The 70060-nt window shown below is 45.3% G+C and overlaps 2 protein-coding genes across 3 annotated transcripts; both read left to right on the top strand.

The window, feature by feature from the left end:
- Positions 1 to 797: 797 nt before the first annotated feature.
- On the top strand, positions 798 to 13609 carry SRSF4 (serine and arginine rich splicing factor 4). Of its 2 annotated transcripts, XM_059830718.1 has the most exons (7): positions 798 to 904; positions 8029 to 8171; positions 9049 to 9161; positions 10931 to 11145; positions 11994 to 12077; positions 12251 to 12483; positions 12919 to 13609. In XM_059830718.1, the coding sequence occupies exons 1-7, from the start codon at positions 798 to 800 to the stop codon at positions 13032 to 13034; spliced, it is 1011 nt and encodes a 336-aa protein (XP_059686701.1). In that variant the 3' UTR covers positions 13035 to 13609. The 2 variants fall into 2 exon arrangements, with proteins under 2 accessions (XP_059686701.1, XP_059686700.1); XM_059830717.1 differs by having other exon boundaries at positions 12251 to 13609.
- An 18961-nt stretch (positions 13610 to 32570) lies between these two features.
- Positions 32571 to 69808, top strand: LOC104259393 (lethal(3)malignant brain tumor-like protein 4). The gene is made up of 21 exons (XM_059830805.1): positions 32571 to 32684; positions 36748 to 36895; positions 40065 to 40173; positions 40716 to 40887; positions 42330 to 42387; positions 43450 to 43538; positions 44814 to 44918; positions 45555 to 45690; positions 46192 to 46283; positions 47257 to 47408; positions 49027 to 49103; positions 50559 to 50644; positions 54468 to 54578; positions 55782 to 55896; positions 56010 to 56109; positions 56945 to 57124; positions 58490 to 58621; positions 59020 to 59081; positions 61443 to 61609; positions 66176 to 66238; positions 69636 to 69808. The coding sequence occupies exons 1-21, from the start codon at positions 32571 to 32573 to the stop codon at positions 69762 to 69764; spliced, it is 2397 nt and encodes a 798-aa protein (XP_059686788.1). The 3' UTR covers positions 69765 to 69808.
- Positions 69809 to 70060: the final 252 nt, after the last annotated feature.

Here is a 70060-nt window from a genome sequence, read left to right as displayed (position 1 = left end):
TGTCCCCAGGGAGGGGGGGCGCTATGGGGGGACCCCTGAGCACCCCAGGGCGTGGGGATGGGGGACCCCCACCCCTGCCTGCGTTTAGGGAAGGAGGAGCCCATCGATATCCGGCATATTGGGCTGGGGGCACCCCGCAAGCCCCTGCCATATAGGGGATCCCATAAGCACCCTGGTACATGGGGGACCCCCACCCTTCCACCGCTGGCATGTGGGGAAGGGGGACCCCACAAGCCCCCTGAGCCATGGGAAGGGGAACCCCATCGTCTCCGTGTACATGGGGAAGGGGGACCCCCACAAGACCCCCGACCCATCGGAAGACGGACCCCAACAACGCCCCACATAAGGGGAGGGGGGACCCCATCAGCCCCCAGACCCGGGGGGAAGGAGGACCCCACCCACGCTCTGCCCATCAGGCAAGTGGGGACCCCACAAGCCCCCTGACACATGGGGGACCCCCATCAGTGCCCTGAGTGTGGGGAAAGGGGGGGACACCGATACGTCCTCTCCATATGGGGAAGGGGGCCCCGTCCCTGCCCTGGGTATGGGGACGGTGGGGCCCACCAACCCGCTGTCACCGCGTACTCCCGAATGCGGCGTAGCCCCTTTAAGAGCCGGGAGGCGGGGAGGGAGGCGTGGCCTCCCGTGACGTCTTCCCCCTTATCTCTCCCCCTCCCCTCCCCGTGCGGCGCCGTGACGTTGCGCCGCCGCCTCGCCCCGCCCTCGGCGCGCGCCCTCCGCCGCCGGTGCAGCCCCGCCCCCGCGGGCCGCCCCCCTTCCCGGCCCCGCCGGGCGCGATGCCGCGGGTCTACATCGGCCGCCTCAGCTACCAGGCGCGGGAGCGGGACGTGGAGCGGTTCTTCAAGGGCTACGGCAAGATCCTGGAGGTGGACCTCAAGAACGGGTGAGCGCGGCCCGGCCCGGCCCCTCCTGCCGCCCGCCGGCGGATGCGCGGCCCGGCCCGGCCCCGGGCGGCGGCCGTCAGGGGCGGGCAGGACGCCTGGGTCCCCCGGAGGAGGGCGGGCGGGACGCCTGGGCCTCGGTGGCAATGGGGGGGAGGACACCGGGGTTCCCCGGGGGGGACACGGGCAGGACGCCTGGGTTCCCATGGCAACGGTGGGGGGGGGGCAGGACCCCTGGGCCTGGGGGGGGGGGGGGCAGGACGCCTGGGTTCCCATGGCAACGGGGGGGGGGCAGGACCCCTGGGCCTGGGGGGGGGGGGGCAGGACGCCTGGGTTCCCATGGCAACGGGGGGGGCAGGACCCCTGGGCCGGGGGGGGGGCAGGACGCCTGGGTTCCCATGGCAACGGGGGGGGGGCAGGACCCCTGGGCCTGGGGGGGGTGCAGGACGCCTGGGTTCCCATGGCAACGGGGGGGGGGGGCAGGACCCCTGGACCGGGGGGGGGGGGCAGGACGCCTGGGTTCCCATGGCAACGGGGGGGTAGGACCCCTGGACCTTTGTGGCGGGGGGGGGGCGGGCAGGACACCTGGGTTCCCATGGCAACGGGGGGGGCAGGACCCCTGGGTCTCTGTGGCCGGGCGCGGGGGGGGGGGGGGGGTGGGGCCAGGATGCCTGGGTTGCTATGGCAACGGTGGGGGGCAGGACACCTGTGTCCCTGCTTCAGTTATTGGGGTGCTGGGGGGGGGGAGGGGGGCAGGTGACCGGGTTCCTGCCCCCCCTCTGTGGGGAGGGGGTGTCCCCTGAGGGGTTCCCCTGCGTCCCCAGGCCCCTCTGCGCCCCAGGGTGAGCACCCAAGGGTGAGCCAGGGCAACACCCCCACCCCAACCCGCTGTTGGGGGGGCAGAGCCCCCCATTGCAGGTGCCCTCGCAGCAGCTGAGGCCCGTTCTCGGAGCCCCCGGGGTGGAGGTTCCGGAGCATCCGCCGGTGGGGGTGTCGGGCCCCCCCCAAGCCCCACTGGCGCCCGCCCGTTCCGGGCTGCTCTCCCCTACCTGCCCCTCACCGGGGCCTGCTCCCGGCCTTCCCCGAGGCATTCCAGGGGGATCGCGGAATCCCTAAGGTTGGAAAAGACCTGTAAGATCATCAAGTCCAACCATCACCCCAACCCCACCATGCCCACTAAACCATGTCCCGCAGTGCCACGTCCACACGTTCCCTGAACACCTCCAGTGATGGTGACTCCACCACCTCCCTGGGCAGCCTCTTCCAGTGCTTCACCACTCTCTCAGGAAAGACATTTTTCCTAATATCCAGCCTGAACCTCCCTGAGGCCGTTTCCTCTTGTCCTGGATTTGCCCGGAGGCAGCGAAGTGCTGCTTTAGTGGGTTTCCCCAAAGCCCCCGGCCTCCCGGGTGCTGCCGTCTTTGCTTTTTGGAAGAAACCCAACTTGAAGTCTTGCTTAGGAAGACTGAGTGGAATGTGGATTTTATTGTTATTAGCCGGGAGAGCCCATTATTATTTTTGCTTTAGAGGTTGAGATGAGGAACCTCTTGTAAAAGTGAGTCCTTGAGCATTAAAAAAAAAGGCTCATTAAGTTTAAACACTGCTTGTACTGGTAGGTGGCTGTATAACGGGTTTAGAAGATGACAAAAGCCATTATTAAAACAAACAAGCGCGCACGTGTCAGTGTTTTCACCGGCACAGCTTCAGGTGATGTCGAAGATTGCCCATACCTGAAATATTTGAGCGCTCTGTCTTCCAGTCCCACTGCGTATCCTTGAACGTGGTTTTTTTTGCGATGATCGGTTTTTCTGTTGCTGTTTAAAGCCTCTGAATGAAATATTTCTGTTTCATAGACAGCTAGCAGGGAAAAAAACCTCAAACTTTCTTGGCAGACGTCGCACTCCCAACTTACGTGGCTAACGGACTTGTCCTCTTGCTTTATTGAAAAATATCTCCCAAGGACCAGCCCCACGGTCCCGGCTCGGCATTTAGAAATCGTCTGCGGGGAGGTGGTGTGGGTGCCGGAGTCGGCATCTGAAGTACGAACGGTAGCGGGTGCGGAGGGGAGGAGGGCGCAGCCGGCCCCTGCCTGAGGTTCAGGCGCTCTGGATGCGCTACGCTTTATTCCAGAGCTGAAGTCATTTTTCGTAACTTCACTTGAGGGAGACAGAGTTCGAAAGGTGCAGATAACGGAAGGAGTAGGGGAAATTTAAGGTAACGTAATTGAGTTGTCACTCACCTGGTTGGTTGCCGCTTCCGTAGCGGATTGCTTCGGCTGTGGGTTAGAGCTCAGTCTGTATTTCTGGGATTGACTCAACAATTTAATGCCTTTTTTAGTTGTATGTTCTGAAGTTCTTTCAACAGGCTGCTGTTGGTTTGTAGTTAGATTCTGGTTTGACAACAAATTTTCTGGAGCTATCAGATTTTGTGTCTCTCCTTGGGATAGCCTCGCGCTGCGCTTTTGCCAGGTACTCTGCGGTTTGCTTTGGTCGCCCTCCGTTTCTTTCTCCACGACTTATTTTTAGTAGTGCTTAGCAAACGATTAAAAATTACTGCGCGGTGTTCGACTGGAGAGATTCTTTCAGTTTCTTTTGGAAATATGTGGGCTATCTCCGGCGCTCAGCCGACAGGAGATTAGCCCTTCGGTAGTTTAGCAGTTAAGCTGAAATGCTTGAGCAGGAGGATGAAACTGCAATGGGATACAGCGGAGTCCTAAAAGCTTAGCAGGGTCTCGCTTGCCGCTAATTGTAACTTAAGCTTGCAGTCCGAAGGCTTAGAGCAATGTTTACCTGAGAGGAGGATGGGGAAAAAAAAAAAAATCCGGTTTCCGTAGGATTCTTCGTTCCAAGTTGCAATTTCTAATTGTACGCTCATAGTTTTCATATTCTTTTTTCCTACTCAGAACTGCATTGATAACCGGAGCTGTGCGCGGCCTTAACGTATGTATTACGTGACCAGAAAATCGGACTTTTCAGCCTGCTCTTTTATCTTCTAAAACCCTGCTAAAAGCCAGCTGTGATAACTCGAGGAGCTGCAAGCTTTCATTGATGGGGAAGCCAATTTGCAATCTTGCTAGCTTAAAAAATAGTTGTACCTGTGTACTTATCTGCCCTGCATCACCCCGACCAGCTTTCGAGAATTCGCGGCTTCATCCTCAAAAATATCTGCAAGACAGAGGGAAGTAACTTCTCCGACGGCTTGAGGAACACAGATCAGAACTAAAAGCTTCAAACTGCAATTCTTTCATCTAGCTAGGTTCCAAGTCTGTATTTGTTGCCCAAAGAGAAGCGATTTGATTTCCCTGCGCCTTCCCCACCTGAATATTTAATGCCCATTAACTTCAATTAGAGCAATTGGTATGAAAAAAAGTCAAATTGCTCTCGTAACATAGTGATAGCCAGTGCACCTAGATGACAGTAAGGTGACCTGCTAATGAATTGGGTTTTAATTCCAGTGGATTTGTGGATTATTTTTTTTCCTTTGCTAACATTAGGGTGAATAAGGTGAGATCTTAATTTCTTTTTGCTTTAAGGTGTTCAGTTCTGCTAGAAGACCAGAGATTCTCAGCAAAGTTTGTCATTAGTGCAGAAACTTAAAAGAATCACTACCAAATCTTCAGTTACATTTAAATAGTTTAAGTATTGACATTCCAATATTTGAATTTTGAATATTTGCAACTCCAATTCCAATATTTGAATTTCAATACTGAACACCTGCATGCCCCGACCTTGCTCCTCCAGAGATGTTGGAGGAGCGATGAGGTGCAATGAGCTCATTTTGAGCGCGTCCCTCCGTCCGAAGCAATTGTGTAATACGAAATTCAGAAAGCTGCCGAACCATCAACTTGATTTGTTGAGAGGAGAGCGGGGCGAGAGTTGAGCAGGTCTCTCTTTGTTGGGAACCTGCAAAGCAGCGGCTGAATCCACCCTGCAGTGGCAGGTCGAGCTCGGATGGATTGCCGCCCCTCTAACCTTCACGGATTTCTCGCCTGCGTTGGCAAAGGGCAGGGACAGCACCTTTGAGGTCCTTCTCGGCGCGTGGGACTCGTGCTTTTGGGCTCCACCGCAACTCCAGCACCAGCCGTTCAGGAGTAGCAGGAAAAAATTGGCACGCGGGGAGTGCCGGAGGTGGGCTTTGCGGCGGTCCTGGTGGGGTGGCGTGGAGAGGAGGGTGCGGAGCCAGCCCGGAGCATCCAGCGGGCTTCAGAGCGATGCCGGTGGGGGAGCGGCTGAAAGGAGGAGAGAGGCGAGGGTCTGCCTTTTATTTCAGGTGTTAAGCAATTTTAGAAAATCCCATTTTTCCTTTCACTTTGGATTTTAAAAACAAACCCCCCACCTTTTAGGAGGTTCAGTCTATTGGAATTGCTTGGGATAAGGACATGCCCCTGTAGCTTCTTCCTTTTTTGATACATGAACAGAAAATGGTGTAGCTTCGCATTAGCTGAAGTAAATTGCATTGACATTTTTAGTAAGTAGTTTTATGCCACATATGAAGTAGTAATAGTAGACGTTTAAAAGAAGATTTCCTCGCACTGCTGTCACATCACAGCAGGTTCAGATTGCTGCAGTTAAGGCTGTGTCAGCAGTTGTGGCTTTCTGTGGTATAAAACTGTGCTTCTGAAGGGTTTTGATTCATGGTTTTAGATCATGCGGTGCATTATACATATTTAACAGGTAGATCAGTATCACTTTCATTTGAGTGATGTGGGGTATGATTTTTCTTTAAATGCAGGTAATCTCAAGGTTTGTATGAGCTTGCTTGCTTGTCTTTAAAAAGAGAAATCAGAAGTTTCTTCTTGTAACTTTTGCTTTTTCCTTTTCCATCAGAGTAGTATCTTGTTCTAGGGCTGAGTATCTTAGTCACGGTTTGGCCAGACCAAGTCCTCTCGATGTAGGACCTTCTTGGGAGCATTTTGGGGCAAACTCTCGTGGGAGGCCAAGCGGAGGAACTGGTGTCAGCCCACTGGTGCTGGGCAGCGAGGCGCTGCTGGAGGGGCTGGGTTCTCTCTGGTATGCGACACGGGTGACCGAGTGCCCCCCAGGCAACTTTTGGGGGCACTTCTGGGCAGAACAAGTTCAATACAGCGCTCTGATCGAATTCCGATATTCCTCCTTCAAATGTCTGTGCATTTATTGTCTTGAAAGTGCTGGTGCGTACCAGGCACTTCACCTTGTAAGTAATTGCTTTTAGGGTGAGATCTCGTTTAAGAGCTCGCTTGCTCTATTTCTGGAATTGAAGGGAAGAAAGTTGCAATTTGAATGGGTTTATAATGACTGTGATTGTTTCAATTGTTATAAATCAATCACGCTTGTTTCTTCCATGGAAACTATCGCGCTTGCATGCGAAAGCAGCCACCTTCTTTGTGGTGTTTGGAGTCATCCTGAAGTATTTTGTTAATACAGGTACCGTTTACCCAGCAAAGCTGTAGCCATGCTTGGGGGAGGTAGTGAGAAAGCTTAAAAATGAAGGGACCTAAAAGAGGGAGGCCAGCTTTTTTGTATCAGGGGTTTGTTCTTCTGGGTTATTTAAAAGACCAGCACTCACAAAAATTTCCCCCCTTGGCTTGCGAAGACCCGAGATCAGGATTACGTGTTTGCCTACAGCAGCCGGAGAGGTTGCAGTTGAGAAGAGGCTGCCGGTTGTGCCGGGGGGCTGCAGCATCCTTGGCTGTTGCCTGGGGGACTCCGGAGCCTGGATCTGGTCTTGGCTAATGGTCTTGGATCAGGTAACTGAAGGAGAAGTGATTTCAACTGCAAGACTCTGAACTCCGATAAACAGCACTCTGGTGCTTTTTGTCCTCTTCCCCTGACCCGTTGGGATAATGGGCATCTAAACAATGTTGGTTTTTAAATAGGTGTTTAACTCTCCTCTGGTTAGAAATTGGCAGGCTCGAGTTCTGTTTCAGCGCTGCTGGGAGTTTGCTCTGCAATCGCAAGCAAGTCACCGGCTTGTCCCTGAGCACCAGCTGTAAGAAATTATGTAAAAACCCTACGCTCGGTCTTTTGGGATCTCTAGCCAAGAGGGATTAGGCGCTTGCAGCAGCCTGACGTTGGCACTGATGTCTGTGGCACCCCTGAAGATTAAACTGAAAACGCTGGCTTTGACTTTTCAGGCAAGCAGCGGTCTGCAAGCTTTTGTCTCTGTATTGTGTTCGGTTCTGGTAATAGGAAACCAATGCCAAAATATTCATTTGAATGTTGAAATTAAGCATTATATATTTTTTTTCTATTTATATCCTTCCTCTTGCACTTGATCTGCCCGTGACTTCCAAGTCTTGAGCAAGGCTAGTGCGGCAGATGGTTTCGAACGCAAAACTTTGTCCGTTCTTCTCTGGACCTGCAGCCTGTGCTGCCCTTGCTGGGCCGCAGGCGGACGCTTCCTTTGCCCCGGGAATTTGTTCCTGGTTGCTGTTGCTGCATTTTCTCAAGTCCCTTAACAAGGTTTGGACTCACCATGCTCTCTTAAATGCTAGGACGTTGGAAATAGAGTGGGCATAAACCACTTTTCGGCAGTACATGGGAGGCTGCAAGTATCTCAGCAGGTGGAAGATCTGTCCTGTTGCAAGAGCACGTTGCTTTTCTTACCCAAGCCATCAGTACTGTCCACAGTCAAGAGTAAAATGAGTCTGGTTAAAACAAAATCCCTTTTCCTGACCTGCCTTTATTTTATTTCTTGTTGGACCTTCACGCAATGTGTGCAGACCACTTGTTTTTTGCAGAGATGAACAGATATTTCCATTTGAAGTGTAGCTTCCTAAGGTAGCTTCCTAACAGAACCGGGAATGAACCCAGGAATCTTCAAAAATGGCGATAAATCCTAATACACGGAACATATATACCAGAATATCTGTCAAATGCCATTTCAGCCTCACTGCTGTTGAGCAAACTTACTGAATAAAGCAGCATAGCATCATATTTAGTGGGTTTGGGGATGTAGTGCTCATGGCCGTGAACCCCTGGGGAGCCTTCAGGAGGCTGCAACCGATGTTCGTCTCAAGGACAGCACGCAGAAAGCCACGCTCGTCGGGCTCCGCAGAAGCCCGCTGCGGGACATGAGTTGGTTTTGAGCGCAGATACCTCGGGTTCAGTTCCTTCTGAGTGATTCTTTTTTCTCTCCCTCTCTCTAGGTACGGCTTTGTTGAGTTTGATGATCTGCGAGATGCAGATGATGCTGTTTATGAGCTAAATGGTAAAGATCTTTGTGGGGAGCGAGTGATCGTTGAGCATGCCAGAGGCCCACGTCGCGACAGCAGTTACGGTTCTGGACGCAGTAAGCACTAACATGCATTTGTATCTGTGACTTATTTTAAATAAAACATATTTTTGCTCATTTTTTTAAAAAAAGTAATTATAAAAGAGAATGATATGAAGTTGTGAATAGTGTTCTGTAACTGTAAATGTAACTGTTGATCTGAATACTTATTAACTTGTTTGCTGTATGAAACTATTTTAATTGATAAATTAATAAACACAATTTCTGTTACCATTTTTATTATTATCATTTCGTTTAACTATTTGAATGGTTTATTTGCGATGTGATGTTTAACATAGACTTAACAAAGACCTCAATGTTTTAATTAAAAGAGTCCTTTGAGGCTAAGATGACTGCCCGTTCCATTTGCTGACCTTGGGTTACCTTTCCATGAGTGCCTCTTTGACCTTTGTGGCCCTTGGCTGACCAAAAAAAGGAAGCCATGTGACGACCGCAACCTTTTCCCATTAGACCTGGGTGGTGAGGACCCCAAGGGTTAGAGACAGATGAGATTAATCTGAACTAGGTGCCTGAAAAGCTTTATTCATGTCAGATATTCAGAAAACCTTTAAGCAATGTAAGTAACATTAGTAAACTGGCTTAATTCGGTTGCTTCTTTCAAACTGTTTTAAAAATAGCTTAAATTTAATTGCATGTTAATTGTAGCGTAATTATGTGCGTTGGTTTAATGATGCGCTTGTAGTAAATTTCTTTTTTTAATGCTTTGGATCTTTGTAACATTTTATACAAGGGGGGGTGAATTTAGACTAACGGGTGGGTGAATTTTTCATGTCTTTGCGATCGGGTGGGGCAGAACAGTTTTCGTCCGGGATGTAGAGCGAGCGCTCCATTTCCCCTAGTTGAAGTACTGCTGTCTGCTTGTCACCTCCTAAAGGTGGATATGGTTATAGAAGAAGCGGAAGAGATAAGTACGGTCCTCCTACCCGTACAGAATACAGATTGATTGTGGAAAATTTGTCAAGCCGCTGCAGTTGGCAAGATCTTAAGGTATGGGGCCCCTTTCTTTACCCTCTCTCTATTAAAGAGCACAAAGGGTAAAAAAGTTAGCGTCTCTTTCAACAAGGAAAGCTGGGATACACCCGTGTTCTTGACTCCAACTTGTTAATAAGTCTGTGCTCATATGCATACAAGTAGAGTTTGGAAGCAATACGCACATTAAGTCAATACAGAGGTGGATTTGCCTATATGAAATCATTAATGCAACGCTGGGAGTTGCACTTGCAGACTTGGTGTCACTGGGAAAATAACTTTTTTCCTTAACACAAACCAACATCACGTACAGATGGGTTTTATCTTACCTTTAAGCCCTGTCAAAACAGACTTTAATCATGCCAGTGGCAGGATTCACTAGAGATGGAGGAGTTTGCCCTTGTCACTTCGGATTGTACTCATCAATTTGTAAGGTGCTAGAGCTATTTGGAAACGATAGCATCGTTCTTGCACAGTCTCTGTTAAGAATTTCCACGCCATGTAAAGCTGTTTTAAAGAGAGTTTCAGGGAAAGGATGCTTCCAGAATGAGCAATCACCAAAACCTCTGCCAAAAGCTAATATTTTCTCAAAGTCCGAAGGAGTGGGAAGTGATTCTCGGCAGTGGAAGCATTGGGTAACGCTGTGTAGCCCGCAGTGCCTCTGAGTACGCTGGAGGCGAAGTGCTGGCTCGTGATTGCCCGCATCAGGGATGGGGGGCAGGACAGGGAGCAGAATTTCAGTAGTAGGGGCAGAAAGGTAGTGTTTCCTTATCAAACTTAGCAGCAATGGTTAAAACCACTTGTTCTTACAGGAACGCTTTCTTTTATGGTTCTCTTCTAAGGATGTGTAAAATTTGTTCTAAACAAACTTTGACGTAGTAGAAACTGGTCTGTAATTGAATATGTAACACTAGTTCAGGTACGTACTGAGATTCTTCGACTGTCTTTTGTTGTTAATGCTTCACACCATCCATAGCTTGTCTTTGCTTCTGGTATTAAAAATTGTAAGTAGAGCATGGCATGATTAATCCTCTACTGGATGCGTTGCTTTTTTTGAATAGCTTTTATTTCAGTGTACTTAAGATGGGAGTAGCTGGGGTGAAAACAGACTGAACCGGAGTTCTGTGCCCCGTTTCCATTGCAGCCAAAGTCCGCAGCGGCTGAAAGGTGGCCCTGTCTGACGGCTTGCTCCAAGCAGGGCAGAACGGCCCTCCCTGCTAAACAGAGGTGTTTAGTAATTGAAACAGAGAAGCCAGGAAGCATGAAGTGGGAAAATGAATTGAGCTTTTACTTGCGGGAGGGATTTCTTCCAGCAGAATGGGATGTGTTACCTAGGCGGCGGACGAAGGGAAGTCTGCTTGCCTGTAGTCTTCTTGCCTCTTCATACTTGACCTTTAAGTTTATCACCTTTCCCAACTTCCCTTTGAGAATATGATTTGGAGAGCAAGCGTTTTATTTCTTTAATTGCTTTTGCAATTTGAAACTTAGCATAGTCCAGAGCGTATTTGATATTAGGCTCGAGATGGGAGACCTTAAATTATCGTTTGGCTCAAAGCTATCAACACCACCTTGGTTCTAATCCCACAAACTCTGTGAAATCGCAGTGTGTTGTTTGGCTTGCTCAGAAACCTTGGCGTTAGCGCTGCAAATGCTGTTTGGTTAAAACCCTTGCTGACATCCGTGTGAAGAGAAGAGGCTAAGTGAGCATCGTTGCAGAAACGAACGGGGTCAGCCTGGAAGCCTGACTCTGGATTCGAGGCAATGGTTATTCTGTCCTCTTCCTCTAGGATTATATGCGTCAGGCAGGGGAAGTGACATATGCAGATGCACACAAAGGAAGGAAAAATGAAGGTGTGATTGAGTTCAAATCCTATTCTGACATGAAAAGAGCCCTTGAAAAGCTGGACGGGACAGAAGTAAATGGCAGAAAGATTAGATTAGTGGAAGACAGACCTGGATCGAGACGGCGCCGCTCTTACTCCAGAAGCCGAAGTCATTCGAGGTATGTCTCTTTATAATGTAGCTCAGGCTGAATCTAGCTGCAATTCCATGAATATACAGCAGGTTCCAAAACACCTTGGAAGCTTTCGGAGTTCTTAATAAATCTAGTTGGAGAATCTATTAGTTACCTGGCAGTAACCAAGGGAAACGAGGCCGCTGCTCAGAGGTGTCTTCCTCGGTGAATGCGTGTGTCTGCTAGCTGAACGCCCGACAGCGGGCTGCTGTTCCTCCCCAACCGCGTCGAGCCCGTAGTCCTTGCTGGCTTGCGGGAGAAGGCTGCGTGGCAGGTGGAGCTGTGCATGCAGGATGAAACAGAAGGTGCTTTTAACACGTTGGCTCTGAACATTGTGTTCTGCTATAAGCACCAGGACTAACAGTTCTTCCTCAGCTTGGAAACCCTCACCCCTTCCCTGTTTCTTAGAGGTTTGCTGCTTTCGTTGTGTGCTGAAGCAGTTCTCTCAATCATACAACACCAAGTGTTTTCCCCTTTCCATTCTGGGGTAGAACTTGTCGCAAGAAAACTCGGGCAAACTTCTACTGTTCGCAGAACAGCTTGCTTATGAAAGGCGAAGCTTTATCCTAGCGTCTCACTGTATCTAAACTCTGACTTGATTGGGAAAGTGATTCTTGCTTCCTTATCTTAAATAAGGTTGCATATTTTCTTCCAGATTAGCAACTGGGGATGAGCAGTGGGGAGACGGGTACTCTGTAACTTTATTGTGTAACGCTCTCGTCGTTCGGTTGCTTGAAAGGTGCTTTAATTCTATGGGGTTTTACCCACAGGGGACGAGGGGATCACAAGCTCTCCGTGGGCACGTGCTAACATGAAGCTGATTGATTTTGTTCCAGGTCTCGCTCTCGAAGCAGACATTCTCATAAGAGCAGGAGCCGCAGTGCCAGTAGTAGTCGCTCCAAGAGTAGATCAAGATCCAGGTATGTCTTTGTGTTGGAAGAACTGGGGACTACCCACTTAAATGAGAAGCGTCATCCTAAATTTGCCGTAGGAACACGGTTTGCTTTTCTTTTCCCTGCCGTATTATGCACAGTATTTAAGTCAAATCCAAGCCACGCTAAAGTGGAGCTGTCTGTTGCCTTTGCGCTTTCAGGTCTGTGTCCCGTTCCAGAAGCAAGAGCCGTAGTCGAAGCAAGAGCCGTAGCAGAGGCCAAAAAGAGAAAAGCAGGACTCCAAGTAAAGACGATAAAAGTAGGAGCCGCAGCAGGAGTGCAGAGAAATCCCGGAACAAAAGTAAAGATAAATCTGAGGGCACTCTCCATAACAGTGATGAGAAAGCGAAGAGCAGGAGCCGCAGCAAGGAGAAGAGTAGGAGCAGGAGTGGGAGTAAGGACAGGGGAGAGACGAGGGAGAGCGTGAGGAGTAGGAGCAAGGAGAAGAGTAGAAGCAAAGACAGGGAGAAGAGCATTAGCAAGGTTAGAAGCAGGAGCAAGAGCAGGGATGAGAGTAGGAGCAGGAGCCACAGTAAGGATAAAAGGAAAAGTAGGAAGAGAAGCAGAGATGACAGCAGAAGTAGAAGCAGGAGCCGCAGCAAGAGTGAGAAAAGCAAGAGGCGCAGCAAGCGAGACAGCAAGCCAAGTAGCAAGAAGAAAAGGAAGGACAGCCACGAGCGGTCCAGGTCAGCCTCCAAAGAAAAGGAGCATCTCAAGTCAGATTCTGACAAAAAGGAGGCGAAAGGTGAGGGTGAGGATGCGGGCACACGTCGGGTGTCTCGCTCCAGGTCTAGGTCAATGCCCAAGTCAAAACCAAATGTCAAATCAGATTCTCGTTCCAGGTCTAAATCTGTTTCAAAGCCTAGGTCCCGGTCCAAGTCTAGATCTAGGTCTGCCTCTAGGTCACGGTCCCGATCGCGGTCGAGGTCTCGCTCCAGATCCTAACCGTGCTGCAACCACACTTGGAACGGTTGGAAAAGTCTTTTGTACGTGTCTAGTAGTTGTAGCGCAAGTGATTGAAGTAGAAAACCTGTCGATGCTGTATATTTTTAACAACCCTGATGGTATGTCTGTCATTGTTACCTGCAGTGCTCCCTCCCTGCAGTGCTCTCTGGTGCAAGGCTGTTCAGCTCATTTTCTATCCTACAGAAAGGTTCTCTTTAAATATAACTCTTCCTAGAGCACCAAAATTGCCCTGTTTTCCAGGAAGAGCCTTGCAGAGAATGAGCACTGCACCTTGGTGGGTTTATGAGATTGCGGTGATGACTGATAGGTAGGTATGACGGCTTCAACAGTCTTTGCCCTTGAATTGATGCCCTTTGATGTATGCCATTTAGTGGAAGTGCTAAGTCTTAAGTTTCATACTACTTTTGTTTCATATTTTTTGGACTTACAAAGTTGTGAATAGCACAGTCAAAAGGAAAAAAAAATAGGTACTTGCAGTAATCCATAAGGAAAAGAAGTATAGTTCCATATTCTGGTATTGTGACAATATCCTTGTTTTATATTAAATTTTTTTATTTTATTTTTCCCTGTCTTGCAAAGTACAGTGATTCCTGTTTCCATGAAATTTGAATAAAGACTATTTTTGCTTGATGACATTTGGTGGTGGTTCCATGAAATTGTGTTGTGATTGTCACTGTTTTATATCAATTGGTGTAAGCTTGAATTTGCAGAAGAGTTACTTGCAGAGAATGGGTTCTTGGTTTAGAAAGCCGCTTAATATTAAATGTAATCACAACACTCAAAGAATCCAGTTAAAATAGCTCATTTCTCTAGAAACACTTATTGTGGTGTTTGGAACTTTAACGTTGCACTAAGGAGAATACAAGAAAATGAACCAGAAGCAGTAATGAAGGTGACGAGCCCGTTTTCCGCTGTCTGTATAAATGAAATGTAGTGAGCTTCAGCTTCCATCACACAGGGAAGAAAATTTTTCACCCATTTAACTTGCTCGACTCAAGCCAACTGAAATCATGGTTTGTCCCACAACGTTTTTTGCGTTGTACGGCTGATGCGGGAGGTGGACGTGGCTGGCCCGGAGAGCGTGTCTGTCTGCTTTTTGCTTTATCCTGTAGCTCATCAGTTCAATTGTTTCTTCTTCCACGCCGCTGGCCTTTCTTACGGTACCTTTGGGAAGTGAAGGGGGAAGAAGCACGATGCTTTTACCGGGGCTTTTCTAGTCCAGTAAGCTCAGCAGGAGAACGTGAAGCCATCCCGGCTGTTTACTTCTGGTTCTTCTTTGATTGTGCGATTCCCTGCTTGTGAGTTTGGGATTTCAGTCATGAACCAGGACTTTGTGAGTAGGCAGGTTTGGTCTGACCCAGGCGGCACGGGGATGTTGGGGACTTCGATAGCACGAACCAGCCTTTGCTCTGAGCACAGCAGCCAGCGTTTGCCTTAACGTCCCCCCAAAAATATGGGGGGAATTGTAGCTTGGGGATTTCCAGTCATGGATTGAAGGTTCAGTTCATGTATGGTCCTTTCCTGGAACGGAGCTGCTGTACGGAAACCCCGTCTGCTCTGATTTCGCAGTGCCCGGATGGGCTTTGCCATCTGACTGAAATTCCCTGGCACTCGCTTTCCCAGTCCGGCTTCTCTACACCCAGAACAATTTGCAGTTGAGGTCGGAGCTTCAGCTTGCCTCTTCTCAGCTTATTTTCTGGGAGTTTCTCCTCCTTAGAAAACGCCTGTGCTTGGGGGGAATCTTTATAAAAGAAAAAAGCGCAGGATGTGCTTCTGAGGAGCTCTGGGCTTGGAAACACCGAGAGTGGCAGGGGCTGCTCAGCTGGCGTGTCCCCATGGACGTGGGGAGGAAGGCAGGCAGCTTCCAGCAGGACTCTTGTAGATGTTGCTGAATAATATCCCAATTTTAGACTTGGGCCATTAGCAAATTGCTCAGACGGAACTTTCCACAAGCTCTTCTGTCGGACGGGTGGCTTTGAATGAAGAACTGACGTCCCCGGCACCCCGCTCTGCCTGCCAGCAAGGTGCTGAAATAAAAGGCAAAACATATTTTGTGAGTTCTTAGTTGTTCTGGGGAAAAAAAAAAGGTTGGTTATGGCTTTATCAAAAACTTTTCTTGAGCAAATTTCAAACTGCTGACAATACTTAGGACAGCAGTTCTCACAGCTAGGTGTTAACTTGATAGGTGCGAGTAATTCTGTATAATTTGATCCTTTGAAACTTGTACTGCTGTGTTAAGAAGATGAAAGGGTGATAGATCATAAGAGTTGCTTTCAACACAAAATATTTCTGTAGAGTTTAAGAGGGGTCAGGGCTTGGTGAGTGGCTCAGACTTTATCGAATATCGTACTACCACGGCAGCATGAGAAAGCTCTGCGGAAGTGATATTTAATTTCTTTAGAAGGAAAAGCCTTTTTCAGCTATATATATTTAGTGCTTTAACATCTTAGGCTCTCGTAATAACATTTCTAATCCCTTTTGCTGCTTAATCTTAGTACAGAAGCAAACCAGGCTAGGCAAGATGTTTGCTAACGGGATAATTAGCTGAAAAATACCTTTAAGAAAATCTGCAAATGATAAAGTCTCAGCTAAGTCTTTAAAAAGTGACTCTGGTTTTTGCTGTCTGGCTGCCAAGGCGGGTCCTAATGAAGTGAGCGTGGTTTTAGCGAGCCCTTTGGGAGAAACATTTCTTCCCTCAATACCTGAAGACAGGCCTTTGGAGATGGAGGTACGTGGAAAACTTTGGGCTGAGGTGTAAATTTTCATCGTGTGCGGTAAGGGCCGTTCCCTGCAACGGGAAAGATGAAAATCCCGCGAGGTTGTGTGCGTGAGCACTTGGGGCGATGCTGAAAGCGCGGAGCCAGCACCCGCTCTGCGGGGAGGTTTCTGGGTGTGAATAGGGCGGTAGTGTGGGGTTTTGATATAATTAACTGTGCGTTCCCTGCTTTTGTTCCTGCCATTTTCAAAGCAGGTGATTGTGATTGCAAGCAAATTATCGAGGGGTAGAAAAAGCAGGTTTGGATTTAAAAAAAAAAAAGACATGTGAGAGCTGGGCAGCCGGAGATCGGTGCCGGTGTGCCCGAGTCTCTGCTTCTGTATCAGGAGGAGCCTTTGGCTTATCCCTGTGGGGGCAGCTCTTAACAAAATCACTGGAGTATTTAAAGATGCACCTGGAGCACCTGTTTGGAAGCGCTGTTCCGGATTTCGGTAAGAATTTGGTCACCTATTGGAGACAGGGTCTTCTGCAAAGCCCAGGGTTGCTTACCTGCGCTCCGGGCCCCTGCTACCCCCACAAACCTTGCTCCGAAGCTGTGATCCAGCTGGATTTGTGTCGAACATCAGTAACCCCAGTAAACACCTTAGTGTTTAAGCACTTGCTGCAATTGGGCTCTGCACCCTCCTGTGCTTTGGTTTCCCCCTAAATGCGCCCAGATCTAAGCGGGGGCTGCAGCGATGGAGCAACCCCAGCAGCAGCATTACCCCATCCCCAGGGCCAGCTGCTTTCTCAGCCTGCTGAGTCCTTTTTTTGGGCTGGCTTGAGCTAGCCACATCTCTGGCTGCTTGCGTGAAGTTACAAACAAAGCCGGGAACCCGGCTGTGCCACCACATGCACGTCATGAAGCTACAGCTCGTGCTGGGGACCCGCTCAGAAAGGATGTGGTAGGAGCGACGGGGGGAGAGCGACTTCCTGAAGTGGAGATTTCATCAGCTGCAACCATCAGAAAGGTGAAAAATTAAACCTTTGCACCGGCTCCGGGCTACGACTCCTCCTTGGGTGTCAAACACCCCAGTGTCTTCCCGCAGGAATGTCCCAGTGCTGGCAGCGGGACCAGCAAGTGGCTCATTTGGGGCCGTGTCCCCATGGGTGCTGCTCTGGGGGACCTGGTGATGCTCCCAGGGGGTGGATGTGGCAGGGAGGTGATAGCTGTCCCAAAACATGCTGAGCTGTGGAGCAAAGCAAGCTCCAACGTCCTCGCCCCGCTCCCTCAGCACATCTCGGTTGAGGCTTTCTTCCTCTGCCGTACAGGCAGGCAGCGAAGGCAGCCGTCAGCAACGCAAGCTTTAAAGCAGGATTTAAGCGCATGAAAGGGGTTGCCGCCACTGTTTAGGGAAGGTATAGAAGCTTGTATTAAAAAAAAAAAAAAGGCATTATTTCCTCTGCCTCCTGCCTCTGTGGAGTGGGTGACTCCAGCCACCACAGAGTCCCCGTGCCTTCCCTGCAGCCTCCTTGTCCCCTGTGCCCTGCTCTGGCCGGGGGCTGCGTGGGAATGGGCTCCTCCAAGGACACAGCCGTGGCCCCCATCGCAGCCCCGTGTCCCCAGCTGGAGGCTGAGGTGATGACGGTCGGTCGTTGCCTTCAGCCTCTCTGCCTGCGGGTGCTGATGGGCACTGTGGGCTCCTCAAACCTCTCCTGGTCCCCGTGTCCCCATCTTGGCAGCGATCCCCACATCGCTCATCCCCAGCCTCTCTGCTGCTTTTCCAGGACTGAGACCCCCCCCCCCAGAATAGCCCCACAGGCTGCTGACGGCTGAGATGCTCCAACACCCGCGATGCTCCAGGTCTCATCCCGAGAGCGCAGCCTTGCACCCACCGCCCCTCCGTCACCAACCCACCGGCACGTTTGCCGCTTCCCTGCCCCGAACGAGCTGCTTCGGGCCACAAAGCCCTCGAGCACCGTGGGGTCTCGAGCCCAGGGGGTGGCACCTCCGTTCATCTTCCCCAAATCCCCAGTAATTAGTGTTTTAAAAAGGCAAAAGAGAAGCACTGAAAATCAAAAGCCTTTTTTCCCACCACCCCCAGCTCGGGGGATGCTGTGGTTCACGCAGAGCTGGCCCCCGCGGGAGAAAACGGCCCGCCGTAATCCAGGTGAGAGGAGCCACTTTCCCAGGCATTTTGGGTGTGTTATGCTAAATTCTTACCCGAATTCAGCATCTTTGGGAGGTGGCATCCGGCAGGACGGCGCTGGAAGGGAGCGCGTCCAGAGTCTCCTGCTTTCTTTTTTTCTTCCCTAATTCCGTCCTTGCTCAGTGTTTTGTCCAAGAGAAATGAGAAACTATTTGAGGCATGTCTGGAAAGCAGGGAAAAATAGGAACATAGACATTTCCATGGCACCTTCTCCTTCCGCTGCATAACCCTGGGTGCCTTGGAGGGGCAAGGACAATGTGAAGCCTCAGCCCGCTGCCCACACAGAGCGTGCCTCAGTTTCCCTACCTGTAGGATGGAAATAATGACTCGGGTCTGTCTGCTGTTGGGTGATGGGCACCATCACTTCCCCAAGGACCCTTTGCAGGAGCGCTGTGATGCTTTAGTACCCGGCATAGGGAAAGACCCAGGGAAGGGAACCACCCCGTGAGCGTGCTCATCCTCCTCGGCGGGTACCACCATTGTCAGCCCAGGTACCTTTTTGCACCAGATGCGTGGCCTGGGGTGTCAGAGCAGGAATTTCCAGGGTAAGGACATTTTGGGGCATCTTATTGCTGATAATTAGGCTGAAGCATCGTAAGTGTGCCCCACAGCAAGGCAGCGATTGCACTGGGTCTCTGCAGCAGCACGGGTCACCGTGCCCGGCATGCCTCTGCCACCGGCGCTGCCGTGGGCGAGGATGGGCACGTGCCTCAGCCGGGTCCCTGGTGTATAATTTAACGTTTGGTTCTGTCTCACGGGTGTCTGGAGGTCACTGAGTGAGTCTCCCCTGCTAATACTGCGTGAAAGTGTAGGTTTTGCATCAAAACCTTCGGCTCATGCGGCTCACCGGTGCTGGCACTTAGTGTTTCCCAGCCTGGAGCTGCCGCAGTCGCGGTGCTGCACAACGGGCTCGTGAAACTGCAGGGACTTAACTGGCAGCAGTTGTGAAGCCAGTGCAATAATGGTAATAATAATAATATAAAATAATAATAATAATATTGCATGGCTGAAGAGGAAGAATCGGTGGAACGTCTGCAATAGTTGTGCAATATTTCTAAGCAATATTTCTGTTTAAATAATTAAATACAAGAAAGAAGCCAGCTTTAGGATGGAGATATCTACCTAGATGCACTGGAAAAAAGTCCTAAAATCTGATTTAGGGTGGGAGTCCCATCTCACAGGGGAGATGCAACCTGTACGTGAGCTCTGAGGAGGGAAAGGATAAATTCGTGTGGCACGCCGGCCTCTGTCCTGAAACAATCGGTCAAAGCAGTGGGATAAAAGGGTGAGAAGCCCCAAAACAGGGATCTCTCAACAAAACTTAAATTACTGCAATTAAAACCAAAATATGAGTCTACAGAAACATGGATAGTTTAGTTACAAATAACTCTTTTAGCTCCTCACCGTCCCCTGGACGTAGCAAGTAAAACTGGACCTAGCAAGTGCTTAAACACCGGCCAGGAGCCCCTGCAGAATTAGGGTTGTAAGTGGAACTTGCTGACGCAGATGAGGTAAGAAGTTTTCTGACTAATTTTAAAGACGGGTATTTTATGTGCTTCACTCGAGGGACGAAGACTATTATGATGTGTATTTCAAATGAGCCATTTCAAATCTCATTTATTATTTCCCTGAAATCCCATTCCATTTAAGTTGTCACAGCTTGGGGCCCGCTCGTGCTCCTTCCTCACTTACCATGGCAAAAAAACCCCAAAGCGTCGTTAAGAAAACCTACCACCAGTTATTTTATTGTTTCGAAATTCAAATACAAAGGAAAATAATATTCTCAGATGAGAAGAAAAACAAGTTTAACCAATGCAGAGAAGAGGGGGAAATATTTTATATTAATCATCGGCGAGGGAGGCAGCGTGATGGAGCGGTCCGTCGCGGTCACGAGCCGCTGGATGCCAGCGGTAGCAGCGATTTACGTCTCCATTTCCCCAATCTCCGTGACGGTGCCTTAATGCCCCGCGGACGTACCCAGGCTTCAGGCCCACACGGAGAGCGGCACCAGGGACCCCCGCCCAATAGTGGTCCAGTCCCAGTGCCCAGCCCCATACCAGTTGATCCCCATCCCAGTGCACCCCCGTCCCAGTGCCAGCTCTGTCCCAGTTGATCCCCATCCCATTGCCTGTCTGCCCAGTGCCTCTGTTCCAGCACCTCCCCATCCCAGTTCATCCCTGTCCCAGTGCCTGTCTGTCCCAGTGCAGGCTCCATCCCAGTGCCTCTCCATCCCAGTTGATCCCCATCCCAGCACCTGCCTGTCCCAGTGCCAGCCCTGTCCCAGTTCATCCCCATCCTAGCGCCTGTCTGTCCCAGTGCCTCTGTCCCAGTACCTCCCTGTCCCAGTTCATCCCACCCCAGTGCCTGCCTGTTCCAGTACCTCCCTGTCCCAGTTCATCCCCATCCCAGTGCCTGCCTGTCCCAGTGCCTCTGTCCTAGCACCTCCCCATCCCAGTTCATCCCTATCCCAGTGCCTGCCTGTCCCAGTGCAGGCTCCAACCCAGTGCCAGCCCTGTCCCAGTTCATCCCCATTCCAGTGTCTGCCTGTCCCAGTGCAGGCTCCATCCCAGTACCTCCCCGTCCCAGTTCATTCCCATCCCAGTGCCTGTCTGTCCCAGTGCCAGCCCTGTCCCAGTTCATCCCCATCCCAGTGCCTCTGTCCCAGTACCTCCCCGTCCCAGTTCATCCCCATCCCAGTTCATCCCTGTTCCAGTGCCAGCCCTGTCCCAGTTCATCCCCATCCCAGTTCATCCCTGTCCCAGTGCCAGCCCTGTCCCAGTCCTGTCCCAGTCCTGTCCCAGTGCCAGCCATCCCAGCGCCTGCTTCATCCCAGTTCATCCCTGTCCCACTGCCTGCCTGTCCCAGTGCCAGCCCTGTCCCAGTTCATCCCCATCCCAGTGCCTGTCTGTCCCAGTGCCTCTCCATCCCAGTTCATCCCCGTCCCAGTTCATCCCCATCCCAGTGCCTCTGTCCCAGTACCTCCCCGTCCCAGTTCATCCCCATCCCAGTGCCTGCCTGTCCCAGTGCAGGCTCCATCCCAGTACCTCCCCGTCCCAGTTCATCCCCATCCCAGTGCCTGTCTGTCCCAGTGCCAGCCCTGTCCCAGTTCATCCCCATCCCAGTGCCTCTGTCCCAGTACCTCCCCGTCCCAGTTCATCCCCATCCCAGTTCATCCCTGTTCCAGTGCCAGCCCTGTCCCAGTTCATCCCCATCCCAGTTCATCCCTGTCCCAGTGCCAGCCCTGTCCCAGTCCTGTCCCAGTCCTGTCCCAGTGCCAGCCATCCCAGCGCCTGCTTCATCCCAGTTCATCCCTGTCCCACTGCCTGCCTGTCCCAGTGCCTCTCCATCCCAGTTCATCCCCATCCCAGTGCCTGCCTGACCCAGTGCAGGCTCCATCCCAGTACCTCCCCGTCCCAGTTCATCCCCATCCCAGTGCCTCTGTCCCAGTACCTCCCCGTCCCAGTTCATCCCCATCCCAGTGCCTGTCTGTCCCAGTGCCAGCCCTGTCCCAGTTCATCCCCATCCCAGCGCCTGCCTGTCCCAGTCCTGTCCCAGTGCCAGCCATCCCAGCGCCTGCTTCATCCCAGTTCATCCCCGTCCCACTGCCTGCCTGTCCCCATCCCAGTGCCCCCCCGTCCCCGTCCCAGTCCCGTCCCAGTCCCCATCCCCATCCCAGTTCCCCGTCCCGCCCTGCCCCCAGCGCCGCCTCAGCCGGGGCCGGGGCCGGGACCGGCGGGGAGCGGGACCGCCGCGCATGCGCTCCGCCCTCCCGCGGGACCGCCGGGGCACTAATTGTTGCCGGAGTTAAAGAGAAAAAAGCCCCGGTACGCGAGAGAGGCACCGGGCGGCCGGGCCGGGGTGAGTGGGGGCGGCGGGGGGGGACGGCGGGAGCGCGGGAAGCCGCCGGCCGCCATCTTGTGGCGGGGGGCGGCGGGGCCGAGACGGGCCGGGCCGCTTCGCCGTGGCGGAGCCACGGCGAAGCGGCCCGGCCCGTCTCGGCCCCGGGGTCTGTGAGGGGAAATGGCGCCTCTGCGGTGAGGGGCAGCCCCGCGTCCCGTCACAGCTCGACCCCCGGCCAGGACGAGCCCTTCTCTGGGGGTCTCCTCCCCGCTGGGTGCTGAGGAAAGCCCTCAGGGTTCCCCTCAGCTGAAAGCTCCCGGTTGGGTGGGGAAAGTGTGTTTTAAGCCACTGTAAAGGGGAAAGTCCACTTTAAAGCTCAGCTAAGGACGCGTTCGGGAGACGAGCTGAAGTTGTTCACGGGTTACAGAGCAAAATTATAAACTATTTACCGTTTCTGCCGTGTTTTTTTTGCCTGTTTCTAATGTGTCTGCAAGAGGTGGTTGAGAGAATGGGGGTTATCCAGCCCTGGTCCCGGCTCCGGCAGAAACTTCTTGGGAGCGTGAAAACTCAAAAATACTAAAAAACCATGTAAATACAGTGCAATAGAAAGCGATCTTGGAGACTTTCCCAAGACCAGAAAGATTGAAGTTTGAAAATGGAGATTTTTACATGAGGGAAGAAAACATCATCAAACTTTCTGCCAGCAAATTCAAAGACTAGAACTAATAATATAATGATTTTATGAACGGGGGGAAGGCCAGTGCCAAATAAATAGAGGGATAAATATAATACTTCAAAAGTATTGATCGGTGCTCCGGGTAAAGATCGGTATGGGACAATCTTAATGATGTTTGGTGTTCCGAAGAAAGGGATTAGGACAGTTTTATTGACGCTTGGTGCCGCAAAGATTTGGATTAGATTTTTAATATGAGAACATTTACTCTAATTTAGTCAAGTTTTGCCCAGATAAGTTTAAAAAAGAAACAAAAACATAGGCACCTTGGTCTGTAATTGCGATTAAGGGATAGAGTTGTGATCGTTTGTGCCAAATTGCGTAAGACTTCTCTGGTTCATGTCTCATTATATAATAAAACAGAAGTAAAAGGAGAGAAAATGGGTGCCTGATGCTGCAAACTCTTCTTACCACGCAGCAATTCTGCAAACTCTTTCAACGCTGCAAACTCTTCTTACCACGCAACAGTTCGACGTGGTCTCGTTGGCGTCAGTGTTTTGCTTCCCCGCTCTTCCTTGTCCCATCTATTTAGATTCTATATTTTTTGAGGGCGGGAACAGCCTTTTCCTCAGTGAGTATTTCTACTTGATGGTGTAAGATATGTAATAATAATTAGTAAGAGTCCCCAGGGCAATTTGCTGGATCATAGTCTTATAAAGTAATTACAGATGCAATTAAAACAAAGGACATTTTTGGCCTCTGTGCTCTCGTTTTGGCCTAAAATGGATTGCACCTTACATTGCAAATAATCCCATTAAGGCTGAATGCATGTGAAATAAATTGTAATTCATAATGAGTACAGAGGTGGAAATGGAGCCCGAATTTGAGGTGCCAAGTACAACTGGGTACAACTGCTGGGCAGATTGTGCAGGGCCAGTTCCATTTTTCTCGGCCAGAGTTAATTTATCTTGCCTTTGTGGTTTTTATTGCCATAATAAGTAAGTTGCAGTAGGGTGAGTGGTTACAAACAGATGTGCTCTGCAGACGATTCCTGACCGACTGACTTCTCATGGCCCAGGGGTGTGTTTTCTTTGCCTCAGCCATGCTGTTTGTGTGTGCGTTTTACCACCAATTCTTTTATTTACGGGAATTTTGAGGCAGTAGCAGGAGCATGGGTCTTTAGACCGATTATGAAAAGTAGCATCTATAATTTATTTAAAACAACATCTGCAATTTTACTTTATAATGGTTGGCTTAAGATTGGGTTGTTTTATCTGCAGGAGAAGGTCTGGCGCTCCCTTATCTCACTTCTATCTTCATGCAAAGCTTTTAGTCTAAACACTTCTAGGTATGATGATATATTCCACTGGCGGAGGGGATATAAATTTGAGCGTAAAGCATCAGTATAACCCCCTTGTCCTTTTCCATATGAACGCTGGTATTTTTCGAGAGGTGAGAAGTGCGGTGGGCTGCAAGCCTAACGCTGGGAGACGGGTGACGGGATCAGATTCTCCCAGGGTGGTGATGGGGATGAAGGTGTGGAGCGTCGTCTGTTCAGCCTTCCTGTGCCAGACCATGCCTCACCTCTGTGCGGGAAAGGGTTTTGGAGGGAGGCCTAAGTCCCATTATCAGAATTGCACAATTTGAATATCAGGAAAACATAGTTAAACTGGGTCCAAACCAGACTGAACCGCAGCAGCAGTTACTCTGGATCTTATAGTCTCTCTGTGGAGTAACAAGGTGGTTCCTGAGTTGCAAAGACAGTTCTTCCCCAGACAAGCACTGTTTCCTCTCTCCCATAGTTCATAATTTTTAATCTGCTTCAGCCTTTTCTCAAGCCCTCCAGCAGTGTGATGTCTTGAGGTAGAGGAGAGGGAAGAAGGTAGCACAGTGGGTTGAAAAATTAGATCAGAGACTGGGGGGAAAAATGACCAAATGTTTACTTGTTAATGAAGGCTGGCAGTGGAAAGCTCCGACACGTGGAATCAATTAGCAGTCGAAGCAGAGATCCGACCAAACCCCATCCTTCCTAATTAGTAGCACTAACTGTGCTCCACAGGTGAGGTATGCGTGCAGATGTGCTTTGCTAAATTTGGCAGATTACTTTGCAGAGGATGCTTCAGTTTATTGGTAAAATACTCTGCCTCCAAGGAATGGATGTTTTATTACTAGGTTTAGCATCTTTTGGCTCATGTCCTCTTTTTTTTTTAATTTCTGATTGAATCCAGCTAAATGATGGGATAAAAGCGTGGTAGATCTAAGCAAACAGAGGTAGAAGCTGTATTCACGAACCCCACAGGATTTGTTTTGATAACCCTATTTATGCTGTAGCTTTTAAACCAAACAAAATACCTGATTCAAGCAAGAAGCCTGAACATAAGCAGCAGCAGAGTTCGTTCTTGGCTGGCATGAGGCAGATCAAAGCTCCCTCGCCTGTTGCTGTTTGGCTGGTGGCAGGACAGTGCAGAGCTGAGGTCCCGTTGGCACATCAGATGATCCCAGGCACGGAAACCGTCACCGCTGTTAAAAGTCGTGTGGCTCGTCTGTCTCTTTGCGGTGGGGTTGGTGGAGGCAGGAGTTTTGGAAGGCTTGCAGGGCTGTGCTGTGTCTTCCAGCCTGCACCGGCATGGCTTTTCAAATAGTACATTCCTGCTGCTCCATGTCTTTGTGTGACCCTTTCTTTTATCTTTGCACATAGTTTGTTGGGTTGTTGTTTGGTTTCTTTGAGTGCTTCCTTGTATTTGGTCTTCACGATGCTACTTTATGGTGTCCCCAGAAGCTGGAACGCCGATGGTAAGAATGCTGGAGCAGGGAGAAGATAGCTGCAGTGAATTTACAGGGCAGGCTACAGCAGTTTCAGCCTTCGCTTCCCTTGTTAATGCTAAACTCATGTGCCCTTGTCGTGGCTCTAAGGAGCTGCTCTCTTCCCTGTGCCGTGTTGGGAGGATGTCTTTATGGCTAGAGAGGGATGGCAGCGTGGCACAGGAGCCTGATCTCCGTCCTGTCCACTCCCGTACATGGGAGCCTGGGCTCCAATTTCCCCACTGGTGCTGGAGCTACGTCTGCTTCAGGGGTGGAATATATGTAAGTTTGGCATAATGCAACTTTTCAAATGGGATAGCATAGGACTGGATCACTTAAGGTTGGTTTTTTTAAAATAAATACATAGGAAAAAGGTCAGTCCCATAAAGGTGTATTTTTAAAAATTTATTTATTTCAAACAGTACAAGGCCCTTACCTGCTCAGCAGTCCTTTTTGTTGTCATTCGCTTGTATTGAAAACAGATACAGATTTCTGTACGTCCAGCGGGTCACCCTTGGCTACAGAAGGGCTATTGAGAAGGAATTGCCTCTGAAATGCCCGGAGAGGGCCTACAGCTGCCCTTGCTCACTCATTTGGGAGAACAGGCATGGCATGATCGGGGACGGTACTGGGTTGTTGGAAAAAAAGAGTGTCTCAACCCTGGTTTGTAACTCTTGCTGTACTAAAGCTGATACAGGGATATCAGAGCCCATGGTATCATTTGTTTATCCTTGTTTTATAAATCACAAGATGTTTACAAATCACGTTTGGAAAATGTTGGTACTTCTGTGTGGATTGTGGGTGAGATTTTTTCCTCTCTTTGTTTTTAAAGAGTTAGCTGGAAACTTGGGTTATAACTTTTCAAGGTGAGAAGCTGAGTGATGTAGTCAAAGTAAAGAAAGCGTGGGGTTCTGGGCACTTGAGTAGATGCTCTCAGCGAAGCTCCAAAGCGCACACAAAATCCTTTAGGAAATCAAATAGGACTCAGCATATACTTAAGTGCATTGTTGGATCAATGACAGCAATATTGCTCACAAAATTTGCACATTTTCTTCCCCCGCTCACCTTTCCTGACTGTGATATCAATCCATCTGTACTTGCTGAAACTTCTGATGAGAAAGGAGGGGTGGAAAATGGCTTGTGCGTGTGTGCAAGCTGTGCTTTTTTCATATTATCTGAAAAAGTACTTCTCTAGGTTTTTGTTTAATTAGTTCCTTGACTGTACACTTCACTTTTCAGACTCAGATGATTTTCTAAGAAGATTCAGGTTTGACCTAACCTTTTCTGCAACAGGGACAGCAGTATTTTTGCAATTTCTCATTGTATTTAACACAAAGAACACATGTGATGCTTAATTGAAAGAAGTTGGGATGTTGTTATATGGCCATCTGTGCCAGATTTTACTTTAATTCCTTCATTCTGTAGTAATGCTAAATCTGCAAATAACAATTTGACTGCATACTCTACCAAGCTGTTTAGAAAACAAATACCAGAAGAAAAATCTGTTTTGCAATTTTTCTTGCACAATTATGTACACAGAATATGGGCGCTCTGGCTGGTTCTGCCTCTTGACTTCGGCACCAAATGGATCTGAAAGACAAGCCTACGCTTACTTGTATTTTTTAAGCTTGCTTTGTCAATTCTGTGCGCTGTTTTCTTTTGAAATACTTGCCATGCATTATTCAACGTGGAACAATTGCTGTTGATGTCAGTATGACACATGAAAAACTTGTGGAGTAGGTACTGGTAGTTCTGGAGTTTGAGACTAGTCCCCTTAACACCAGTCATTTGGAGTTTAGATAACCAACCTTAGTTATTCCCCAGAAAATTATGAGCATTCAGAAAAGTACAATGTAGTAAAGTGGCTTTAGAACAGAAGCAAATAAAATAACTCATGCAGAGATTTGACATCACTTTAAAACGTCTGTCTGGGAGCCTACACCCAACATGCAGCCATTATAGATGTCAAAAATGTTGGAGGACAACAAAACATTATGGGTAGTGGCGTGCTCCTCTTGATTGTTTTCATTAACTACGTCCACTTTAAGAACATGTTTTGTTGCAAAATTAATTCTTTGTGTCGTAGTTAAACATGGAAGTGTTGTGACTGAACTTTTCCATTAGAAGAATCACTTTTTTTCCCCCCAGCACTGCAATTTTTATGTTGTCACAAAATTGACTTTATCTTGAATCACAAATCTTACAGCTTCCTTAGAAGTCATTAAGTTTTGAGTGAAAATAGTTCTGATTACGAGTGATGGAAAGTATTTATATCTTGCATCTGCTGTTGTAGAAGTCAGATCAGATTTAGAAATGGCAGAAGTTGTAGCGTCTTGCTAGGGAGTGCTTTGGGTTGCTCCTGCAGAGCTGCTTCTGAACATGACAGTTTTTATGGTGTATGATTTCTGTGTGGTGGCGGGTGACGTTCATTAGCGTGTGCAAGTGTTACAGCGGTTACAAGCGGTTCCCCGAGACTGGGATTAGCAGTGTCACGGTCTCAGGCCTCGAGGAGACGTCCCTGGGCCCCCTGGCTGAGCCCACTGAGTGCGAGGTCTGCACAGGGCTTTGTCAGTGGCCCCGTGCCTTCCCCAGAGCCACCATTCTTCAGGAGCAGGAGGAGATGAAGAGCTGGGGAAAAGCAGCTCAGCACCAAACGCTTTTAATGAAAGCTATAAAAATGAAGGTATGATGTGCTTCTGTTCCTCGCTTTCAGTAAACGAACAGAAAGTGTTAACTCTGTGGACATGGAAGTAGGTTTTGTACCCTCGTTTGCATCTCTCCCCTTCTATTTGGAATAGGTCAAAATGCTCTCCAGCGTAGCACTGAGTGCCTCATTCAGCTTCGGCAGCAGGAAGGACAGGAGAAAGGCTGCTTCCTTGCTGGCTTCACGATGTCACATGACTAAAGAGAAAGGTAGCAAAGTGAGTATGATCGCAGATGGGGATAGTTAGACTAGAAGTGAGGTAGCACCACTCTCAGCCTTCACAATCAGACGTGCGGCCACTGACGTGTCGCACGCTTGCTTTTCAGTGTGCTCCGTGGGGAGAGCTGGCTGGTGTGTCAGCTGGGCAGGGAATGGGTTTGTGTGTAAAATGGGCGCTTTGCAGAAAGTACATTCACATAGCAAGGAGCCACCGCCCATGTGGGTGCTTTTCTTTTGACAGCTGAAATAAATACGTGTGTGTGTGTATTTTTGACTCAACTGTGTCAAGAAACCAAGAGATAGCAGATGATGAGCTACGATGCTGGTTTGGGCTTAATACTAGGATCAGCTGCTGGGTTTAGAATGAACTCACAATATTGCTGTCTGATCTTATAAATTCATTTAAGTCGCATTGCTGTGGTGCCTGTTTATTTGTCTCCCAGCACAATAACATCTAAGCATAATTCGTACATTAGCGTACATTAGCCTTGGAAGGGCTGTAGTGTACAAATGGTCATGGCACACTCCCGAAAACCAAATTAGTTTATCTTAGCGGTCTTGCGGCAGAGCTAAGACAAAAAGTGTTTGCTTCTCCTCCATTCCAGCCCATGCTGCAAGCCCAAGGCATCCCTCTCCTTTCCTAGACCATTTTCCCCTCTCTAATCTTTCACAGCAATATTTTCCTTCGTTTGTAGTTACAATTTTTCTCTCTTTTCATGAGAAACAAAAATTAGTAGGAAGTACAATGAGTAGAGCCTGGGATTCCTCAGTTCTGAATTTTATCTTTTTTTTTTTTTCTTTTACTGACATAGATAGTTGAAGCACTTAAGTCTTCATGCTGTTAAATGCTTGCCAGTGGCTACTAGATACTTTCTCTTGAGGTGTTGGTATGGTTCTGTTGCAGGCTCTGAAAGTTCATTTCAGTTCCTGACTGATGAGGTTCCTGGAGGTGAGGCTGGTTTTTTTGGTAATGGTATTAGTTCAGCCTTGCAAAATATTACTTGCCCGAGGTGAGTAATAGCTTTTGATGGGTAAGTAAAGTATCATCAGTCATCATCATAGCAAAGGACAGGCAAATGATTTTTGTGTCTGAACTGGTAAGTGTTCAGAGCAGTTCCTGAGACTAGCTTAGTTGTGCCCTGTGAGAAGTCATGAAACTTTTTTTTTTCTTTCTGTTTAAATTGCATTTCAGTTCTCCACTAACATCCTGAGAGTGACTGGCAGATCTAATGCGTTGGGTGTTAGACACCACTGCCAAATCTTACAAGAAACTGGGGATGCACAGAGCTCTGAATGCCAACTCGCTTTGAGTGCGTATATATTACACTGAATTAAATGACCAGCTTTGCTAGGTTTCCCATTCAGTTTTGGGGAAGAAAGGTGATTTGTAAGTCAGTTATTCCCAGAACAGCACAGTATCAGATGGTTTTCTTGATGCCAGCTGCTTCTTGAGTGGAATTTTGCCTCCTGGTACATGGAGGCTTAGCCAGAAGGGCTGCAAACTTCAGTGTTGTTACTTGATTTACAGTCTTTGGGTTTATTGCACTGTTGTGTTTCTCACATCTACCCTCATATAAAGATACTGAAATCTTCGTGTCATTGGAAATCAGCCTGGCAGCATCTGAAATGGGATTTCTGTTGAAATGTTTCTCTTCCCATTAGGTCTGATGGTGTATAGGGAAATACAGTGAACCCCCATCCACCCATTTAGCCTTCACACTTTTATTTGTTTGTATGAACTTGGGCCTTTTTTCTTTCTTTTTTTGTTTTGTCTCCTAACTAAGGCAAGATGGATGTTAAAAGCCAAAGCTGGTTTTCTAGAGTAAATGATGAAGCAGTTTCCCAAGGCTGCACTGTGGTTCAGTGACAGAAACGAGATCAAAACCTGAGTATTTCTGACCTCCTCTGCCTATGGATTCCCTATCTAAAGATAAAGCGCAGAGGTCTGGGTGGTAGCATATTAATTATGAACCATTATCTCTGCCAGCGTGGTAGTCATTTATCATTTCATAAATCTGAATCTGTGACTTGGGACTGAATGAGTCATCTTAGTTTTGCTATATCTTCCTTTGCGTTAATGTTTCTGAGTCTTAAAATGTTAAAGATGAAAAGCAATCACAAGTAGGGACAAATGGGGAACATTCGTGCTTGTCTACGGCTCTTCAAAATGTTTCAAGTTAGTTTCTGCTGTCTTTAATTGCACAGTTTGCTTCCTTTTATTGGGCTATCTTGGTTTTATTGTAAATTCTACTGATAGGGAGCATTATAAGAAAAGTAATTTCTTGATTATATTTTTCTAGGGGTTTTACTAGATTTATAAAATATAGAGATGAAAAAGGCCCATTACTGTATCAGGTCTTCTCCGGTTAATACAAGATTATTTTCTACATTGTGATTTTTGACAGTTTTCCTGGCCCAGTTTTAAATAAATTTGACAACTTAATTAATTCTGTTCAAGTATCTTCCAAACTCCTTGTCCCAGAGAGAGCTCTGTAAATAGTCTTGGTGTTCAAGGGTCTGTATTTTTTAAGCCTGAATGCAAAGAATGACATCTAAAAAGTGATGGTTTTGCCCTTGCTGAAGCTTGCATCAAAACGTTGGCTACAAACAAGTGTTTATAGACATACATATATAGTCTACATCGAGTATTAATGTATGGCAAGCCTTCGGCTACAGTGGTTCAATACTGCCCTACATCAGGCTTATTTAGCCCGATTCATAACTCCCCGTCCAGCCGGCGCTGATGCGGGTCTGTTCTGTGTACGTAGCCACGGATACCGGCTGTGGATCTTCCGCACCTGCAGTTCGGTTAAAACCGGTGGAAGCTGAACTGGCTTCTGCAGCTTGACTGCTGCTCCGCTGTGCTCCTGTTTTCACCTTCCTGACTCGTTCTGACTAGCCTATATTCCACTAATCACAATTATGCAGGATTGTAAGTAGCTGGAATTTTATATTTTGGGGAAAAAAAGAAGGAACTCCTCCTACAGGGATCAGTTTGTGGTACCCAAAGACGTTTGGTGTTGGAGTTTACAAATGTCTGTCCTGCTTTTGACCCAATTAAGATAATCATAAAGAGCTGTGATGCTTAAATTAGAGTTGCAGGAATGCTCAAACGTCATAAATTATCCTATATCAGATCTGTGGTTTTGCCTTTGGCTGAACTAAACGTACACGCTCAACTTGTAGGTAGAAGGTCTAGCATGTAGAAGGCCTCAGATCAGGAGTGGAGTTTGCCTGCCCTAATTTAAGCGCTCGGCAGTTAAAACCCTGCCCCGGCCATGTATCTTAAGGCACTTTCCAGTGCTCAGGGAGAGAAACAATCTGCCAAAGGCAGATCCAGCACCATCCTTGGATGATGCCTGCTCTTACTCTGAGTTAAGAGCTCTGAGTGACTTTGTTGAACTGGAGCGTTCAAATGTCAAAGTGAAGACCCCCACCGTGGGCAGTTTTGACCCATTCCCACAGGAATGCCGTTAGACCTGTCAGTTGGGCTGTGCTTTTTCGAACTCGACGTCAATGGTTTTGCTCACACTGAAAAAATTAGCAGAGTTGACAGTTCAAGGGAAGGTTGTGAATCTTTTTATCTTTTTTTTTTTAAAGCAAGCAGTTATGTTCATAGATTGAAAGTATTCAGGTTGCGTTTAAAGGGCAGGAACGTATAGTTAATTTATGGTCAGTGTTTGGTTAATGTCTACCACAAAAATAGTTGAGTAATTGGATATGGGGAGCCCATATAGCAGCATGGCTTTTAGACGAGTCTTCTAATGGAGCCCATTAGTGTATTTGCTGGGTCACGAAAGCAGTATGTGGAGCTTAAGCATTTTAAGAGCTTTATGGCATTTCTAGTGTAGAGCCTTGACATTATGGCAGTGTAGAGGGACCTGGCAACAGCCACTAGATGCTGCTGCTCCCTCCCCCCAGTGACAGACTTGTCACTTGTATATAGTATATGAGTTTGTGCATGCACCTGTGTATGTGTGTGTCTGTAATTTAAAATCCTGGTACTCCTAATATCAGGACCAAAGCTCCTACTGAATCCAGAGACCCCAGGATCTTGCCAGTGAACTGTAATTGGCAAAAACGTCATACAAATCAAGTAACTGTTAAAACTTACCAGTTTATCTTTTTGTCCTCAAGCTGCATATATGCTTAACGCTTTTAACTTTCTATTCATATTTAATTAAGTGTCATGGGCAAAATGCATGTTCAACATTTTTTCCCATCTTCTGAAACTAGTATTGCTCTGAAAACCCTCCGTGAAATGTAAGCAACAGGCCTGTTTATTCTGTACCTTTTTTTTGTTTTGTTTTGTTTTCACACCCTAGTTTTCTTTTTTAAAATAAAGTAAAGAGCCCAAAGACTAAGCAGAAAGATGGAGCAGAATGTCTCGAAGAGAATCATCAGCATCCTGGCAGCAGACCGTGATTTATTGAATGCCTTAGACTGGAAAGACGGCATTGGTACCTTGCCTGGTAGCAACATACAAGTAAGAAACCAAGGAACACAATACATGAGTGGCCACTGTGCCTTTGGCAGCGCAGAATATTTGCAATGTATTCTGCAGTTTGCAAATAAAAGTTGTGCAGAGAAAACACTTTGTTTTAAACAATGGGGTTAGCATTACCAAGGAAGTGGTGACATTTTAGTAATGTTTCTGAAAGCCTGGTGATACTCCCTCTCCCCTTGTAATTTCTTGCTCAGTTGATTTCTAAAGGGAGGAAGTATATTAAGTAATTGTTTTCTGCTGATAGAAGTTGTGGGCCTGATCTTCCTAATTCTCAAGTCGTGTCCATACAACATACTCAGGCAAGAAATCCTGTTAATTTCAGCCCAGCGTGAGAAAGATGTTTTCTCAGAAAGACAAATTTTCCTAATTTGTGGGGTTGAATCTTCAGGTTCTTTTCACATCAGTGGTTCTTTTTTGCAGCTTTTGACAGCTGTCTATATTTCACACATTCATGATAGTGATCAATACAGATCTCGTGCAAATCAGAACCAAGATCTGACGGTCACGAACATGGTGTTCTATGTTAGAGGGGGGAGGAGGGTGATTGTTGTCTGCTTCCCAAATTACCTTCAACTGTTATTTCTGTTCGATTCCACTTCTGATGGTTGAAAATGAATACATAAAATTGCCCTCAAGGCTGCAAGTTCTGAATCTCGGGGGGGCGGAAATCAATTTCAAGTGAAATAAATTGGAGCTGAAGGGACTTGAGAGTTTTGAAAAATCAGATTGTTGGTATCACATCAGGCATTCAGAATCAGGACCCCCAGCTTCTGGAAGTGTTGACAGTCTTCCCCTTCCTCCCCTCCTCCTTCTCCCTTTGTGCAGAAAAGTCTTCTACACGGGTTGTCAGACCTTGCTTAGGCTACGAGGAAAATGCTTCTTCCAGCAAGTGTCAGCAGAACGTGGATGAACTTGCATGCTTCGAGTAATTTGAGATCAGTGGTTTACATTTCCAGAAAACTGACATGGAATTGGGTCCACTGACTTTCTAGGAGATTCTTTAGATGATTATTTTGCAGTGGCCTAACTTTTGGACTGTATTTAGTCAAAGTCATTATACTTCTGCTTCTTAAAAGAGCTTAGCAATGTATTGCCTCAGGTTTTCTCTTAACCAGCAGTAAAGTTTCTTTGCAGAAACAGCTTCACTTTTATTGATTCCTCATAATGGTAGAGAATCAACAAAGCACCGTGTTATTTATTAGACTGAAAGACACCAAATAATATTGTATTGTTTTATATTAGATGATCAAGTATAAAAGCTACCACAGTTAGTGAGTCTGGTACAAATGTTTAGCTGGAACATGATAACTAGCTGTGCAGGAAGCCACTTCATTCTTAAGATGCCAGACAGTTTTTTTTTCCCCTGCAGAAATGCCAAACACTTCTCTTTTTTTGCTTTTGCTGTTTAAACCTTTCCCCTCTCTTCCTGCTATATTCCAGTTCTTGCATGCACAATGAAATACATTTTTCCTTAATTACCTTCAAAAAATTCTCAGGAAGGATAGATTATTTCTGGAGGGTTTGTGTGGATTTCATATCAGCAAACATGCTATATTGAACCCCTTTGTGTAAAGGAAGATGCAGTCCTGATAGTAACACAGTTAGGCATTTCCAGAACTTAGGAATGAGGGATATTGCCGTGATGAGTCTCGGGATGAAACTGGAGGTTGCCTGCATGGATCAGCCAGTCCTCAGCATCAGATCAGAGACTGTTAATAAAGACGCTCATTGTTTTTCTAACACAAACTTACGTTTTCTGGGGCCTGGCTGGACCTCACCAGTTTATGTGGCTGCAGGTACGTCATCAAATTATTAAAGGAGGAAATAACGGCCTGCTGTCTTCACTGGTTTGGGCTGAATCAGAGCTGTTAATTTGTATGCAGGAGTGTCTCTATCTGCTAATACCCAATGACATTGGCACCCTTCCCCACCTCCAGCTGCAAGCTCTGCTTCGCGCTCGCTCTGCTGCTTAATGGCACGTAGAGCTCTGGAGATGCTCCTTCCACTGACCTTCTGCTCATGATGCTGAGCTGTCCTTACCAGCCATGGCAAGGAACCCCTGGGATCTGCACCGTTGTGCTGCTGCTCTTCTGGCATTTGGGGAAAGCGATAGGTTTCTTCTCTAAACCGGATGGTCTCCTGAAGAAAACTTAGTCCACTTAGAATTACCACTTCTTTGAAATGAATGGGTTGTTTCTCTTCCTGCTGAAATAAAAATGATGCTCTGTCTCTTCAGCGCTGCAGAGGAAGAAGTGAGCTTTTTAGAAGCAAGTCCAGCATCTTTGAAGCTTTAAGAAATACAGGTTTCGGATCAAAAGAGGCAGGAGGGGGAAGAACATTTGGGATAAGGTTTGGTAGGGTGCTGGAGGCAGGATCCTAAGCCCAGGAAGCATGCAGGAGTAGAGGAAGAACGGTGCTTCTTAATGCAATGAAGAGCCCTGCTTCAGAGGTGAAGCAAATGCTTTTAAACTGGGTTTAGGAGGTTTGAGCGGAGAGCGGATGGCTGAGAAAAGATCTCAAACTAATAAAGTGCTATGAATAAAAATGTTGGAGCAGAGCTTGCGAATGCAACTCACCTTTGACTTGTCTCTTTCATTCTGGAGTTCAGTAGCTCTGTATTGCAGGCAGTAAAGAAGATCAAGGAGTGAGTAATCTTTAGAGCTATTTGCTCATCAGAAAGGTGATTTTTTTTATTTTTTTTTTTGGTGCTCGGTTGCCTTTGCAAATCGGGACTAATAAAAGATGCACATTGACACTATTTGGCACACTTTCATAATTTTATCTGGACCAATGAAGTCTTCCTTCATAGCCTAAGAAATTTTTTAAGCTTAAAGGATGAGAGTGTCTAAAGTCTGCCACATATCATTCCTTCTCCATAGCTACCCCATGGTGTGAGCGCTTCGCTGTGTGTCTAGAAGGGTTTTCTTGTTCTGAAGTTACTCTTGGCTTGTAGCAGGATGGGCAGTGTGTGTGGAGGGTTGGTAGGCAGGCTCTGTGTCGGAGCAGAGGCTGGGTGCGCTAGCATAACCTCTGTGGGAGGGTCACCTACGCCAACAGCTGACAGAGGGTTTCTTAAGGGTCAAAAATGGGGGAGCCGGGACTGAGAACTCAGACACTGTGACTCCTGGCCGTACTGGTACATGTCACCTACCCACCTTGGCTGCTTGTGGCTTCTGTTAGGTGTATTTCTAGGTTGTTTTGAAACGGTTGGCTTGGCCTTGAGACTCTCCCCTCTGTCTTTGGGTCAGGGCCCCACTGTGGCTTTCACTAATAAGTGGTACTGTGCAAGGAGGAGCTTATCAAATGAAGAAAGGCTAGTTACTTCTCAGTGTCTACTGTTCTTCAACCATATCGCCACTGCCTATCCCTGCATTCCTCTGCTCCTCCAGGAAGTTCATTTCCCACCAGACTGTCAAGTGTCATTGAAGAAGGGTTGAGAACCGCTTGGCCTCTTGCCGCTCCAGATGCTCACTGCCTTCATGCAGCCCCGGCTGTCGCTGGGCTCTGAGGTCTGGAAAGCCCAGCAAGCACCAGCTGGGGGACGTACTGGACACATTCTCTACTGGAATGTGACCCTTCTGTCAACAGCTGGGTGATTCCTGCTTGCACTGAGATTTTAGGGAAGTTGCTGTATGTTATAACTGCAATATGTTGTGCTTTGTTGGATGATTTTGAACCGTCACAGCAGAGTTGTGGGTTAAACTGCTTTTCTGAGGGTCTTTATTCTGATGTGTTCGTCAGAGGTCTGTGTTTTCTAAGGGGAGTGCATCCAAAGCAGGTAGAATTAACGTTGCTTTCCTTCCTTGACAACAAAATGCATCGTTGGGTTTTTTCGGGGGCCCGTTGGTGGCATTTTGAGGAAGAGTTGCATTGGGTGTTTCTCACTTCCGTTGTTACTTATTTTTAATGCTTTTTAACGTACATACAGCCATTTCTTCTTGTCCCATACCTAGTTGCTCCTCAGGGAATCCTCTTCCTTCCTGTCCCCCTTCCTAGCCCTTTTACTACTGCTTATTCACTTGCTTTCTTCTGTTACCTGCAGTTCCGTTTAAATGAGTTTGGACTGCTAGAAATCATTACTGAAGCAGAAGCCATACAAACTCTTTCGGCCTCAGCAGTAAATGCCAGCCCAACCAGCTTTGCTCCTGCTGCTATCAACGCTTCCGCTGCCTCTAGCACTCATTTGGAAGGTGAGCTTTTTGCTGTGGAAGAGAATATATGGTTTCTGAAAAAGCTTCTAGAAACAGGTCTAACTGAAATGCGTGTTTCAGTAGCGTGGTACTCCCTGGCGCAGCATGTGGAGTGAGTCACTGTCTTATTTCGAATATTTTAGGAGTATTTAGAGTGAATGTAATTACTGCGTAGTCATAACAGTACCTGGAGCATGCATTGTGCTCGCCTTTGTGGAGGTAAGCGTGGTTACGTAAACGATCTGCGCTAGACTTGTCGATGTAGTCAAACATCCCTCTCACGCTGAGTTTTAACTTACTTCCTGGGATCTCTTTAAGTGGTGATTCTGGGAAGTTGGAGCCCCTTCTTTCCAGGGTAGTGGATCAGCAATGACATCAATGTTTCTCCTTAGCACTGGTGATGCATTTGTCATGACAGCAGTTAAGTCTGCATCTGTATTAAACTAAACTGCCTGGTTTGGGGCTGTTAGACCAGAATGGTCTGGTCACATATACCTTATTAAACCCTCAGCCTCCAAAACAGAGTGGTTGCACCCACTGGGCAGCGTCTCAGCTCCATGCTACCTCCTGAACTATGCTTGGGAATTTCTTGGGATGGTGCTAGGTGAGCTAGGCCAGAAGTGCCCCCGGGCTGTGCTAAAGATGCGTGTGGCTGAGTTGCAGGACCTGGCCCTGTTTGACTCACTCCTATAGCTGTGCCTTAGCTGAGTTCTCTCGGGGGCGATGGGCACTTCCAGCATGATTCCTTTCTCTGGTTGCGTGCATTACGCAGTGTGGAGCATGAATGGGTGGCACAGTGCTGTGCTAACCTGCCATTCCTGGCTCAGGATGAATCCCCAGTAGTGTTAGTCATCTTTGCAAGAGCATCCTTGAGAATCTCCTCTAACTAGGCTCATGCCAAGAGATACACTATTAGCCATAAGAGTTTTGAGGTTTCCAAGGCTACTGTAATTGAAATTAGGGAAAAACTGAGTTTTAACAGGATAATACAAGCATGTTACTGGACATGCACATCAGTTTAATGGACAAGAAAAATATCTCAGTTCTTTGCAGACCTGTTCTTATCTATTTATCCAGAAACCAGTAGCTCAAAACAGAATATTTATATGTTAACCTCTGAGCTCTTTCATTCTAGACCACTCGGTTGGTTAAGCAGGCCAGCCTCACTTACTTTGGTAAATCACTAGCTTCCTTCAATTAAATTACCCACTGTTTCAGTAGAGCTCCCTCACAGATGTGCCTGAGTGTCTTCCAGAGAGTGCTAATGGAGACCAGTGCTAGGGAGTGAGTGATGATTAAGAGCTCTCATCCCAAGGGTACCATTAGCCATCCAGTGTAAGGTCATATTTTGAAGATGCTCTTGGTTAAACGTGACAGCATGTGGTTGTGGCATAGGGAACCCTTGATAGGTTTGCCTGATGCCTTGTACTGAAACAGAACTTCTTCTACGTTGCTGGCAAGAGACTTGAGAATAAGTTTGGGACACAGAGGCACCACAGGACAGCAGCTGGAGCTTGTTCAGTGTCTTGTTGTCTTCAACATCACCAGTGCATCCTGGTGCAGTAATTAAAAGGATGTTAACTCTGTATAAGATCTGCGTTAGTGATCCCTTGTCAAGGCAGGGCTACATCACTGAAATCATACACCCCCATGGAGGGAATTTCTTCTTTGGGAAGAGAATGATCTCTCCTCTTGTTGCCTGCCTGGACAAGCGTCTGCCAGTTGGCTTTCCCCACGATTTTGATGGAACTATTTCTGGTTTTGGGTAGGAAGGCTTTGTACCTGTCTTCCCTGCTGGCTTTTCTCATCTCGGATTTCATTGTAAGCTCTGCAGATAGACTTAAACTTAGAGGCAGTCACTTACACTCCTGCTGATTGTGGGTTGTTCTCCTCGTCTTGGGAACTGAGCAGATGTCAGTCCATCAGGCAAAGAACCAACACTTACATGGAGACCTCAGCACTAAGAATTTTTCACACCCTTTTAGTCCAAGTGTATTCCATAGATCAGTGTGAGTTCTAATTGAGCAGTGCTCTTCAAGCGCTCTTGGTTCTTGCAAGTTTTCCCTGTTTTGTCTTTTCCCTGCCTGGAATCATGGGTCCCGACGGCACAGGGAGAGGCTTTGAGTTGTGATACAAGCAGGCATGCGTGCACTCTGTGCGTAGGCAGTCTATCTGCCCAATTCCAGCCAGCGCCACCTGACATCCATATTGGGCTATAGGGAGCAATCGAATACAAATGAAAAATGTCAGTCGTCTTAGCAGAATGAGTACAAGTACTGGTAAGAAGACTCTGAAAATGGCTTTAAACAAAAAGCAAAGTGACTCATATCTCAGTGTTCTGGATTGTGTGATGTGGTGTGGTTTTTCTTTTTTTTTTTTTTTTTAAGCATTTAATGGTGTATTAAAAAATGGATTGATCAAACCAGTGCACACAAACGGTGCCACTAAATGCAGAATAGGGATGACGTATACATAGGAGCCCCCATGCATAATTTGCACGTCAGGTTACTTGAGCAACTTGTAGTTGTGTTTTGTTAAAATATTCAACATAAATTAATTTGCGTTAGGAACAATTCAAATCATAGGAGAAAGTAAACATAAATCATATATTGGAGTTACTCCTTACATTTTCATGCTTTCATTCAGATGAAAGATTGATGTATATCCCTTGCTAGATATAGAAATAATTGTTTCTATTCTCCCCTCAATAATGAGTTATTTTTAGAGACTGCCTATGAAGAATTTTCATATGTACAAGGTATATATAAAGGCTGAAGTTTTTAAACCTAACCAACTGTATTAAAAGTATCCAAACAAGATGGACTTGTTTGACATTTGTCTTTCAAGTTAGAGGGTTACTAGGAATAAAGAAATATAAAAGGATTTGTAACTGTGTCCTGGTTATAGCCCTGAGATTATATCCTCCTTTATCACTTTTACAAGGGACAGGGTTTCTCCAAAATTAAAATATTGCAGATAAAAGAGGTTTTTCTTTAATGAGATGGTATACTCTTCCTATGTGCCAGCGCACAGATAATAATTACTTCCCTCACAATGGGATACTGAGGGTCACGTAATGAAAGATTGTAAAGGACTTTGACAGAACTAATTGCATGAAAGGTGTTTTAACATTTTAATTTAATAGTTATCTTTTTCTTTGCTTCTGTAGTGCCCAGAGGAGGTGTGCCCGGCTCCCATTTCCAAACCTGTGAGCAAATGGATTGCTTTGAGAATGGAAAGTTTTGTACTCAAACGGGCTCCCAGCAGCACAGGGCCAGGTAAAGAAAGCCCAGATTCTTCCTGTTCTGTGTTTAAAAATGTTTAAAGAGAACGTTGTGTTAGAGAAAAGTGTTGCTGTAAGTAGAATGAAATCCTGAGAGCGAGTGTTACCGTGGCACGGCTGAAACAGAGCCAGCTGCGCAGCTCTGCCGATGACCTTCCTCTTACCCTGGAGGCTCCCATGCCTGACAGAGGAAGGCTCCTCTCTAGAGCTTCGTTCTCATTTCTCTTCCCAGCCTGCGGAAACGCTGGTTGTGTGCTTCATGCCTCAGTTCCCCATCCTACAGATAAGGATGATGTAGAGTTGTAAAAAGGCAAAATTAAAAACCCTTTCGAGCTGCTCTGGTGGTGAGAGCAGTGCTGGTACTTTGGAGTGCTTTTTAAAGATATGTATCTGGCAAGTCCTGCAAACATGATTCATTTCTTTAGGTTCTCAGCCTAGGCATCCTCGTTCTTCCAAAGAGGTACAGAGACACTGGGAATACTGCAGGAGTATTGTTGCACTTTTAATTTGATTCTGTTTTCAATTTTGGATGTTTAGTGATACCAGAGACATTCCAGATGATTGCAGAAACAGGGGAAATGGTAGAAATCTTAATACCAGCAGTGGCTGTCAGGTGATTCAGGCTGACAGACCTGTCAAACGTCTCAGAAGGAAGAGAAGGCTGCTTCTGGAGTCTGAGGATGACGAGGAAAATGCAGATGAGGATGAGGTAAATGAGGCTGCATGTATTTTCTTTAAGAGAACTCTGAAGAGCAGGGACCATAGTGTGTCTCAGATTTCACTATGCAATGCAAACTGAGCTGAGGGAGGTTGTTTTGTACCCGTAAGAATGGTCTGGGTCTGATCCTGATTTACATCAGTAATGAGAATATCTGTTCTGAAGTCTGAGGAGTCATAAGGGTGAATAGCTCATGTGAAGTCCAAGTCAAGATTTCAGACTGTATCTTCATAGGTGTAGTTATAGCCCTGTGCACCAGGTGTATTTCACAGTAATAAAAGCACATGCCTCCAAAAATACTTTACCTAACTACAGTTGAGTACTGTTATATGATATTGAAGATGAGTGTCAAACTGCGGAGTTTGATTGCTTTTTATTAGGTACTTGCACGTACACTCACTACACTGCTAGAAACCTGTATTAACGTCAGGTGAATAGAAGTAGCTCAGTCCTGACCTGATCTTTTCCTAACTTTTCATTGCGTATCTTACTCCCTTTAGGGGCCCTTCTTTGTGCAAGCCTGCACTCTGCTACCATGTGCGTAGCACCTCAGGCCTGAACCATTTTATTTATATTCAGGTATTGCACGTGCTTTTGTAATGCAGAGACGCTGGGGTAGGTGTTCGTTGGTAATGCAAGCTGAAACTTCTGATGTCATGAACAGTTTAACTCATCTTGTTGCTCAGCTTTTCTCTGTGATGTGTATAAGATGTTTTCAAGTACATGTGTTTTCGGAAGTACTTGCATCCTGTCTCTTTCCCCTTCTCCTTTGAAACTGCCCCCCTGTCTCTTCTGGGGCATGTCTGACAGGCAGCTTTGCATTTCAGATTTTGCCCTTTTTGGTTTGCTTTGAGAAACGACAACCCTGTGTGAATTAACATGAGTTTGAAAAACACATAGAAGAAATGTGAATGGCAGTCTGGCTCGGAGTGTGACACAGGGAGACCACATTTTCTGAGGTGTTCATCGATGACAGTAGTTACTTGAAGCTTCTCCTTCCTTCAGGGCTTCATAAATTATTTTTTTTCTGTATCCATTCCCTGGTATAGATGCACATAAGAACCTCTGAAAGGAGAGTGGAGCATTACTGTAAGGTTGCTTAGGTGAGCAGTAAATCCTGCACTGCAGAAAGCAAATCCTGCGTATTGTAATGGAGATTTTGGGCCCCTGTTGCTCTTCAGTAGCCATATTTAAATGAACTTCAGTAGCGTATATTAAGTAATTTGTAAAGCACTTTCGGATACTGCAGGATCAAAGTTATATATGTAACACACCCTACTAATGTTCTTGCAGGGTTATTCAAAAGAAAATAATGCTAGCTAATAGTCCTGTTAGTTACATGTTACATCCTTATTGTACCTGCATTGTGAGATGATCAAAGAGGGAGGAAAAAACAATATTGCTAAACTTTTTTTTAACATATCTGTGTCTAGGAGAAGAATAAATCAAATAATATGAAAAGCCGCAGAAACACTAAACCAATAAAACAAGGTGAGCTAAGCTCATAGTCTCTTTTCTTTAATGTTTATAGATTTTTTTACTAGCTATTATAAAATGAATAATAGTAAACAGAAGAGGAAAGGACAGTAGAGCTCATTTCACATTCAGAATAGCTTATTATTAGGTACATAACCCTCTTACACAGTCAGTCTTCTGAAATGTGTTAGCAAGAATATACTAGATTTGCCTGCATGATGGGCACAGCGTAGAGGATCTAGAAGGAGACAGCCTGATCCAAAGCTCACCAAAGCCAATAAGAATCTTTTTTGCATTGACTTTGGAGAGCTTCATAGCCACAGACTACAAATGCTAAATAGAAAATAAGTTGTAAACAACATGTGATTGATTATAGACTATGGGTTAAATTTATTATGTACCTTAAAGGAGTTAACATATGTAAACTGGGGAGGAAATTTTCAATATGCATTTAAAATGTAATTTTCTGTGTGTATGACCATGGTCCTACTAGAATGAATCCAAGCACCTGTCCAAGTCATTGTTTTCATCATCTTTGTACTGGTAGCTGCCTCTCTAGTAGATGCATTGTGGTATTAGCAGGTTATAAATATATGTGTGTATATATATTAAAAAAAATCTTGTGAACGGAACAAAAATTCACTTGTTTTTTCATTTGTTTTGTTTTAGGTTTATTTCAGCTGCAATTATATGCCTCTTTGTGCTGTCTTTTAGTTTATATCTAACCCCTTATTCCTCTGTGAAGTATCAGGAGAAGGAATTATTTTCCACAATTTTAAGTTACAATATCTTGTCCAAACTTTACAGTGGCAACTTTCCATGGGCAGCTTGCCAGCAATCTGGGTGCCACAATTCATTTGACCTGGGATATAATAAATATTTTTTTAAATGAGAAATGAGCACGGTTTTCCTACTGCTGGAATTCATACCTTTCCTCAAAAGTTGGTTAACGCTGCCTCCTTTGGGGTACAAGAGCAAAACAGTATTGGCCTGTACATGGGAGGAGAAAAAGAGAGGGCAGAGCAGGAGGCATCGGAGAGAAACATTAATTTTTCCTCTTTGTTTTTGATTGCTTAGTTGTTCCTGGAAAGAAGAAGGTATGGAACTGGGTTTCCTACTTAGAAGAGGAACGGATGCCAGCTGCTCCCCTAAAAATGTTCAGAGAGGTTGGCAGCCTTTTCAACTCTCTTGCTATGTTTTTCTCAGGCAACATCACAGAATTACTAACTCAGTGGAGGTAGGATTGGAGACTACCCTCAAGCCAGCAGTTACATTTATGAGTTGTTTTGGTGCAAGCAGGCAGTAAAACCCCCACATGTTTGTTTCCAGCCCTGAAGCACTGTGGAAACAAGCATCTGCCCTGTGAGTCTCATCTCAAACCACGGTGTAAAAAATGCTGGTTGAATCTCACTCAGAAATAAACAATGACTGTTTTGATCTGCTCTGGGTAGCTCTGGATAAATGGGCTGTTAGGCAATCTCCAAGTAATGTTGGAGAGAGACAGCTTAATGCCTTTCATATGTCCTGTGCTTCGTCTGTGGTTGTACAACACCCATTCCAGCCTTCCTCTGTAGAAAACTGCAAGTCATTTAGCTCTCTGAACGTTGTAGATTGTCTCAATGAGAAGTGACTGTTATGAGGGAGGGTGGAAGTTGTGTTCATTTGTAGTCTGATGCATTGAAGGTGGGAGAGGATGAGTTTAGCCTTGGTGAAGCTGCTTCCGCACTCCAGTGCACCAGCCCACATTAAAAGTTCAACTCTTGGTGAGCTCTAAAAAGCCAAGGGCTGTTGGCATCTTACAGAGTGAGTTGAGAAGGAAAGTCAGGTAACTGCGGTGGATGCAACAAGCCAGTCGCTATTCCAGTTCAGATTTCTTTTAAGCCTTTATTATGCTTCACGTGTTTAATTTGGGTTAAGACTGCAAATAAATGAAAAACAGAAATGTTTTCTGGAATGACTGTGTAAATGGGCTCCAGATCAAACATGCCTTGTCCCTTTTACCATTTGAAGATGAGAAGTTAACTTTTGGAAAAGTCTGAACTGCCGACCTCGTGCTGACACAGGGAAAGCGATTTTAGCTTTCCTGGCTCGCTGTTTCTGCCAGCCCTCCTACATTGGGCTATGGAGAGTATTCTTCTGTGTTTGAATAGAGCTCGTTTCTGCATCTGCTGGAAGATTTGTTCATAGCTAATTGCAACTGGCTCGTGGTTCAGTGTTTTTGAGAGATTAATTAGTATAACAAGTAAATCTGAAATATGGTGATCATGTCATTATTGATCTCTGTACCTGTGCCTGCCTATTAAAGCAGCAATCATTTAGTGGCAGAATTTTCTTCTCTGAGTTGAAAATTTGAAGCCTTAAGTATATCTGATGACTGCTCTGCAATAGATTTTATCTTTAGGAATTAAAAACAAATGTTTCCTTCTTCCCCTCCCTCACAGTATCAATCATTCCCACAAGGCCGAAATGGATTTAAAGTTGGAATGAAATTGGAAGGGCTGGATCCTGAACACCCCTCGCGATTTTGTGTTCTCACAGTGGCTGAGGTAGTCACTCTTCCTATCTTTGATTCCAAAAGTCCCACGTACATTTAGGATTTTTTTCAATAAAAAGTAGAAACATAAGAATAATAGTACTTTAATGGTTAGGAGGAGTTCAAGGGGACGCTGAAGGAATAGTGTTATGTGGTTAAGGATCTGTGCCTGTCACATTTTTGCAGTTGTAACTCAGAATAGTAAACCTATTAATTGCATGCAGTGAACAAATATGAAAAAGAACAGTGCAATTGGGCCCTATGACTTAGTAAATATAAGCAAGTCAAAATGCTTTTAATGCTTCTTCAATTCTGTGAAATCTGTGTTGATCTGGTATAGACATCAAGGTTCTCGGGCTGCATTTGTGCTCCAGGTGTTGCCGCAGAGGAATATGTGCAATGAGTATGGAATAGGAGGCCAGTGAAGTTACACTGAGCAATTTTATTTTCAACTATTTCAAGTGAGGAAAGAGGAGCATGGCAACTGGGAGACATAAATGAGGAAAAATAAAACTAGACTTTTGAGAAATAAATGAGATCTTAAATTTACTTCTATCTATAAATCCAAATATGGAAGAAACATTTGATCAGTGTTTTTCTTTAACTTCTTTATGACCCTTTGTGATAATTAGAGATCCCCTCATTATAGGTACAAGGGTACAGAATGCGGTTACACTTTGATGGTTATCCAGAGTGCTATGACTTCTGGGTTAATGCTGATTCCTCAGACATCCATCCTGTTGGCTGGTGTGAAAAAACAAGTCATAAGCTGCTCCCTCCTAAAGGTATGAAAAAAAAAATAGAATGGTGTACAAGAAACCATAAATTCTACTAAGAACTAGTTGTTCTGGCTCTGCATGTTTCATTTTCAGTGTGATTTCATTGTGGAACTCGATCCGAGTGGCTTAAAGGGAAGAAATGTAACTAAGATAGTGAATCACAAAAGAACAAAACAGCTTCCTTTTGATATTCCCAAAGATTGATGTTGTTAGTCAAATTAGAAGCTCTTTATTGGATGAGCATGTAAAGCAAGGAGTCTCTTTGGGGTTCAGAACTTGCTTCTTTCCTGCATTCAATTTTCTAGAAACATTGAAGGCTAAGATTAATGATTGGACATTATACTGAAAAAGAGAAAGATGTTTTAGCTGCAATGCATAACCCCTGCAGACTGTAGAAGGGCAGTTATCATACAAAGTTCATATTCTTCCCAGGTAATTTCCGTTTCTGAAAAAGCAATCAGAATGTAACGGGACTGTGTAAAACAATCTTTTTCTCTCTCTTTCTAGGTTTCAAGGAGGGAGAATTTAATTGGACTTCCTATTTGAAGAATTGCAAAGCTCAAGCAGCTCCAAAAAGCCTTTTTAAGACCCTCAGCACTGTAAGTGGTGATATTGAACACAAGATGTTTCAAATAGGTCTGACGCTAAGTGAGTTTTGACCAGAATGTTTACGTGTTTTTAATATGCTCATGTCAGAGGTACAACCATGATACAATCAGATGCAAGCTATTTCCTGCTGTGATTTATTTTCAAGATGGGAAACTAGGACCATTTTTCTTCCTTCCCCCAGTCACTGACTTCCCAGAGAGAGAATTTGTATTTCCCTTCCTCCTTAATACTGGAGGAAAAGATTTACTCTACCATTTATGAAATATATTACGATGGTCTGTTTTGCTGTGTCCCTACAGTCAAGATATTTGTGTCACTTTCCTCTAATTTAATCATTTCCAAAATAATTTCTGGTTTCCAGCAGCATACTCATGTGCGCCATGGGATTCATTATGAGACTATGAATCTTGAGCATTTTTCATCCTTCACCCACTGTTGCTTTCTTTTTGCCTCAGTTCCTGTATAACACTCACCCCATTTTGTGTCACTCAGATGACACAAAGTCCACGGTCTGGTGGATTTGACACTGCAGAGGGACAGAGCACTGATTTCAGCAGGATCAGGGCCTAACGGTGCAGCTCTGCTCTGCTTCCAACCAAGTCACCTATTTTCCTTGAAGACTCTCTAACTTTCCCACTAATAAGACAGGACCTGCAATGCTCACGCTTATCCTCAGCCAATACTCATCACGGCAAGGCGTGTGCGTCTTAGCCTTTGAATCTGTAGTGTTGTGTACCTGGAGATTCTGTTCTTTGAGCTACATCAGCTCTTCTTTAGAAATAGTAACAATCATTGCCAGAACACGTGGAAATGTTGGCTGTAGACCTCTTGCTTGTAACTATGGTGTGTTTTGGTCTGTGGGTTTTGGGGTTACAACCTGCAACAAATGAGTTTATAAGGGTAATTTAAATGGCCTGACCTAGAACGTGGCTGATTTCCCTTTCCTGATGTCCTGTTCCTCAGCCTGTCACACCCTCTGGTTTTCGTCTGGGAATGAAATTAGAGGCAGTGGACAAGAAGAATCCATCGCTAATGTGTGTCGCAACCATTACGGACATGGTGGATAACCGCCTGCTAATTCATTTTGATAACTGGGATGAGAGTTACGACTACTGGTAAGAAGATTCTATTTCTAATATATATCTGCAAGTAGACTGTGTTTTATTTCGCTGTTCCACTAAGGGTAATATCTAATATTTTAAATGTAGACATCAAAATTGGGATCTTAAATCAGTTTTCAAGCATCTGCATGATTACTTTGGGTTTTTACAAAGTGCCAGTTGCCCAGTAGCTTCCCCTGCTGCTTCAGTGCTTGTCAGCTGGCTCAGTGCGAAACCAGTGGGGTTAGCTTGAACTGCCCCTGAAGCGTTCAAGGTAAGAAACGCTCGAGGTAATGCAGCTGGCTGACTTGGGTCAGGTCAGGGAATGTTCACGTTATCCGGTCCCCTGGCAGAGCTAAAGGAAAAGTAGCTCCACTAGTGACACCACCTGGAATTAGTAACATCCTCTCCTCCAGGACTACTAGTGGATTGGCGTGTCTCTCTGCTAACTTACATTTGGAAGCAGGCAGTACTGAAGTCAGTAAAAATCTTTTCCATTTGCTTCAGCGGAGTTTGGCTAAGGCTCTTTGAAAATAAAAATGATTGTCACCATTTAGGCTTGTAAGTCCTGACCTGCACTACAGGTGTTCCGCATCTGAGAATCTTGATCCCCTGCCCTCATGCTGGGGCCAGGTAGAATATTAGTCAAGGAAATGTTTTCCCTTTTTGGTCCATGTTTTCCAACCTACGTGAGTGGAGCAACTTTCTTTGAATTTGTCTGTGAAAGCAACACAAGGCGCATGCTTATCAAAATAGCACTGATTCAATCAGTATTCTGTGTTCTCTCCCCCATCTCCTTTGGTTTGTTTTTTTCAGAATAGGCACCTGTTTAGTGGCAAGTTGGTCTTTTCTTTCTTTGCCATAAATACATCATGCAGAGCTTTGTAACACTGGTGTTTCCGTTTGCAGGACTTCAGATCTTGTTCCTTTACCATTTTAGCCTGTGAAGCTTTGTTTGCACGCCATGTTTTGTTTGGAATTTGAAAATTTTAATGGGAAAACAAGCAAACAAAGCTTCAAAGTACCGGTTGGCTGAAAACACACATTTTTTTTCCTAAATCTGAAAGACTGCTTTAGTCCCTTCCTCGGCGCAGATGTGACAAAAGGGACTGTCTCATATTGGCCCGTTGCCTTCTTCAGGGACTCAGAAAATCTAAACATGCAATCAAATTGGGAACCAGGCAAACTACCACTAGGTTTCAGCTAGAATGAATGGATAATGTGCAGTTCTTGGCAAAGACTTTAAAAGTAATTTCCCCTTCCACAGTAGTGGTGTTTCAGTTAGGGACGAGGGTTTGGTTTTGTTTCTTTGCTTCCTTTGCATTTTAGCTTGGATGATCCATGTCCAGGCTGAACTGTGGTTGGTATGGTCCATTTGCGGGGGGCTTTTTGTTGTTGTTTTTTTAAAGCACCAGACATTCTTCTTCGTATTTCCCTATCTTTCAGGGCAGCTTGAACGCCTTGAAAACTTGGCGTTACAAATTCTAACGAGGTAATGCTTGCCTTTTACACCATGATCACACCCACTGAAAGCATCTGCTAACCCAGCAAAGGCATATCAGACGGCATTTGAAATTCTGCTTTTCTTTTTGCTTTAAAATTGACTGGTGCCAACTTTCCCTCTTTGATTCAGGTGTGAAGCTAGCAGCCCATATATTCGTCCTGTTGGCTACTGCCAAGAAACTGGAACCCCACTGACAACACCACCTGGTATGTTGAAAGTGAGACTTATTTCCTGCCTCAGTCAAAAAACCTGCAAGCTTTATCTTCCACACAATTACGTATTTGCAAGTTACAGGTTCCATTCAGTACTCTTTTCTCTACTGACTGAACAATATTACTGTTCATACTTTCTGCCATTGCATTTTATTTTGTTTCATAGCTCTTTCAAAAAATGGAACGGGGTTTGGTAATTTGTAATTGAATTTCATTTCAGAAGGGAAAGAACTTTGAAGTATTTGCAGCATTTCCTTTAAGGTGAGCTGGAAGAAAGAGGAATCAGTATAATGATTTCATAGATGCTAAGATGGAATTTCTGGAAATGAAGGAGTAACTGAAGCCACATCTCTTTCTGCTGCACTGGAATTCAGTAAATGAAGAGAATGTTGGCAAATGAAAAAGGACAGAACCTACAGGAAAATTGATGTTGTTTTCAGGCCTGGGAAGTGCTTATTCACCTTAAAAATAACAAAAATAAAAAAATTATGTCTGCTGTTTGCTAGATTGACAGCCCTGGAGCAAGAATTTCTGTAATTACTGCATATCAAGTTTAGTAGAGTGGGTGGCACTACAAGATCCCTCTGCATTGGAGGAATTCGCCTCTGTGCCTTTGCTGCAGATGCAAAAGGGGCTGTAAACACTTACTCTTCAGCAACACCACATCTGTTCCTGCTCCTGGAACATGCAACAAGGCTGTGGTGTGCAGCTCCCCTACTCATATCGTGATTGCCCGGGCCCCCTGCAGAATCTGCAGTCAGTCCTGATTTCTCTGCTGACAGATTTACGTGCAGCAATTCGCAGACTGTCTATGCATTTAGTCATTGCACCTTCCTGCCAAAAGGAAACAATACTGAGGTTAAAAAATACTGAAATAGGAAGAGGAAAAAAAGTAGAGCAGTTTCTTAAATGTAGCTGCCAGGGAGAGGCATCCCATTGTTGTTAGAGTAGCACACCCACGTAGATGTCTGAGATTACGGTAATGGCGATGGAGCCTTTTGCCTCCAGACTGCTAGTTTTGCTCAGGTATGGGTGAGTAGGCAGTGAGGAGACAAGAAGTTTCTACAGTCCTAGAGGCACTCACACATAGCATAGTTAATAAAATAGGAAATTAATTTAGTGATGCCATTGCACATCACAGAATCCTCTGACTAGCTCTTCACTGGCAGCTTTCTCTAGACAATAAGAATTGATTAAGCTGTACAGAAATGAACTTCTCAGGTTTTTCAGGTCAGGGTTAAAGCCCTGTGTAGAAGCTAGGGAAACATGCAGTGCTGCTGTGTGTGCTGTAAGTGGTGTGTATGAATAAACAGACCACTTTCCAGCGCCATCCATTGTTAAGTACTAAATTAACATAATAGCCATGTGTTACATAGCTGCTTTTCTGTTGTTTGTAACAACAAATGTGGGTTTTTTCTTACTTAAATGTTAATTCTCTTTTTTTTTCAGGATACAAGGATTCCAAAGCCTTCTCATGGGAGAAATACTTGGAAGAAACTAATTCCCAGGCAGCCCCAGCAAGAGCATTCAAACTGGTTTGTGAATCTCTTTGATTGTCCTAGATCAGGAGGGTAGGGGAAATTGCTGTTATCTACCCTTTCTTGCTAGACGCTTTATTTGATGGTGGTTCAACCATGTCTGTGCCAAGAGGGTGAAACTGTTTTCTTTACTTTGAGCCTGAGTTTAAGATCATCTCTCATTGCTGCTAAAACAAAACACACAGCAGACTAGAAGATTTTAAAAAAAAAAAAAAACGCCATGAAAAGCTGTCTTGGAAAGAATTTTTCACTAAACGTCTTCAGTTGCTCCATTAGCAGATTTAAGGGAAGAGCCTTCAGTCCACACAGATAATTGTAGCTTTCAGAGGAACGTGTGAAGGGCAGTACCTTGCCTCACAGAGGGCATGGTGAGGAGAAAGAACTGGTCTTCTGCTTGAGGTCTGACTGCGTGAGCAGAGGGGATCTCCCAGTTGACATCTGAGCAGGACTGATGCTGGTTGGACAGACTTTCCAGACTCTGCCTTCATGGGGGTCAGAAGTGGATATCATTGGCCTGCAGCTGGGGACATTTGGAGGGGAAGGAGGAAGAGGTGGAGTGTGTGTACATGTTTGAGGGGGAATGAGAAGTGTGCACTTCCTCGATCAGGTGTCCCCTCTGCATGAAGTTTTTAAAACTTCTCTAAAATACTTTCACCTTGCAGTTGTGGAAATCTTTCTTCCCTTGGTTGGTGAGGCTGGAATTAAGGTAGAGTGAGAAGTTCCTATCAAGGACTTTTATGTTCTACATACTTACATGTTCTACTTATATGATCTTAGTTCTTCTAGGGAGGAGCCAGCTGTGCCCTCCACAGAAATAAACGTACTAACAGATGATAGAGCATCTCTGCCAAACTCCTAGATGGAGTAAGATCATCCTGCAGACTAAATCTGAAGATAATTCTCTCAACCTTGGGAGCATGAGCTTTTGTTTCCTACATTGAAGTTCAGTGCATTTGTCTGGAAGCTCACTGTGAGCGGAAACAAAACAAAAGCCTTTAAAGTAACTTCATAAAAAAACCCTCATACTTTAAAGTTGATTTATTTTTTTCTTAGCAGCTTCTTCCGCACTGCTGGCTTACCTTGCTAAACTTTGCAATATGTTTAAAAACTTTCCTGTGCCATTGTGACACTTGTCTTGATTCTTTTCGATGAAGTTAGAGTTGCAGGTTAATACCTGATGCCCTCCCATGTATTTTGTCGGTAAGCTCTTTGGGACTGAGGAGGAAAAGCAATCAGGGAGGCCTCAGATAAGGGAGGTAAAAATCCAGCCAGACAAGTTTGATAATTGCTAGATTTCAGCAGGTGTCCATTTGAAATTGTTGTAGGTTGCAAGGTGGGCATGAGGGAGGAGGAAGAGGCTGTTTTTGCCTGTTTATAGAACTGTAAGGCCACAGCTGGAGACATCTGCAGCACACTGGAATTCCAAGACATCCCTTGGATTAAGGTTTTCCAGAGTTGGGCAGACAGCATCTTCGATCATGCAGCGCAGCATGTGAAGCACCTCGGAGCCAGTGTGCAGGATAATGAGTGAAACTTGTCAGTAGGACACATTTGTTGCCCCCAGGGTAGGCTCAGCCTTTTTCTGCACCGTGCTCGTAAAATCCCAACAGTGCTAGAAACAAGAACCTTCAGAATGCAAGAGCGAAAGAATGCAGCAGTTGGTTTTCTACACAATAGATGAACAATAGAAGTAGTTTTGTAGAGACAAGTATTTTGGAAAGATAGTAAAACTCTTCATGATACAAAAAGAAACAGCGAAGTACAACTTACTTAAAACTCCCAGTCTGAAGTCCTCAGTAACCTGTCATTGCAGCATTCTTTCCTCAGATTTTCAGAATATAAAATGTGTTGAGAAATGTCACCCGAAGATAACAGAGCTTTGCTCAGGACAGGAAGCCTTTTCAATACTAGTTACTCCCTTTTTTGGATTCTTCCAAAGTGAAGTGTCTTCCCAAGGGGGAATGCAGCTGCCTTGTTTGACTCTTTTCCTGTTTAACATACTGTCTGCAGCCATTGCTTTGCTCCTTCAGGTATCTGGCTTTGAGAGAATAGCAGAAGGGCCAATTCTGGCTCTCATGAAACTCCAGAATATAAATTAGCATCCAAGACTGTGTTTCAAAAATGAGACAGAAAAAAAATGGCATTTGATATATCAACAGTTAATAGAACTCTTTCAAGATCAAACCTCGTTATTTTTCTGGCTTAGTTGGTCTGAAGTGCAAATACATGGCACAGTTATTGATTTTTTTTTTTATTATTATTATTATTCCAGCTAGCAATTACGGGAAATCAGTACATAAAAATATGGGTTGAGAGCCAGAACAGGCATTTCTCACGGAATTAGTTTTTAACAGTTTTCAAGAGCTGTCTTATGTAGTCTGAAGACACTGATTATCAGCACAAATAGCACATTTTGTGTCTGGATTTCTGCCTTCTCCTCCACCCAAAAACGCAGGAGGAGACAGCTTCCTCGTAAGCATCGCTATTTCAGCCCATTGTCTTGGGCTGTCAATTCAAAAACATTCAGAAGCCATTGCCAAAAAGGCAGCAAGCCTTCAGCAAGACTTCAACAAATAGCCCTGCTCATCTTCTGGGCAGGGTTTTGTTATCTAGCACTCAGGCTCCTTCCTCAAGGAAGTCCGACAAGGTTGCTCGTTCAATAAGATGCTCTTAAAACTAAAAGCAGTTTAGATTGTCTGGCTTCTGGTGTGTCGTTTGGCTGAAAGCCTATGGATAAATGTCTGCATCCAGGTGAAAAGACCAAAGAGAAACTTGGAGTGTGTAATCCCCTTTGCTCAGAAGTGGACCTCCTTCCCTGCCCCCAGCTACTGGCAGTAAAAAGGGTGAGGAAGGTTGTGAGGGAAGAGTGATTAGAAACATCTTTTCATTAATCTGATCTTGTTCAAAGACATGATCTATCATCTCTTGCTAAAATCTTGACCTTTGTGTGCAGAAGTGAAGAAGGATGTGTTTTGAATGAGTATCCAGTGCTCCATAACCCCCAGCTGAGGAGGTCAGAAAAGGGATTTGCAGTCAGTCATTTAAAGATAAATGGAAAAATTGGTAAACGCTGTCTGTTACTTGGAGGTTTACATCGGTGGGTGCTGCAAAGGGCACGCATCAGGTCAAAGGACATTCTGGAGTTTTTACAAAATAGTTTGACCGCTGGGGTTTGGGAGAAAAAGGGTAAGTCGGCAACTGCAGATGGGAGGCTCCGGTGGCTGGCGCTGCTCTCGAGTCCCAGCACCACAGTTCTCAGCAACCGTCGTTAACAAGCAGATGCAGTTGTCGTCATAAGAAGTAGGAAGTAACCTGCTTAATGAAGGTAACTCTGTAATATCCAGATTCCAAGAAGGATGTGACATATAGTGTAATGAAGAGAGATGTCACGTGGTGGTGGTGTGTTTCAGGTGTAAGACAGTGGTGAACTGGCCACTGTCCTTGTCAGATGTGAGATCATCTCTCTGCTGTGTTTGGGAGTTTTGCTGTCAGACTGCGGAGTCTGTGTGTTGGTGGAGCTTGTGTATCTGGCCTTTTTTCTGTTAGGGAAGTGCCTCTTGCCCTGGCTGTGAAATGCTCCTCTGCGCTGAGAAAGGTCAAACTTCCTCACGAGTAGTTTTGGGCTGCTGACAAACAGACAGCTTAATCCTCGAGGAAACTGATTTTAACCTCTGAAGCAGTCTGCTGTGTGAGATCAGGGGCCAAAGCTGCAAAGGGATTTGAATGGTAGATGAAAACTTCAGCGCATTTTATTCAGAGCAGGTGACTAGCTCTGAACACCCAGACTTTTTAGCATTCTGCTTACAATCCTCTCTTACAGCGTCCTGCTCACGGATTCCAAGTTAATATGAAGTTAGAGGCTGTGGACAGAAGAAATCCCATCTTGATAAGAGTGGCAACAATAGTTGACAAAGACGACCATCGCGTTAAGGTATGACCTTGCTTCAAAGTGCAGAGCCCTTGTGCTGAGGAGTATAGTGATTGGCAGTACAGAAAAAATATCCATTTGGTATGAGGAGTAGCAAACAAACGCCTTCCAGATGATCTAGCCTACAGGCCTGCCTAACTGGAAATGATTTCTGTTGTTTTGTCCTGTTGAAATCTGATGGAATTGCCTGGTATTGTTAGTTACTGTTTTAATGTAACTATTTTGAAATAACATTTGACAGCATGATTTTCCATCTCTTAGCGGTTTCTGTGTGATCAGTGAGACTGAAGGCAGCATTAATGTTCTGCTGGTGGGAAGCTACCTGACAATTTTTTTTCCCTAGCATATTTAAAGGAAAACGCAAAGCAAATTAAACCCTGGCACGTGTAGTGAGTGGCTTCATTCTCCAGTGGGAATTTGTTACATCGATGCATTTTAACTAATTCTTTTCACATTAATATATTGTCAGAAAAATCTGGTGTACTTTGGCTTCTGAGAGATTAAGTATCGGCCAGCTAAAGTAGAGGCTGCACTGATGGAGGGTCCTTGGCCACAGGTCTCCTTCCCAAAGGGTGATTATGTGGGCAGGAATAGAGTTCCCTATCCATCAGCCATTTGATTCTCAGTCTCATTGCTGTGATTGCAAGCAAAAGTCAAGTTCTGCACATATATACTAGCATGATACTCAGTTCATACAGTTGTTTGAAACTATGCCACATAGACAACCCAGTAGCCTTTAAACTGCAGTGATCCTTCGTCTTCTGTTAACCTGACCTGGATCTGAGCTAACTATTACCAGTCCCTTTGTCGAGCAGAAGATTTTATCTTGTTCACTGCCAAACTCACTGAACTTGTTGGCTTTTATGGTGTTTGGGATCCTCAGAAAACAAAACAATTAAATAAGCAATTCTGTTTGCATAGATTTAGTCTTCGAGTACAGAGTGTGCTGGAGCACCCTATGGTCTGTGCTTTCTTGCAGACCCTGTGGTTTGGCTGTGTCACCAGAATCTGGTTGTTCTGTAAAACATAGATGCAGGGGTCAGGAAAACAAATAGTTACACTGAGCACAAAGGACAATTATGCTTGACTGAAAGATTGAATGAATCAGCCCCAAGCTGAGCAAGGTGAAACAAAGGGGGAAGTTAAAATAAAAGCTGAGTCATGTCCTTAACTGTATCTCTCGCTGAGACTGTGTGCTTCTTTTAGATACATTTTGATGGTTGGGACCGTAATTATGATTTCTGGGTCGACGCAGACAGCCCTGATGTTCATCCAGTAGGCTGGTGTGCAAAAACTGGACATGCTTTGCAAGTCCCTCTAGGTAAAGTAGATGACATCATACTGTTATGTTGAATGACTCTGCTAAGTGCAGTCTGCTCTTCAGATGCAGGGAGCATCTTACAGATCTGTTTAACTTTTTTTTTTTATTACCAGGTGCTGTTGATCGAGTGGGAACAGTGGGGCAAGCATGTCCTACTCCAGGCTGCCATGGTATCGGTCATGTCAGGGGACCACGATATGGAACACATTATACGTATGTATATGAGATCATCTTATAAGGGTTCTGCCTGCAAGAGTCCGACTGCTGTTCATAATAATAATGCAGCAACAAGCACCTGCACTGCACTGAAATTATCTCAGGGTGTTTATTCTGGAGATAGTTATAACTGCAATTGCAGCTCCCTCTTGTGTCTAAATGTGCTGTTTCATCATAAATTCTGTTTATACCAGTATAATCATTACAACTGCAATGCAATCCAACATAGATTAATTCACTCCAATTTCTACATTCTGGCATTTCTGAAGGATTTTTTTTGGTGAAATAATATACCCAAGAACAGCATGCAAGGAGACAGTTAAAGAGGGAGAGAGTGTGGGTAGATTATTAAAGTGTAAGAGTGAGGAGAGCTAGCTCATGTTTTGTGCTCTGCCTTTTGATTTCTTATGTGCTCTTGGAAAAGGAAGGTTTTTCTCGAGTAAACTGTTTTAAAGAGCAAAGAAACAACCTCAGATGGGAGCTCTGAAGATCTAGTAGTATATAATGTGGTAAATGACTTTGGATTTTTCAGAGTGAAAGTTGCAGGACTCTCCTGTTTCATGAAATAGTGTTCAGTCAAATAGGTAACAGACAAAGAGCTCTTCTTGTTCTCTGAGGTGACTGTTTAAAAACATGACTTTGGGTTCTAATTCTGCCATGTAGTCCCCTGCTTTCCCACACCGAAAGCTGGGTAATAACATCTCCCTGAGTGCTTTTGGCCTCACTTTTTCCAGGTTTGTTGATGGTTATGTCTGCCTGAGGCTGGTAAGACTTAAAAACATGCATTGTCATTTTTTTCTCTCTTTTTTTTTTCTTTTTTTCTTTAACACAGGTTGGTTGGCTGCCCATATTCTGATGTGAACCTCAACAGAGAAAACTTGTTACAGGACCGCCTGAGTGGGGAGAGACCTTCCCCTAGCAATAGCATGCAGAAAGCCAAGAGGCTGGAGACTCCTGCCCCGTTTCTGTTGGGAGCAGGAGAGTCTTCACAGGAGGACTCTCCACAATCCAGGTGAGCTGAACCCTTTTGTTGGGCAGGTACTGGGGAGAAAAACCATTTTACAAGGCTGAAAACCACAGGAATTGGCAGAGAAGCAGCAGAGCATTGAGTTCATCTGTCTCTAATATTGACCCATGCCCCAGACACTCTTAACACAGAGCAGTGCACTTTTATACCCTCGTATGCCTTAATAGGTTTCTTGATTCCTTAATCCTGCTGGTCTGGTCACATTCCAACAAAGGAAATTGCATTCTGTCTCCATAAATTTTTTCTTGCTGTTTCAATTTAAAATATATTCTTTTCCTTCGTTTCCTGTCCTAAAACTGTCAAGCAAGGTTATTTTGCACTATTAAACGGTAACTGCAATCCACCCCAGAGTCGGCTGCATTACACTGGTAGGCGTAATGACTATATGTGTATCACTTGGCAAACAAGTTATGCTCCTTCAGATATTTTATTTTCTTACATGAAAATCTTGGAATTGAGTAGCATTGAAGCAAACTGTGTATTCCTTCTTGGACTGCAGCAGGCAGTTATAATGTGTCATGGGGCAGACCTGGACATGAAGGCTTTTATTGTTGTCACTTTTAGTCTGTACAAATCCAGTCTCACTAGGGCAAACTCCAGCAATACGTTTGGTCTTTGTTGTATATGAAGGCTAATGTACATTTTAAAGTTCATTTATTTCCTTAGAGTTATAATATTTGGCCAGAAAAAAGGAATACTTCTCTCCCCTCCCTGGCATACATGGCTAAAGTTTGACTCCGCCCATCCCAGAAATGTGCAGGCGTCTGCATTTCCTAATTTTAACACCAGAACTGATTGCATTTCGATGGCACTGTTACCATAAAGCTCTCTCAGGAGCTTTGGGATTCTCCCAGAATAAATGACATTCTAAAATTGTAATTTATTTCTGTTCTTCTAAGTATTTAATTTCCTGATAGTGGGAGGTCTGAATTCAGTATGCAAATCTGGTAACACCCTGCTGCTTGTCCTTCCTTGAGCAACTGTGTAGCTCAGTTTCTGTATCAAACTCAAGTCATGGAGACTCTTAAATGTTATCTGGAGGTATCAAGATTCAAAAATCTTAAATCTCTTGATTTCACCATAACACGTGCTTCAGCGGGTTTCTCGTAGCCGCTGGGATCAACGCCTCAGTCCACAGGGGCTGATTTATTTCACATAATCTCTCTCAATCCGCGCTGAAGAGTAAAAAAGCACTTTGTGCTGGCCAGTCATGGTGCGGGGAGAGGAAAGCTTCTACCACTAGGTGGTAGCTCTTGCTCTCACTTGCAAGGAGCAGCCAGCTTCGCTCTCCTGCGGGAAGAGGGAACAGAGGATGGCAGCTTAGCTACTATCATTTATCTGTCTTTCCAGAAAATCCACACAAGACAGTGAAAAGTCGTGTCAAAGCAGTGTTCACAGTCTGTCGGAACAGTCTGAAAACAACCAAGAGAGAGACTGGGTAGAAGAAGATTCCTCTGCAGACATCAAAGCCAAACCAAAAAAGTAAATAGGACTTTTGCAATGTATTTTCATGCATTAACAGTTGTGTTTCTTGATGCTGCTGCTATATCTGACATACAGATGTAAATCATAACTTAGAACAACCCAGTTTGATCAGAGATTTGCAGCATAGGGTTTTAGAATGACATGGTAAATCTCCTCCCTTCCTCCCATTATTTTGGGCCCACTCTTTCCTGCAGTAAACTCAAATCTGAGTTCTAGCCATGAATTTAATAGCACAGTCCTTAGCTTAGAGAGAGAGGTCAGGGACAGAGCAGTGCTATTGCTTATTTTAAGAGGGAAAAGGTTTTGGTTCCTAAAAGTCCCATTAGTCTCTGTAGAGAGAAGAAATTGTATAAATTTTTGTATCTTTTGAAATGTTTTGTAATTGATGCTTACAGGCTTGGGTGCTCGCATGCCTATATAAAGTTCCAGCTGGTGAAACAGGAAAGCAATGGGAAAGGTTGGTTAAATTTTATTTCTTTTTCTGTGTATGTGCATAGATGTGCAATATAGCACAGTCACAAGGAACATTTAAAACTTTACGGCTTTTTTGTCTTCAATTCTACAGTCAAGAGAAAGCACATGCTGGAGGTGATTGTAATGGTAGTTTTTCTTCCTTTAAAATGAGGAGGAAAGGTAAAGTTACTTTGAAGTAAAAGGATTAATAGGTTTAATACTTTGTAGAGTGAAGCCTCACATTTATTAACTGAGAAGACAAGCTTGCACTGTCTCTTGTACCACTGCCTACTCTTCGGAAGTGGCAAGGGGTTTCTGTTCCTCAAGCAGTCGGTGACCGTTCTGCTGACAGAGCCAGCAGAGGTGACAAGGGAGACTTGGTCAAAACCTGGCAGATAGTGTCAGTTCTTTAGACCCCACTGGGTATTCAGAAACATAATTAGAATCATTTTGGATGGTGACTTTTTTAAGGTTCTCCTAAGAATGAAAAAAGACCCAAAAAATTGAATGGAAAAACAATGCCTTTTTTTTTTCTGGTACGTGACAGATTAAGTTTTAAGAGAAGCTTTCTGCTATCACTTTAGCAAACCATATGCTTAACTTTCAGATTTACTATAAAAAGCCATTTCAGAGAACCAAGCTGACCAGGCTTTTAGGAGGATTTAACATGGTAATAAGTCTCCAATCAAAAATAGCTAAGCAGGCACAAACAGGGACAGGTGCCTAGCTTTTTTTTTTTTTTTTAAATACTCATTTTTACCTAGTGCTGACTTCTGCAGTCAGAGCTGGAGAAGTCTGCCAGCTATGAGCTGCAGTTGCAGCTGGCAGGGAAAGCTGTCTGCTTTCCCTTCGCATTCACCTTAAGCAGAATGATGGAAATCAGTGGAGGGAAATTCTGCAATAATCCACTGACCTGTAATTTCACGATTACCCAGAGCTTTCATCCCATCTATATTTAAACTATTAGAACACTGCTTCCTTCTCAAAGGGAAAGTAATTTGTTTAGATCGTGGTTTGGACGCTTACCCCTGAGGATTTGGGCTTAGTGAAGAAAAGGAGACAGTCTGTGATAGAAGCAGTGCCCACCCAGCAGGGACGTGGCAGTAGGTAAAACCTTGGGCACAAATAGGACCTCCTGCGGCAGGGAGGTGGGGGAGGCAGGTGAGGAGTAGGTGACAGCCCTGGCAGGAGCATCAGCTCCTGAACTGAGCAGTTCTTACTCAGGCTTTACTGTTTTTTAATCCTCCCCCTCTGGTCTCATTATTAGAGACCTGTATGTGATGCTGTCCCACATCCTTTAGGGAGGTGGAAATGATGTAAGGTGACACAGCTGGGGACAGGGGAGTGACCTTTTGCTAGGCTCTACCTCCAGCGCTGCTTTCACCTCGGCTGGTGAGGAGCAGGCAAATCATGGAAATTTGCTTTTTCTTTATCATACTATTTTCCTTTGTGCTTTACATGTAGCAACTGGCGCACCCCACGGATCCTTACACACCATCCTACTAACAACCGTTTGTTCTAACACTGAGCAAACCCAGCAGAGGCGAGTGGCAGCCGTACCGGTGCTGGGCATGCCAAACCCTTCTGAAGGCAGGAACAAAATGGGAATTTTGTATGGTTGCCACGGGATGGCGCCGGGCAGCCTGCGCACCCTGCACACAGCCTGGCCGGGTGGGGGGCGAGGGGACAGCACACGTTAACCGCTGTAAACCAGAGGAATGTTTCCCATCTTGTTTCCATCCTCTGCTTTGCTTCCTGTTGTATAACCAGGCAAGTCCCTGTAGGACCATGACTCTGCACTGCTCGAGTGATCTCATTAGGGAGGGGTGATTTCTTCCTTTTTTTGCCTTGATTTTTAAAGCCTCTGTCACTGTCACTTGACACATGAGGAGGGAGTTGATGTCTGGAGGTAACTTGCAGCACTCCTGGCCTGGGAGTCTCCTGGGGAGGCTGCGAGCCCAGGCCATCAGCTGGCACGCCTAGCGCTCTTCGCAGGCTGGCTACAGCTGTGAGCTGGAACGATGCCATTAGTTTCTAGCCGAAGATGCTGTTACCAGAACTCCTCCACCTTGTCAATAAAACGCTGCAAACATCTTCTCTGTTAGCAGCATGACATCATTTTCCAAGGAAGAAGCTAACGATAAAGCCTCCAGCCGGGCAATCTTATCTTATCTTTTTTTTTCTTTCTCCTTCTCGGGAGGGTGGGAAGAACGCCCTGAAAGCTCAGTGTGCCATGCAGTAGCTGTGCCTGGCCGTCTGCTCGCCCTGCCTTGCTTTTCCCTCCAGAGTGTGACCCTTCCTCCTGCTTTGTTGTTCTTGCTCCTACTTGAAGCCTCGCTCTGACTTGTCTCGTTTCCTTTTCCAGACCCTGATTTGGATCTCCAGCAGGCCCTCCACCAGTCCATCTTCATGCCTTCCCTGGCCTCTAACCCGACCCACCGCCTCCACCTCTGCTGGGAGCAGCACTGCAAGCTCTTGCCAGAGGTCTCGGGCCTCACAGCCAAACACGTGGCCAAATGGACTGTGGAAGAGGTGAGTTACCTGTTCCCTGTTCTGCTCTCTTGGGGTGCGGGAATGACAGAGTCCTCCTCTTCTGGAGTGCTAATTGGAAGACATCTTCATTTTCTTTCCTTTCGTAGGCAATGCTTTTCTATTTGCTTTGCATATGCCATAGCTGACTCAGCTAGAAGTTATACCCAAGTCCCTCTATAAGGGAGGGGAAGGATCCCTATTAACCCTCTGGTGTCCAGGGCTTATTTCCCCAAATAGGATTCCCATCCTTTGTTTGTTTGTTTATTTACCACTTGATCTTTTAGTCCTCAGGCCTGAAACATGATTCTGACAGCAGATTCCCTTTCTCTCTGATCTCCCTCCCCCTCTCCTGTGACTTTGTTGCTGATTCACTTTTACATTGCAGATCATTCCAAACTGCACTGTGCATGCCCACTCCTCCTGCATCTCCCTGCCTGATTACCCTGGAACAAAACTGCCCACAGCCTGACCTGATTTCTGGCAGAGGTGGCTGTGCAGCTGGGGATATGTCTCTGCAGTCCTAGCTCTTGAGATGTCTCCTGTAATTAGGTGGCGTGTGAAAAAGCTGGTATCTTTTGTGTGCTGAGTAGTTGGTTTTGCCTCGATGCCTTGGGCATAAATAATATTTGTGTCTCCACTTGGGAAGCGGTGACAATTTGGATCCTGGCGCTTAATCGCAGGCCATTTAATTCAAGAGAAATGTGCTGTAATGTTGCGCTTGCAAGGATGTAAGTAATCTGCAAAGCAGGAAAAAGGTGTCGTTGTTCTTGATGCATAGAGGATCTTCAGAGACTTTTAGAAAGTGCATTTTCCCTAAGAGCCTCTTACATCAGATAAATCCAGTCTTGACTTTGCTCTTCATGTTGGAGGACTGCTAGGAGTCTGGCAGGATTGCAGTGTCACAGGAGATGGGAACCACAGCAATTGTGAAGGGGTTAGAGCAATTAGTGTGGCTGTTTTAAAACTTGGTCCTTTTTTGTTGGGTTTTTGGGGGGTTTTTTGGAAATGAATGTGTGTTTGAATTAAATTCATAGCAAGGAGGAAGAAATCTCTCTGAAAGATTTGCTGTTCGTATCCTTCTTTTGAGAAAGCTTCCAATGATTTTTCCAAAAGGTCTTTTAGAAAATCAATAAAGGCAGAAGCAGTTAATCCTCTGACATGAAAATCAGAATCTCTTTCTTTTGGATAAAACATGTTGGCCAGTTCATGGAAGAACAGAGTCAGGATACAAGCCAAATAAAATTTGTCCTTTGCAGTTGACCTTTAAAGCAACTGCTGGGTAAATTTAACTGGGATATTAGTTTGATAACGGATGAATGTAAGCAGGGACCACAGGGCATGAATGCAGGGCACTCTGGATATAGCAATTCAAAACCCAGGATACACTGAACTGTGCTCCGTGCTGCAGCCTGAAACAACTGATGAAGTTTTGACTGCCAGTAGGAGTGTGAATGGCACATTAAAAAGATCAGTTGCAGCACCAGAATGGACTGCCTGAAGTCGTTAAAGGTTTTGTCTTGAATTTCAGTAAAGTGGATCCAGTTTTGCAAATTATGTTCATCACAAATTCCCATGGGAATCAATTTGGCCTCTGTATGAGCACTTGCAGGATCAGTATGTGCAGTGAAATGTAGCCGCAGGTCTGGAAGATGAAAGCAGCAGGACTGACTGTGTTTTAGTGAGTCCAAAGTGGATTTGATCTGTCGGCATTTGGGCTCCTAACATCTTCCTACAGGGCAAACATTTGCCTTTGGGTTGTGCTTTGAACTCTGCTGCACAAAGGAGATCATTCTGCTGATTGGAAACAAGAGCAACGGGGGTGTAAAATTCTCCTTTGTTTTCAGACTGAAGAACTGTTTTTATTTTATAAAACCCACATTAAGGAAAAAGATGTTGCTTTAATTCTCAGTTGGTTGAGAACAGCTGAAATGGCAGAGCAGCAGCAGTATTTAGGGGCCCTCAAGCTAAAAAACTCTTGGTAACACTGAACAGTCCACAAGAGTAGGTACTTTAACGCAGCTTTGTTATTTATTGAAAGCTTCCTGTCATGTTTTCAGAGCAGAGCTAGTGAAGGATATTGAATCACAGAAGAACATTAATACGTGCTTGAGTTACATTGTTCATTAGTTAATCCTGCATCAGATGCTAATACCTTGGGGGGAGACTGTCCTTGTGCTAATTGCTTGTGGGTTACTAAATCCCAGTTAAGCTCAGCCTCTCTCCACATAGTCTCACCAGGGGTTGTCAGTCCTGCTGTAGCTTGATATTAAAGGAGTGCCGTATGAGACTACCTTCAAATTTTACCAAAAAGGTCTACTGATACTGTGCTGATTTCAATATATCACACACATCTGGGATTGCATCAGCACCTTCCATATGGATTGCATGGAGTTTCTAAGATGTTCTCAGAATTACATAAAGCTCTTTTTCAGCCCCCTTCCCTTTACCAATATGCAGTCGTAGTGGAAGACGCTTCCACCAGATAGCTCTGTGAGCACTGAGGCTGTTACTAGGAGGAAGGGCAGGCAGGCATTCACCTCCTCAAAGGAAAAGCCCTGATCTGCCTGATCCCACTGTGCTCATAACCTGTCCAAGACCTCTCCCACCCTCATCTTGAGCCCCTCCGGCCTCACCCTTTCCCTTGGTTCAGGGCTTCACTGCCACTGTTGTGGGGCTGTGTTGGTTTCCTGTAGCACATGGCGTTACTGTGTTTTGGCCTTGTACACCCGAGCCTCCCTTGTCCCTCAACCGCCACGTCTTGGTTTGGGGACTCTCCTCCCCCAGCAGTGATGGGCCAGGCAGGTCACTGTGGCTCGGTGGAACCTGGGGTCTGGTTCGCACCCTGGGGACCTTCTCTCCTGTATTCTCCTCTTGCATCCTCCTTCCCTCTCTTTTCTCCATTTCTGGTAAACCCCAGGGCTCCTGTTTGTTTAAAAGTCCACTCTTGTGGCACAGAGTGCTTGCCGTGTCTGTACAAATGACTTCTGGGACGGATCAAAGGCCCGTCACTCAGTGTCCGTGACAGTAGCCAGCAGCGATTGTGCAGGGAAGGACACAGGAGCAAGGCAAGCTCAGATCATTCCCCAGAGATTTCTACCAGCCTCTCAATACCATAGGCACTAAATGGCACTTACCGTCTTGCCCCCAGGGGTGCAACTGTCTCTTAAATTCTGGAAGGTACCAGACCCTGCAGTAGGATTTTCATTTGTATTTTAATTATAAGGAGTGGGGGGATTCAAAAGGAAAGTAGTATTTCGTTATTTGTTTATAATAGGAGTTTGCATTTCTACAGAAGAAGATTTGGGGTCACTGCCCGATGGAGATGTGGTTTTTAGGGGTTCCCTTTAAAATGGAGCTGTCGCTACTAGCAGAAGATAAGGGCGAAACATGAGAGGGGTGCTCTGCTTTCAGATGATGTAACAGAAACAATGGGAGTCAGAGCTGTTCACAAAAATCGGCTTCTGCCAGGGTAGAGCAAAACCGGAGGGCACGCTGACAGCTCCGTTCCTGCGTGGTCGGAACTGGGGGAAGGGAGTGAATATTAGTCAAGTGGTGGGATCAGCTGGAGATACAGTGACACAGTTTAGGAGAGAGTCTGACAGTCGTGAAGCTCGTGTTTGACAGTGACCCCTCCTAACTGTTTGTCTGTTTGTGTTCATGGAAGAAATGTCACATCTGTAATAACTCAAATGAATATGCCTCATGAAACAGAGCTGTTCCTGCAAGGGAGCGTCCAATTAGCATGAGATGTTTGATTTGATTATGCCTCAATATACAAATCTTCTATGAACCAGTGAAGCTACAGCTGGAGAAGACAATACATATTAAGTCATCCTCCACTGCATTCAGGACTGCTCCTCGCACTACTTAGTGTTATATAATGTAATCCAAGGGCTGCTTGCATGTCTCCGGGGAGATTGTTCCAAATGTTAACAGATTTCCTGCTTTGAAAGGTTTTCCTTAATGTGAGATGTAAAATTAACTTTTACTCATTTAATCCTGTTGGTTCCATGGATCCTGTGCACCCACCACGGATTAAATAAAACCAAAACTCCCTTCCTTCCCAGCTCTTCTGCCTTCTGTATGTTGGTAAACCAGCAGTACTCACTCGGTTGGTTTATCTTGCCTCTTAAAGGCATGTCATCATGGGAAACTGTCTAAATCTGGTTTTTCTTTTTAATTTTACTTTCCAGCAATACTGTAGAGAAAATGAAGTTGTGGATGGGTTTAAAATAGTATAGCCATATACGGCTTTTAATCTGTTAAAATGGTGTTGATATTTTATAAAGATCCTTTTGAGCAAGGGAGAAACTGGACTTTTACAGAAAGATGAATGGTCAAAAGGCAATACAGAAAGCATTATAGGTAACCAGAATATGCTTTGCAGGGGTGCTGCAGCAACAACCCAGTAATGTTTTTCATATATATCCTTGATTAATGGGAGAGTTGTAAGTATTAAAGTTTTAAATCTTGCATCTAGAACTCATATACAGAAATAAGAGCTTTTTGCTTGATGATACCGCATTTTAATTGTCCATATTTCTCTTTTCCCAAATGTAATTCCAGGTGGTAAGCTTTATCCAGCGTTTACCTGGTTGCAAAGAACAAGCATCTGTTTTCAGGGAAGAGGTAAGTCAAGTCTGCCCAAATCCTGTGCTGTGCTGCTGGCAGGTCCAATGGCAGCGAGGTGGTTTTGTACCCCGTTACTCTGGAGTTGCAGTGCAGAGAGCATAGACACACTCAGGCTTGTCGTTAAAAAGCCTGTGGCATTTAGGAGGCAGCTTCAGCATCGAGCTGAATTCTCCAGCATGGCTAATTGCATTCTGCTGCTTTAAATTTCCCCTGCAGTTCCAATCACTGAGCTTATGCTTAACATCCTGTCTTGGACTATTGTGCAGTGGGTTTGGCATCATTATAAAGATGTCCTGTTGGAATGGTGCAATGAAGATCTCATCTGCTCCCTCTAATGAGCACATATGCCTGCTTCCCTTGGTGAGGCTGGCAGTCGTAGGGTTTCCCAGGAATTGCTCGCTTCCCCCATGGCTGAGGTGAGAGCAGGAGGGGAACCTTTTCTTGAACAAGCAGTGGTTGGGAAATCAGGGTGTCTCCTGCATGCAGTGCGTCCTGTCTTTGCTGCCACTTGCTGGGCTGGACTCTGTTCCCTGTTTGTGGTGCGTTCACCGTGGCTTCTGAGAAACCACAGCTAGCGCAGGATATGGCTGTCCTCTTTCTTAGCACACTTCTTTGCTGGATCATAGACACTTAGGCTCTGTTGAGTGCTTCAGCTTCCAGTTACATGGCAGGTATGACTTGGGGATTCTTTATGAGCCCCTGATAAATTTGCACAGACGCACCTCCCCTTCTGTCATCACAGCTCTACTGCTCTGACTGCAAGAGCTTGAGGGAAGAGGCTGTACCTTCTCTGTTCTGTGTGGCGCTGAGCGCACCCTCTGTACCGAGGAAAAGCATTGCACATCGTAGTGACTGTAAAGGGCAGGTTTTTAATAGATGACTGCTCCCCAGAGCTGGCTTCCTTTCAGGATGAATCAGGCTGTAGTGCATTTTATGGGATTTATGTATCTGTATTTTGTTTTCCCTTGTTTTAAAAAACATGCACACACACAAAATATAAACCAAAAGAAATGGAGGCTTGCAAAAAGCGCTATTCATAATGTAACAATATAGTGGAATACTGTTTAATTGACTATAGCGGGAATAATGAAATTTATTCGAATGAACCAATCTTTCAGTGTAGCTGAGTAAAAGGTGCGTCCTGATTTCTAGTGAAGATGTATTGAGAGGTGAGAGTTTGGTAGATGAGATGTAAATAGCAAATCTTCTAATGAATCCAACCATTCACAATGTATTTTATTCCTTCTAGCCATAATTTAAATGGGTCCTGAACACAGTGACTGCTTTCTGGTTCAGAGCACGGCATAGCCATGTTCTATTTTAATACCTTACTTTCTGCAGCCTCCAAGTATGATTCCCTGTGCCAAATGAGAGGGGCTTGGGTTGTTTTTCAGGTTTATGCTCAAACCAAATTGTCAGTTTGAAATTAAAACCCTTTTAGCAGTTTGGCTTTGGCCAGAATTCAGGTGTGAGTGACGGGACTGCTGATCTCCACCCACATTGTCCATTAGCTGTAATCAGGCCTTTGAGTGCTCTCCATTTAGGATAAATAAATCCCTTGCAGACTTCTCTTGGCGGGGGGGAGAGGGATAAGTTGCTGCTTACATTAGGAACGAAGAGAACAAATTGTGCACAGAATTTTAAAAACCATCCAAATAAGATGGAACAAAGAAATGAATAATAAAGCACAGGCACTGATATTGTGCTTTTTCTAGGTCCAGTTCAGGGAAGGTCTGTTTAAAATAAGCATCTTTGAGGCAATGCAGTGAAAATGAAGCATAGTAATAATATTGGACTCAAAAGCATTTTGAAACGTAGGGCTGTTTTCCAGCAGTTTTCTGCTACTCTTGACTGTATTATTTAATTTAAGCAGCAGTCCATTTGTTTCGAGCTATTTTTAACATGTTCATTGCAGCAGTGTAGACTCTGGGCAGTTTGCAAATAAGATTCGGGGACGTTGTATGGCCATCTGTGGACTGGGAGCACTGCTGTCATTTCCAGTGTACATACTGGGAGGTTAAGTAACTTGCTAACGGTCTCTTTTGCGGTTAGAGAAGGAGAAGCCAAATCTCCTGGCTTACAGCTCTTTGCTTTAATTATATGTTTGTTCAAGTTTGTTCAATGTATCCTCTTCCACCAGTCATTGACGTCCAAAAAAGTTCTAGTTAGGAAGACTACAGAAATAGAAGAATTGTTATTCTGGATGAGTGGTGTGTCCGGTGTTGTCTGCTGCACTGGTGAACATCAAGTGAGAGGCTGAGATGCTGTCAGTCCCTGTAAATGGACTTTAATGGAATAACTTAGGGAGACAGATATTGTTTGTCTGTGTCCATTAATCTTTGGCTTCTTCCCTGCAGCACTTGGGGTTTATATTAATTATATCTGTGTTGTCTCTGTGGATGTTCTTGTAAACCCAAGGAAATTTTTAACCTCTTCTTAAAATAATATGTTATGATTTCACCCGCTGCTACCTAGAGCATCCTGTATTTTCACAAGGTAGTATGTTTTTCGCTTGCTTACTTTGAATCTAATGGAATATCTCCTTGCTGATGGATTAGGAGAGTGTGTATGTAACTCCAGACAGATTACATATCTTTACCATGCCTTGTTTTATATAGCACATGATCTCTTTTACCATGTGCTAAGCAAGCTCATTTAGTGTCATTGAAAACGATTTCACGATAGCCTCCTGTTTCTCCTTTAAACAGAGACTTGTTGTCTATGGGCATAGGACATCCTAGTTGCGAGAGCAGCGAGATGTTCACAGCTCAGGAACTTTTCACAGCTGTAAGGTTTTTAGCAGAGCTGACCAAAAAAAGCAGAAAAAAAGGGTATTTGGCTTTAAATTTTACCCTGAACAGCTTAACAGGAATTGAAGAGTCTATGCGATGACAGTATGTAATGAATGCACTAGGAAATGGTGATTTTATATTTCTAATCATCGTAGATCACTGTAATATATTAATTCTTGGATAGCTGCCTCCTGAAGACTCGTATTCTGGGTTTCCTGATCTAATTTCTGGCCACAGATTCTGAATAGGCCGTAGGATTTTTGACAGTTGTTGGCTTTTTAGCGCAATTATAGTGAATATAAAGTCTAATGAACCAGCATCCTCCTCATGATCTCTCCATAAGCCTTGCCCACACTTCTCTATTTCTAGAAAAAGGGCTGCTGGATGGGGCCTGAGACCCGTGGAAAGGGCAGCATGCCTGGGAACCTCACAGGGTGTGGGTGCCAGAGCTAGGGAGAAGTACAAGGTTTCAGTCGTCAGAGCTGTGTTCGTACTTTCATTCCTCAGTTCAAAGTACATTGTTTAACTGAACGACCAGAAGTGAGAATCCTGCCTATTTCTTGATGGTAATCTTTATCTTATGTTGTGTTTCCTACCTCTAGCAGATAGATGGTGAGGCCTTCCTGCTCCTGAACCAGAGCGACATAGTTAAAATACTCAGTATCAAGCTGGGTCCTGCCCTGAAGATCTACAACGCCATTCTTATGTTCAAGTCTGCAGAAGACAACTGAGAAGAGCCCTTTGGCAGAGCCCATGAGAATTGACAGGGAACAGATCTTCACCTGAGAGCATTACAACGTGCTGGACAGGCAGATTGGGACTCAGATGTATTTTAAGTAGAACTTATTAAAAATATTTTGAGGACATAAAAATCCTGCCACAGTCTGGAATATGGGGCAGCTTCACTTCCAAGAAGAGGATATTATTATATTTTGTAATTGAATTTGGTTTTGATATATCAATCTCTTTTTGAGATCTAGAAGAAACCTCCGGTTATAAGGGGAATCCAGGGTAACATTGGTGGAGC

The sequence above is a fragment of the Gavia stellata genome, chromosome 29, assembly GCF_030936135.1.
Source record: "Gavia stellata isolate bGavSte3 chromosome 29, bGavSte3.hap2, whole genome shotgun sequence".
Lineage (NCBI taxonomy): Eukaryota > Metazoa > Chordata > Aves > Gaviiformes > Gaviidae > Gavia > Gavia stellata.
Note: the sequence above shows the minus strand (reverse complement) of the source record. Positions and strands in the feature narration are given on the sequence as shown.

What these genes read in the sequence shown, in the direction of transcription:
- LOC104259393 (XM_059830805.1), top strand. Translation starts at nt 32,571, where the DNA reads ATGGAGCAGAATGTCTCGAAGAGAATCATCAGCATCCTGGCAGCAGAC. An exon ending in CCCTAAAAATGTTCAGAGAG is followed by an intron (nt 43,539 to 44,813) that starts GTTGGCAGCCTT and finishes CCTCCCTCACAG; the next exon opens with TATCAATCATTCCCACAAGG. An exon ending in ACAGGAAAGCAATGGGAAAG is followed by an intron (nt 59,082 to 61,442) that starts GTTGGTTAAATT and finishes TTCCTTTTCCAG; the next exon opens with ACCCTGATTTGGATCTCCAG.
- SRSF4 (XM_059830717.1), top strand. Translation starts at nt 798, where the DNA reads ATGCCGCGGGTCTACATCGGCCGCCTCAGCTACCAGGCGCGGGAGCGG. An exon ending in CAGTTACGGTTCTGGACGCA is followed by an intron (nt 8,172 to 9,048) that starts GTAAGCACTAAC and finishes CACCTCCTAAAG; the next exon opens with GTGGATATGGTTATAGAAGA. An exon ending in GCAGTTGGCAAGATCTTAAG is followed by an intron (nt 9,162 to 10,930) that starts GTATGGGGCCCC and finishes CTCTTCCTCTAG; the next exon opens with GATTATATGCGTCAGGCAGG.